The following is a 72,089-nucleotide window of genomic DNA, read 5'->3' as shown; positions in this document are numbered from 1 at the left end:
CATAATCATATTATGATATCATCATCGACTTTGTTGTAACAATATTAAGGATGGAACAGATATTGCAGCAAACCGGATCAGTAAGACAGCTTCATCATCGTCATCCATGGTGGTGATGGTGTAAAGCTTGTAAACAGGGTGGTTGTGGTGTTGGTTATCGAATTAAAAACAGGAACCAGTGATGGTTTAAAGTGGTTGCCGATGAAGGGCGGCGGTGGAAGAACCAAAACAGAAAAACAGTTGGCATCGTAGTAGCCATTAGTCGATGGAGACTGTCTTTGGTGAGTGTTTTATGGCTGTCTAAAAGTGGTGACATGATGGAAGATTGGGTAGTGACGGGTTATGGTGATGTTAGGAGATAGTGAGGGTGTCGAAGTGGTGGTCGATGAGAAATAAAAAAACAGGAACGAAAGTAGCAACAATAGTGATTCTAATGATGTTTTTCGATGGTAACAAGTTGGTGTGGGAGGTGGCGAACGGGGATGGTTATGTTAGTTTCATGTGGTGATTTAAATCATTTAATGGAATCCGATGGTGGCGGTTTATGGGTTTATGGCTCCAACAGAATAAGAAAGAAAGGAATTAGAGAGAGAGGGATATGGGTGTAGGTGATTCAAATGGTGGCGGGTTGGGATGGTGATGGTGTCGTGATGGTTGTTGTAACATCATGGTGGTGGTTTTTCAGCCGTGTGGTGATCGAGGGTGTGGTTCTTCTCTTCGACAAAAACAAATAAGACGAGCAAGAGTTCAAGTTTGTTGATGGTGGTTTTGGAAATCAACGATGGTTTTGGTGGAATTGGGGTCTCACGAAATAGAAGACAAGAAGGAAGGTGATTTTGATAGTAGTTCTTAAATGAGAAAATAAATGGTGTTATGGTGTTTTAGTTCATGTAGTGTATGTGTATATATATAGATAGATATATATAAGATGATAGTTTGGGGTTTGTGTAGTAAGTTGATCGAGCATAAACAAGAGTATAAAGGTGATGGTTAAAATTCACGGATCAAATTATATGATTCATTGACAACATAAATCGCGAGAAATCAGGAGAAGATAATCAATTTGATTGTTATACTTAACAACTCAAATGATTAGTTGAATTATAATTTTAATGTTAATAATTAATAAATATAAATTCATTAATAATAATAATACTTTTAAATATTAATAATAAAAATAATAATTAGAGTAGTCATGTTAATATTAATACAACAGTTATTTTTAAACTTGTAATTTTAAGTTTAATATATTTCTATTTATTATATAATATCTAGAATTTATTAAATCTTTAATTTTTATTAATTATATATGTATATGTACATTACAGTTCTACATATATATAGAATATATATATATATATATATTTACATTTTTTTTACACATCGATGTTTGTGAATCGTCGGGCATAGTCAAAGGTCGATTGAATATTTGAAACAGTTCAAGATTTATGAGACTCAACCTAACAGATTTCTCTTATCGTGTCAAGAATATTAAATCATATCGAGAGTTTGGTTCAAAATTAGTCGAAATTTTCCGAGTCGTTACAGTACCTACCCGTTAAAGAAATTTCGTCCCCGAAATTTGATGGAGGTCGTCATGGTTAACAATAAGAATGTTTTCATGACAAATATAAGTTGATAATAGAGTTTTATCATTATTGATTAATATAGATAAAACGATTCGATTATGTAAAGCGTACGAGTGAAGCTCTCACAAAAGAGTGAAAAGTTTTGTCTTAACTTTTGACGTAGTTACGCTTGATTTCCAGAATTCAAGGAATTTACAGAAATTTTCTAATCAGAAAGAAAATGAAATAGCACGATTTATTAGCAATTGTCGGAATTACGGAAGAACAGAAATATCAAGGAAATATTTCTGTGATATGCTTAGAGATTAAGCAGAATGAAAGAGTCCTGTAACATGGCACATGATGAGGGTATGATCTGTGAACCATCATCACGTTCCATTAGAAATTTAGCATGACTTACTGTAATATAATCACGTTGGCCGGGTGTCATTATATTATACTAACACATGCTTCAATTTCCAACACTTCTCAACAATTCATTCATAATTTATATTTAGATTTTACAGAAGTTTCCAATATAATGGAATACAGAGAACACGAAGAGGTAGATAATTTCGGACAAGAATATTTATGAAAATATCCTCAGAAAAATCGAAGATATTTATGATGATATTTTGGAATTTCTAAGTTCGAAGGTTAATGAAGAAAAATTTTCCGCAAGATTTTAACATGACCTCGGACCAAGATATTCTCTAAAGATTTCAACGAATCCAGAATTATCTGAATTCTTTGAATATAGGGTATGGACCTTGTATTTGTCCTTGGTCTCCTTCGTGGTTAGCTCAATCCGTTTTCCAGTTCCAACTTTTCTGAGCTTTTCCAACGCATCCTTCTTTATTATCAAACTTTTGGCCGTTTAGACCATCTTCCATTTTTTTTTTCTTTTTTTTTTCTGTTTCCTCTGCATTTAATGCTACGATATCTGGATCATCGGTTATCAATCCGAGGTGGTTTCAGGAGAATTGTGTTTTTAGATGATTAAACGCTGATGGTAATATGGTGGAATATGAAAGGTTCACCGGTAACAATAAAAGAGCACACATATATATCAAGGTTATGATAAGGTTGTTTCGAAAGAAAGATCGAAATTGTCTTGTTGGAGCTGTGACAAAATTTGCTACTTTGAAAAAGAACTGCAAAGTTATTTTGGGTAATAATAATACTAAAGGAATTAGCACAGCTACTTGTTAAACGTTTACTCAGTTTCCGAGAGTTTTTCAGATGCATAACTATAGGCATCATTCTTTCCTTTCGTGGATGAGGTGCGGCTGGTTCATCCTCTCGATCGAGGTGTTTTCAAGAATCGTGAAAGGTTTGAACGCAGATTGTAATCGTCAAGATACGAATGAGGTTTAAGATGAAATCAAGTGGCAAACTTGAAGAATTATTTAGTTTCATATGTTATAATCAGTATTTTAATTCATTTTAATTGTCCAATATTATTCGTCCACCGTCGATAGTCCACATTTAACAGTCCAATAGTTCATATATAATTTAATATATAACATTCGAATTAATTAATACGTATCGTGACCCGTATACGTCTCAGACTCGATCACAACTCAAAGTATATATATTATTGTAGAATCAACCTCAACCCTGTATAGCTAACTCCCGCATTACTGCATATAGAGTGTCTATGGTTATTCCAAATAATATATATAGATGCGTCGATATGATATGTCAAAACCTTGTATTCGTGTCCCGATATTTAAAGTGCGTAAAATAAATACAGAAATTAAATGACGATAAATAAAATTGTGAGAATGTAAATTGCGATAATTAAATTGCGATAAATAAAATGTAACCAGTTAGCTAGGAACAGTTAGCGTGGATTCTTAACAATTTTTCAATTAGTTAGTTCGTTTGTTTCTAACAAATTTTACTTTGTCCGATGTTTTCTTCATTATGCCACTTGTTGGATTTTGATAGGTCAAAATCCAAATATGAAATTGAATTTGAATGAAAATAGTGGTTCTTTGGTGAACGGATACGTACATCTGTGGAGGTAAACATAATAGTAAATAATCGTTGAATCAGATTCGAAGGATGTACAGTGTAACTTATTAATGTGAAATCTAAATATTCCTCGGGTATTACCTACCCGTTAAAATATTTTCACCATTAACAGTTTGTACGAAAGAATCTTTATGAAAATATACTTACATATATATTTTCTTCAGATGTAATATATATTTAATGAATTGATATGATATTAATCTCATTTAATTTACCTTTAGAACGAGAATATATAATCTCTAAAACATTAAAGATTACATAATCGTCATGTCGAACGAAGGTAATTGACGTAGAATGATTCGTAGGACGATGATTATACTCGAGGTACAGAATGAGATGGTGAGGCATGGATTGTTGAAACTTGGGTTATTGGTGGTACTGGTACCGTTGGTGCTGAAGCTGGTGATATTACTGGTGTTGGTGATACTGCTGGTGCTTGCAAATTGTGTACCGTGCTCTCTAAAGTTAATACTCGAGCTCGGAGTTCTCTAACTTCTTCTACTAACCCTGGTTGGTTATCAGTGTGAGGTAAAGGTCGGATATCTTCTCTAGTTCCGTTAATGGTAGTCTCAAGACGAAAAATTCTTGCAAAAAGTGTATAAACGGTGTTGCGAACGGGTTCACCGGTTAGCGGGTCAAGTACTCCAAGGTTAGGTGGTAGATTCGGTTCATGATATGGAGTACCTTCTTCTCTTCTCCATAGGGTGAGTATGTCGCGAACCCACCCCCATTTTCTCCAGTAATCACGGTAGTTGATTGGTTGGTGTGCTCCTGTCACGCTGTCTTCGGAGTCAGAGGAACTTGGTCGATTCGTAGAGGCCATCTTACGCGATCTCAGAAAAGATTTTTGGTATGAAGAGTTTAGTGACAGCAATTGATAGTTGGATGGTATTCTCAATGCATCATATGCATAGATATATATAGTACCAGATTCCCCTAAGTTACGGAGAAATTTACGGAAGGTATCAGACAAAGTCTATCGTAATAGATACGCTAAGATATGATTTAGCAGATACGCTAAGATATGAGTTTTGTCTATACACTACTCATGCAGTCAATGCAGTAAGATGTGTCTAGACTAATAATGATAAGCAGGCAATTTTCGACAAAAATGATAAGCAAAACTTTTGACATGCAGACACGGTCGAAGTCGAGACTCACTAATGTATCTAAACAACTATCAGTTAGACACACTAATGCAAGACCTGGTTCGCTAAGACCACCGCTCTGATACCACCTGTAACGACCCGTCCTTTTCCACCTGGACGAAGTCATCAACATTTGGTCCCATTGCGATAATCGACTCCAAGTAATGTCCTTAAATTGAGCAAATGCACAGCGGAAGACTTAATTCGTACCTGAGAATAAACATGCTTAAAAGTGTCAACCAAAAGGTTGGTGAGTTCATAGGTTTATCATAATAATCATTTCAATATGTTAATAGACCACAAGATTTCATAAATATAAACATAATACACTCGCAAGTGTATGTAAAGCATTCTAAGTGGTTGAGCACTTGGTAACCATACTTAACATTTAATCAACGTCGCATATTCCCTTTATTATGAAATCTCACTACACCGTACCAAGTGTAGTCACCGAAACGAAGTACTGTGCAACCGTTGAATACTAGTCGTCCAGTCCGGTTGGGGTTGTCAGGCCCGATAGATCTATCAACAGGATTCGCGTTTACAATACCCATGTAAATAGTAGTTACCAAGCTACAGGGAAATATGCCAGTGGTACAACTCAACGTAGAATATATTTTTAAGTACTTGTGTCTATTTTGTAAACATTTATAAAAGCAGCGCATGTATTCTCAGCCCAAAAATATATATTGCAAAAGCAATTAAAAAGGGAGCAAATGAAACTCACCTAATGTATTTTGTAGTAAAAATACATATAACGACATTGAACAACTAAACAATGCAAGGTTGGCCTCGGATTCACGAACCTATAACATTTTTGTATATATTAAAATATATATTGAATATGTAATGGCATTCAGACTGGGTTACATATATCAGTTATTTAATACATTACTTATTTAAAAGAGTAATGTATTTATTATTTTCAATATTATATATCTACATGAGTTATTTTTATATTAAATTAGTAGGCTAGATATACCTAAGATATATGAAATAAATATATTTCTATATAGATATCTTTTGTTTGAAAAAAAAATAATAATTTTAATAATACTAAATTTATTTGTAATAACAATAATAATTATACTCTTGTTAGTAATATTAACTTTTATAAAAGTGATAAGGAATACTAATAATAATAACTACAAAAATAATGATTTTTCTAATAATTATATTAATACTTATGATAATAATAATAATTATAATAATAATACTAACTTTTACAAAAGTGATACTAATACTAATATTAATGATAATAAATCTAGTTTGTGGTATTTTTGTAGTAATGAAAATAATGATCTTCCTAATCATAATAATACATATATCAATATCACTAATACTAATAATATTAACAATAACAATAATAATAAACATAATAATAATAACTAATAGTAATAATATTAGGAAAAATAATATGAGAGTGTATACCCTTTTTATAGCTTTTTCCAAAAAGAAATGCCCTGAGCGGGACTCGAACCCACGACCTCTCGGTTAACAAACACCACCAATCCATTGAACCATTCGATACATTATTGTTATAATTCACGCGTTTAATTATTTAATGTATATGAACCGTTTATCCTCATTATTATCAATATCATACTTATCATAATTTTAATCATCATCTCATCCTTGTTCCCATCATCTTCTTAATCCTCATCTCATCATTTGTAATTCGTGTTCAACAGAAAAAAAATAGCGAGGTATATATATAGTAACCGAAACAGGTTACACTTGCTTGTGTATTGGATTTATTTATGTTGGGTCTTGGCCCGATAGCTCTAAAATATATATACGGCCCAACAGAACAACACCCAATGGATTTAGCCCAAATTGAAGTTGAAGGACTTTGGTCCAAAAATAGGTTTAAATACCCCATGTTTAATACGTTAGGTATATATGACAGGAAATAAAAAAAAATCGTTATCTAGACTTTACAGCTCATCTCCTTTATTCATTATTATCATTCATCTCCATCATCATCTCTCTTTATCACCACGTACCATCATCATTATTTCAGTCCATCATATACATCATAATCATATTATGATATCATCATCGACTTCGTTGTAACAAGATTAAGGATGGAACAGATATTGCAGCAAACCGGATCAGTAAGACAGCTTCATCATCGTCATCCATGGTGGTGATGGTGTAAAGCTTGTAAACAGGGTGGTTGTGGTGTTGGTTATCGAATTAAAAACAGGAACCAGTGATGGTTTAAAGTGGTTGCCGATGAAGGGCGGCGGTGGAAGAACCAAAACAGAAAAACAGTTGGCATCGTAGTAGCCATTAGTCGATGGAGACTGTCTTTGGTGAGTGTTTTATGGCTGTCTAAAAGTGGTGACATGATGGAAGATTGGGTAGTGACGGGTTATGGTGATGTTAGGAGATAGTGAGGGTGTCGAAGTGGTGGTCGATGAGAAATAAAAAAACAGGAACGAAAGTAGCAACAATAGTGATTCTAATGATGTTTTTCGATGGTAACAAGTTGGTGTGGGAGGTGGCGAACGGGGATGGTTATGTTGGTTTCATGTGGTGATTTAAATCATTTAATGGAATCCGATGGTGGCGGTTTATGGGTTTATGGCTCCAACAGAATAAGAAAGAAAGGAATTAGAGAGAGAGGGATATGGGTGTAGGTGATTCAAATGGTGGCGGGTTGGGATGGTGATGGTGTCGTGATGGTTGTTGTAACATCATGGTGGTGGTTTTTCAGCCGTGTGGTGATCGAAGGTGTGGTTCTTCTCTTCGACAAAAACAAATAAGACGAGCAAGAGTTCAAGTTTGTTGATGGTGGTTTTGGAAATCAACGATGGTTTTGGTGGAATTGGGGTCTCACGAAATAGAAGACAAAAAGGAAGGTGATTTTGATAGTAGTTCTTAAATGAGAAAATAAATGGTGTTATGGTGTTTTAGTTCATGTAGTGTATGTGTATATATATAGATAGATATATATAAGATGATAGTTTGGGGTTTGTGCAGTAAGTTGATCGAGCATAAACAAGAGTATAAAGGTGATGGTTAAAATTCACGAATCAAATTATATGATTCATTGACAACATAAATCGCGAGAAATCAGGAGAAGATAATCAATTTGATTGTGATACTTAACAACTCAAATGATTAGTTGAATTATAATTTTAATGTTAATAATTAATAAATATAAATTCATTAATAATAATAATACTTTTAAATATTAATAATAAAAATAATAATTAGAGTAGTCATGTTAATATTAATACAACAGTTATTTTTAAACTTGTAATTTTAAGTTTAATATATTTCTATTTATTATATAATATCTAGAATTTATTAAATCTTTAATTTTTATTAATTATATATGTATATGTACATTACAGTTCTACATATATATAGAATATATATATATATATATATATATATATATTTACATTTTTTTTTTACACATCGATGTTTGTGAATCGTCGGGCATAGTCAAAGGTCGATTGAATATTTGAAACAGTTCAAGATTTATGAGACTCAACCTAACAGATTTCTCTTATCGTGTCAAGAATATTAAATCGTATCGAGAGTTTGGTTCAAAATTAGTCGAAATTTTCCGAGTCGTTACAAAAACTTTTGACATACAGCTAAGGTCGAAGTCCAGACCCACTAATGCATCCTAACAACTATCAGTTAGACACACTAATGCAAGACCTGGTTTGCTAAGACCACCACTCTGATGCCAACTGAAACGACTCATCCATATTACTATAAACGCAGTACGTTCTCATTGGTCCCATAGCGAGGTATTTGACCTCTATATGATACGTTTTAGAAAATATTGTATTCGTTTCATAAAAAGCACATCATTATTATACATAATGTATGTTTTAAACAAGTGGGCGATTATTTAAGAAATAATCCCCAAAATACATCGGTTTCCAAATACTACACAAGTGACGTAACAGTCGAATATAATACATGACAAAGGTTTTATTGAATGCAACATTTTATTTAAATAAAAGTATGAGACTCCATGCATAGCTTGCTCAGATAATGCAACAGCAGAAGACTTTCTTAAGGATCTGAGAATAAACATGCGTAAACAGTCAACACAAAGGTTGGTGAGATATATAGGTTTATCATCGATATAAATATAGACCACAAGATTTCATAGTTATAAATATATGTACACTCGCAAGTGTATAAAAGTATTCTATAAGTTGTTGAGCGCTTCGGTAACCATACTTAACCATTAATGTGGCATATTCCCTTTATTATGAAATCTCCCTACACTGTACCAAGTGCAGTAAAAACGAAGTACTATGCAACCGTTTACGATACTAGAGCTACTAGCCCGGTTGGGGTTGTCAAACCCGATAGATCTATCAATAGGATTCGCGCTTACATGTTCTTACAACATGTAAATATTAGTTACCAAGCTATTAGGGAAGATATGCAAGGTGGTACAACTCAACGTAGAATATATTTCAAGTACTTGTGTCCATGGCGTAAAACATAAAATGCATGTATTCTCATCCCAAAATATTTTTAGAGTTTAAAAATGGGACTATATACTCATGGTAGTAAAAGTATATTAATAATAAGTTTTCAACTTATTAAAAATATGGTCGTCATCCTAGGATTCACGAACCTATAACAATAATAACGATTCAGATAATAATACATGTGAACAAAATTAATATAGCAAGTTCATATCATATCTTCATTCACATGTGATCGTTTAAGTTCATACTTTTAATCATGTGTGATTGTTTAAGTTCATATTTTCAATCACGTGTGATTGTTTAAGTTCATACTTTCAATCACGTGTGATTGTTTAAGTTTATATTTTCAATCATGTGTGATTGTTTAAGTTGTCAAGTTAGCAGTCCAACATTAGTAGTCCACAATTAGTAGTACATAGTATACACGTGTTGTATAAGACTCAATCATGACCCACAATACCGCTATTGTAGTTGCACGTATTGTGTATGTGGGGTCTTTTGATTTATCTGACGTATTGTGTAACCATGACATGCTAGAATACATGTATAATACAAGAAAAGTTAGCTAGGATATGGTTAGTATAGATTTTAATCAATTAATCCCGTAATCAAATTATCCATTTCTAACCAATATTGTTTTGCCCATAATTTCTTCGTTATAAATCCGTTTTGAGTGAATCAAATTGCTATGGTTTTGTAACGAACTGTAATTTGTGAAACTAAACTGAAAAGGTGGTGGTTTATAGTTGAAGTTACAAGTTATAATCCATATTTGAAAGAGTTAGTCATTTCCGTCGAAAGAACGACATCTTGATGACCATTTTGAAAAACATACTTCAATTTTGAGTTTAACCATGATTTTTGGATATAGTATCATGTTCATATGAAATATCATTTTCCCAGAAAAACAACTTTTAAATCAAAGATTATGATAGTTTTTAATTATCCAACCCAAAACAGCTCTCGGTTTTACTACGACGGCGTATGTCCGGTTTTACGGTGTTCTTCGTGTTTTCAAGTTTTAACTATTTAAGTTAGTATATCATATATATATATATATATATATATATATATATATATATATATATATATATATATATATATATATATATATATATAAAACATGTGTTAAGTTATTTTTAAAAGTCAAGTTAGAAGGATTAACTTTGTTTGCGAACAATTTTTTTTTTTTTTTGAAAGGCAAGCTTGCATCAGTCCGGACCGAAGCCTAATCATCATTTGCACACACACACACACGCTTTCGGGCAGGAAACCCGAACCACACTCTGAGGATCTGACCCTTTAACCATCCCGAGGGGCAGGCGGGCCGGATCTTAGTCCCGGAGCGGGACGGTAAAACCTTCCCTTTGGGCCACCTTCAAGGAATATATTTCAATTCTTAGAGCGGGTGATGAGGCTCGAACCTGAGACCTCTAGCCCTGCGAGTTTAGAATTAACTAAACTATGTTCTAGTTTATAAACTCTTATATAGATAGCTATAAACATATGAATTGAACAAGAGTTAAAGTAGAGTTTTTACCTCAAATTTAGAATGTAAAGTTGCTGGAAAGAAGTAGTAGAACAAAACTTGAGAGAGTTCTTGCAAGTGTTTGTGAAAATTGGAAGTAAAATTTGGAAAATGAATGTGTAAAAATGAGTTAGAAATGGTGCTTATTTATAGGCTTGAAAATTTGATTTTTAGTGAAAATATCTAGTATAAGTTAAAATGTATTTAGTCATGGATGACATATTAAATTGATTAGGTCATTGATGACATATTACACAAATAATTGCAGATTTCCATTGGTATATATCAATAGTAAATACTTCTAGAAGCTGTGTATAATACAGGTAAAAATACCGTATGAATGCGAGTAGAATTCTTGAGGAAATTGAACGAAAATACGAGTATAGCTATCCTTTATATGCATTGGTATATTATAAAGTGTATTTAATACTTGTAAGGATGTATTTACACTCGTAATACATTATATGTAAATACATTTTAACATAAGTTAATTACGTCGTTTAAATAGTAACATATATATTGTTCAAAAACTCTTTAAATTAGTAGTATGAAAATATATATATAATACTTTGTTAATATACTTAATGAGATATTTAATTATCATATTTTCAAGTTAAATATATATAAATCCATATATATACACAATAATAAAACAATTAAACAATTAAATCAAGTTATGACGTTCGTGAATCGTCGAAATAAAAGGGTGACCAAAAGTTTGTGTAAAACTCTTTCCGGAGATTCAAGACTTATTAAAATTCATTGTTTATCAAGTCGGAATTATTAAATCATATAAATAATATAATCAAGTAGTCGGAAAAATCCGGGCCGTTACAACAACTCTTGATTAAACAGGACTTAGTTATAACTTTAGAGTTTTACAAATTCCAAAAACAAATCAAGATTTAATTTATCAAAACTACTAGTCAAGTTGAAAATTTTAATTCATGAAAATTAGATTAAATAACTTGGTCAGAAAAGTTCGGGTTGTGACAGATGAGGCATCCAATCAGTTTTTTTTTTCATTTATTTAAATATAATATTAATTAACCCAATACCAATTATATATTACCCACAACACCACAACAATACATTTACCACAGCGCCCCCTCCATCCCACAACAATGCTACATCAGCAAAAATTTCCTCCACAACACCACAACAATTTACCTTACCGTAGAGAATGATCTTATGAATGTGAATGTTGGGAGGCCCATGTGGGTGAGCCGGTGATGTGGGCTCACAACTTGAAAACTGGCTCTAGAGTGTCAAAGAACACAATCAACCGTTCAACTACTAATTATACACTTTAAGATTCCCATCAAATAATTTTTAATTTTAATAAAAGATTATATTTTCCAAAAATGGGATCGGCAAGGGTCATATATGGGGTCGAGGAGAGTATATTTAAAAGAAATAGGATGACTTACAAATAAAAGAACCAATACCGTGAGCATAATGCAGGATATAAGAATTTCAGATAGAACATAAACAAAGCCTATCCGATAGAAAGGATCCGGATAGAGGATTTCATAAAGAAATACTTGAAAAAGAATCTAGGCTCTTGTAACACATAAGCACTTTAACTTGGTCAAGTGTGCATGCTATCCTCTCGCTTGCACACGTGAACCAAAATATTTAAGCTATGGTAACACATTTTGCACACTTGACCAAAGGATATCTATAGTTAATATTAAAATCCTATAACGATGATGTCATTATTAGACTAATTCCTTTATTAAGAAAAAATCAAAAAGAAAAAGTAAAAAATCTAAGCATGATGGATGATGTCATTAAACTAAATAATTTTGAATTAAAATTAAATCTTATTAATTAATTATTATTATTAAATCTTATTAATAATTATATTAATTATTAAAATTAGATAATTTTGAGTTATTTTAATTAATTATTTTGAATTGAGTACGAGAAGGTATAAAAGTTAAGCAGAAGGAAATCAATATTTAATTTATATTTTAATTTACACTTTTAAAATAAATTGACAACCAATATTATCTCTTATGATTGGATGTGGATTGTTTAATATACATTTTAGGTGTTTGATGAAATGTTCAGCTGACGAGTTTCTTAGTCGGACTCTGTGGTTGACAAAACTCTATAATATATTATGATTTAATCCTAGAGAAACTATTTTAAGCTTGTTGATCATGAAGAAGATTTGGATTACGGGGAAGCCATTCAAATTTTGTTTATGGGAGGTAAGGATCTTAAGTAGTGTGAATTTTCGGTCTCGACAAAGCATAACATGATCGACGAGGCTTTCGCGACTTTTGACAATATGATGACATGTATGGTCGAGAGTGAACCAGTTACGGTTAATCTTATTAATTCTAGCGATTTATGACGATCGCTCCAAATCCATATGGACGAACACGTCATTCATCGATTTCATTGCGAGGTATTTGACCTCTATATGATACGTTTTGTAAACATTGTATTCTTTTGAAAAGGCACACCATAAATGAATATTTAAATCAAAGGTTTTCGACATCTGATGATTTACACATATAGACAATCACCATAAATAATAGTTTACAATAGTAATTTCGTTGACAATGCAGTCAAAATAAGATACATGGTGATGATTTGGTGAATGCAACGTTTCCTTGATAAATATGCCATGTAAGACTACATGCACATATCTTGTCTAACATATAAGTAAACAGCGGAAGACTTCTAGGGAACCTGAGAATAAGCATGCTAACAAGTGTCAACACAAAGGTTGGTGAGTTCATAGTTTTAATGTTGCGCATAATCTGTATATAAAGGTGGATCACAAGATTTCAGTTGTTCAATCCAGAAACGTTTATCAAAATATTCTACGAAATTGAGCACCCTGGTAACTAAACTTAAAGTATATATAATTTGTACCCTTTGTATAATCATCTTAATAATACACGCAAACCAACGTGTACGCTTCTCAAATAGCATACGTCCGTTAAAAGGCTAGTGCTCTAGCCCGGACGGGGATATCAAGCCCTATGGATCCATATACTACTACTCGCGCCCACCAGTTCTTATAACTGGCAGTTACTAGTTACCAAAGCTAAGGGATTTTCGGTTCAAACACAGTGTAGAATTTAGTATGTACTTGTATCCATTGCGTTTAAAATAAAGCGCATGTATTCTCAGCCCAAAAATATATTGCAAAAGCAATTAAAAAGGGATCAATGAAACTCACCTTAGAAGCATATAAAGTCGTTCACCAAAATGTGATCGAAACTCGGATTACCAAATAACCGTAGATCTCAACCTAGAGAACATATGTTGGTCAATAAATGTTTATCAAGCTAGGTCAGGTCATAGTGTATCACAATCCTAATGCTCGAGATCGACATACAAAAGTTATTCAAAGTCGTTTCAAAAAGTCAATTTTGACAATAGTTCAACAAAACGAAACGTACCTTATATAAGGATTCATTTATTCGGTTGGTAATATTCAAAAATCCAATTTATCAATCTTACAAACAAGTTGTTTAAATATTAATTGCAGATTCAAAAGCAATTCCAATTAACGTCAATTATAATTCAGTTGATCATATCTTTTAATCCGTTCATCGAAACTATTTGATATCTAAATGAAAAGTTATTGATTTTTCGCCAGCTTTCCAAAAACATGCATATCATATACCTTTTATCAGTAATATATGTATTTACTTTGTTATTCATCATAACTGTTTAACGACAAAATTTAGCATACAAGCATGCATAAATATATATACTCGAGCACTAGATATGGATACACAATTAATGTATAAAAGATAAAATATGAGTGCTTACGTATCAATATTGAGATTCAATATTGTAGAAAAGTACGTAGACGCAACAGAGATGATAAACACTAGATTTGATTCACAAATATACCCTCGAACATTACCCATAACCTCCTTGGCAATAACCCATAATTTTCTTAGCTATATCCCGCTCAAAAACCCATTTTGAAGGTGACACGCTCATAACCTCGTCGTAGTATTTTAGGTATATATACTACTAATAATAATATTATAATAAGATTAATAATAATAATAATAATAATAATAATAATAATAATAATAATAATAATAATAATAATAATAATAATAATAATATAAAAAAATAATAATACGGAGGAATGAATCGAGCTTTTATAGTATGTGGCCTGCTACAGTACCTCATGCGATCGCATGAGTTTTCAGTGTTTTTGCCATGCGATCGCATGGCCGCCTTATCCGTTTTTGTTTGCTAGTTCGTCGACATCAAATAGTGTTTACTGTAGCAATAGTGTGTACTGTAGCAAATAGTGTACTGTAGCAAATCACTGTAGCACTGCAGCAAAATACGGTTTCACTGTAGCAAATAGTGTTTTACTGTAGCAAATAGTATTTTACTGTAGCAAGTCATTTTACTGTAGCAAATAGTGTTTTACTGTATCAAAGTCATTTTTTCTTGTACATATGTATATATACATACATATAATTGTTCATGAATCGTCGAGAGCAGTCAAATGTAATGAAACAGTTCTAAAATTTTGAGATTCAACTTCATAGACTTTGCTTATCGTGTCGGAAACGTTAAATTATTTAAAGATAAAGTTTAAATTTGGTCAAAAATTTCCGGGTTGTCACACGATTTCTCGTGTCCGCAGGTTAAGAACAGGTTTCAACATAAGTGTAACGAAAAAGTGGTTCAAGGTACGTGCTGAAATAGCTAGATTCGACGTCTTCATTAAATACATTTGAGTTCTTTTGTGTTACTTCGATAGGTTTCACGTCTTATTGTTTTGTTGTAATCTTTAGAATATGGTTTTCGTCATTTTAGTCTGTTTCTTAGTTGTTGTTTAGTTTCGGTTTAAGTTATGCGTGACTCGGTATAGATAGTTCTTGATTTTGCTTTCTAGCTACGAGCCGCACCGGTTTCCTCTTTTGTACTACTTGTTGATTTTTTTTTTTTCTTTTTGAAAATGTTTTCGGTAGTTATAATTTTTTTTGTCATTTTCGCCTTAAAAAAGTTACATTATTCATGATATTGTATAAAGTTTTATCATATTTTTCTACTGGGTAATAAACATAAGTATATACGGAGGAAAAAAATAAAATTTGATCAAAGTAATTTAATACCTAATTGAGTATATTCAATATCAAATACCAAGATCGGATCATTTTTTCCTATTTTCTAAAAAGTTAAGAGACAAAATTCTTGCATTTATTGGGTAAGTTATTTTATCCTCTCTTTTGAAATTGGGTACGTTAATATTAAAAATGTAGACAACTGAAACATCTTGTCAACGAGGGACACAACATAATTGGAAAAATGAATCTTTCGTCGGATTTTATCTTGGTCAAAAAGTTAGGTCGAGTAAAACTTTATGTCAATAATGTTAATGGGTGTGGTTTTCGTATTTATAGTGTAATTTTTTTATAACGGTTTATGGTTGATTGTCATCATCAATAGAGGACTTAGCCACATTCGCAATCATATGTTACACGATACACACACGTTGAGCATTCACTCAAGGAACCACACATCCATCTGATGGCATGAGCGCAATTATCCCATGAGAAAATCTTCCCCATTAATCGAACATGCACCTGCTGAAAAGGACACGAGCAGACCCATGATCAGCCCATGAGTAACCCATGGGATACCACTTAAGCTAAAACTTATTGGTTTTCACAGTTTATAACTTGTTTCATCCGATGATCAATGAATCAAAAGAACTAGAATAGTACTTCAGCACTACGCAAGCATTTCTTAAATAACATTGATGAGAGATGGAACGTTATCATTCAGTGATTAAAAATTAAACTAATTAGACGCTTACTTGTAAATAATACATTGTTGATAAACATAAAATAAAAATAAGAAGAAAAAATGTGGCACATCTATTGTTCGTCTCAAGTAGGACGGATGAGTGAAAAAAGGTAGAACCCAATTGCGGTGCTTCCAAAATCAACAATATTTCACCATATTCGGCTCGAAGAGGTCCGATAATGTTTTGCGAGCGAAGGAAAGTGGTTACGTTCTCCAAAGATGACTTCCAACAGTATCGGGTTTAGTAAGGTATGAAGTATAAAAATTGAATGCATTAAAATGAAGTGAATTGTTATAATTCAGTAGGCTTATAACTACCTTTAGTGGCCTAGTTCTTGACTGTAGACTAATAAGTATATAGAGAGAATATGAGAGAATATGAGAGAATATATTTAGTGTGTATTTTATAAACTCATAATACACATATTTATACTCAAAAAATCTACTATACAATATCTATAATAATAATAAAATTAACATTCAATTTAACTTTTTATAACACTCCCCCTTGGATGACAATTTTATTAGAGAATAACTAGTACTGCCTCGTTAAAAACCTTGCTAAAGAAAACTCATTGGGATAAAACTTTAGCTAAGGGAAAAAGAGTGCAGCATAGAGTTGACTCCCCATCAAGTAGGCAACGCCTGAATTGTTACATCTTCTGAACATGCCTCATGCCAATATTATGAATGTGTGTTCTGAAAATAGTAGTTGGAAGTGCTTTGGTAAAAAGGTCAGCAGAGTTTTTGCTGGACTGAACATATCTCATTTCAATCTGGTTGTCCTTAATGAGATTTTGAGTGTATGAGAAGAATCTAGGAGGTATGTGTTTTGTTCGGTCACTTTTGATATACCCTTCTTTTATCTGTGTTATGCAAGCTACATTATCTTCATAGATAGTTGTTGGACTTTTATCGCGTTCTAGTCCACAAGAATCAGTAATGAGTTGTGTCATTGATCTCAACCAAAAACATTCCCGAGTAGCTTCATGTAATGCAATCACTTCGGCATGATTTGATGATGTTGCAACAAGTGTTTGTTTTTGAGAACGCCATGATATTGCGGTACCTCCATTTAGGAATACATATCCATTTTGAGATTTAGCTTTATGTGGATCAGATAAATAACCTGCATCTGCATAACCAACCAAATCTTGTTTCGATTCGTTAGAATAAAATAATCCTAAATCAGTAGTTCCTCGAAGGTATCGAAATATGTGTTTGATCCCATTTCAGTGTCTTTTGGTAGGAGCTGAGCTGAACCTTGCAAACAAATTAACTGCAAAAGAAATGTCAGGTGTTGTACAATTTGTAAGATACATAAGAGCTCCAATTGCACTAAGATATGGTACTTCTGGTCCTAGGATATCTTCATGATCTTCACAGGGACGAAATAGATCAGTGTCAACATTAAGTGATCTAACAACCATAGGAGTACTTAAAGGTTTTGCCTTGTCCATATTAAAACGTTTTAAAATCTTTTCAGTATATGTTGTTTGATGTACAAGTAAATCATTAGGCATATGTTCAATTTGTAAACCAAGGCAATACTTGGTTTTTCCGAGATCTTTCATTTCAAATTCTTTTTTTAGAAGTTGAATGGCTTCATGGATCTCTTTATTTGTACCTATGATATTAAGATCATCAACATAAACAGCTATGATTACATATCCGGATGTTGTTTTCTTAATGAAAACACATGGGCAAATAAGATTATTGGTATACCCTTTGCTTATCAAGTAATCACTTAATCGTTTATACCACATGCGACCCGATTGTTTCAACCCATATAAAGACCTTTGTAACTTGATTGAGTACATTTCTTTGGGTTTTTCATTGGTTGCTTCTGATACCTTAAATCCTTCAGGTATCATCATATATATATCACTATCAAGTGATCCATAAAGATAAGCAGTCACAACATCCATAAGATGCATTTCTAAATTTTTAGAAGCTGTCAGGCTGATTAAGCATCTAAAAGTAATTGCATCCATAACAGGAGAATAAGTTTCCTCATAATCAATTCCTGGTCTTTGAGAAAAACCTTGAGCTACAAGTCTAGCTTTATACCTTGTAACTTCATTTTTCTCATTTCTTTTTCGCACAAAAACCCATCTATATCCCACAGGTTTCACATCTTTAGGTGTGAGAATGATAGATCCGAAAACTTTTCTTTTATTGAGCGATTCAAATTCAGCTCGTATTGCTCCTTTTCAATGATCCCAATCATGTCTATTTTGACATTCTATGACAGATTTTGGTTCTGGATCATCATCATCATCATTCATGATGTCATATGCAACATTATATGAAAATATCTCATCAAGATTTTTCATTTCATTTCGGTTCCATAATATTTTTGAATGTGCATAATTGATTGAAAATTCCGTATTGACATCATCAATCTCCTCTGCAGAAGGAGTATTGATTTGTAGTTCTTCTTGAACACTTTCTTTTACCTCATTATCAGCTGATTTTCTTTTTCGAGGATTTTTATCTTTGGAACCAATTGGTCTCCCACGTTTCTGGCGTGACAAAGACTCAAGAATGACATTATTGCCAGTTTTTGGAATTTCAATTCGAGCTGGAGCATTTGCTGCTGGTATATATGATTTAGTCACTCTTTTTGTATCTGTAAATGTATCAGACAATTTATTCGCAAGTTCTTGCATATGCATTATTTTTTGAACTTCGGTCTCGCATTCTTTTGTGCGAGGATCAAGATACATTAATTGAGGTTCACACCATGAAACATCATTTTCTTTATTTTTTATTTCTCCCCCTAATCTAGGGAATAATGTTTCATTAAAGTGATAATCAGCAAAACGTGTTGTAAAAACATCACCCGTCATGGGTTCAATATATCTTATTATTGAAGATGTTTCATATCCAACATATATTCTCATCCTTCTTTGAGGACCCATTTTAGTGCGTTGTGGTGGTGCGATAGGGACATAAACCGCACAACCAAATGTTCTAAGGTGGGAAATATTTGGCTGATGGCCAAAAGCAAGTTGCAAGGGAGAATATGTATGACTTGCGTTTGGTCTAATGCGAATCAATGTTGCAGCATGCAAAATTGCATGACCCCATACAGATACTGGGAGTTTTGTTCTTATTATCAATGGTCTAGCTATTAGCTGCAATCGTTTAATTAATGATTCAGCTAAACCATTTTGTGTATGCACATGGGCAACAGGATGTTCAACAATAATCCCAATAGACATGCAAAAATTATTAAATACTTGAGACGTAAACTCACCGACATTATCTAGTCTCACCATTTTAATAGTATAATCAGGGAAATGTGCTCTCAATTTAATAATTTGAGCAAGAAATTTTGCAAATGCCATATTTCGACTTGATAATAGACAAACATGAGACCATCTACTATATGCGTCTATTAGAACCATAAAATATCTAAATGGTCTACATGTTGGATGAATTGGTCCACATATATCACCTTGAATTCTTTCAAGAAACATTGGTGATTCTTTTTCAACCTTAAGAGGTGATGGTCTTATTATCAACTTTCCAAGTGAGCATGATGTACATGGGATAAGTGCATCATGAGGGATCCTTTGATCCACCAATGGATGTCCATGTGTATTTTGTATTATTCTTTTCATCATTGTTGATCCTGGGTGGCCTAATCTCTCATGCCATAAACTGATCATTACAGGATCACATGATTTTTCTTTAACTACCACATTTACTTCAGGTACATTTATATGTGTATAATGTAAACCAGAATGAAGTCTTGGTAGTTTTTCAATTACACGATTCTTATCAGTGATACTTAAATATTTTTCATTTTCTGTTGTCACTGACTGATAATCATATCAATTTTGGTATATGTCAGAGAAACTTAACAAATTTCTCTTTGACATTGGAGAAAATAAGGCATTATTTATCAGAAAATTCGTACCATTTGGTAACATGAATTTTGCCTTTCCCATTCCTTTTATTAAGTCCACATGACCTGATATAGTATGTATAGTTCCTTCCGTTTCTTTCAAGTCCGTGAAATATTTTTTAGATTTGAGTATGGTGTGAGTGGCACCACTGTCTGCAGTACATAATTCATCAATATATTACATTCAAAACATGTTACAAATGATAGCACATAATAAGGAAATATGTAGTAAACTAGATATGGTGTAGATTGAAAATCTACAACCATTTATTTAACGGAAACATATAATAGGATATCTATATATATAGATATTAGAAATTTATTCATTAAAGTAGTCACAAGTTGGCTCAGTGATTTTTGTATCAAGGTCATCAACAAGATTTGCTTCTTTTCGTTTTCCCTTTAGGGATTCTTGATACCGATTAACAGAATGCTGATTTGTTCGGCAGTTTTTAGACCAGTGGCCAATTTTACCACATCGGTAACAAGAATCTTCAACATTCTTTGAAGAGCCTTCTTCAACATTGTGATTTGTGGGATTGTATGGTGTTTGAATTTTATAATTTTGTGGATTATTATTTCTTTGTCCACGACCACGACCACCACCACGACCATTACCATAAGGGTGATTTCGAACATAATTATGATTTTTATTATTGTTATGGTAATTTTCATGATAATGGTTTTGGCCAATATGGCCACAATCTTGTCCACGCCCTCGTCCATGTGCATTTCTTCTTTTATTATTATTATTGTTAATAGCATTAGCTTCAGGAAATGCTAGCGCACCGGTAGGACGATATTCTTGATTTTTCATCAGTAATTCTTTATTAACTTCTGCAACTAAGAGATAAGTTTGAAGTTTGGAAAAAGTTTTATAATTCTGCAATCTTAAATTTTCTTGCACAGTTATGTTTGCAGAATGCATTGTGGAGAAAGTTTTCTCCATCATATCAGCATTACTTATTTCTTGACCACAGAATTGAAGCTTTGAACGAATCTTGAACATGGCCGAGCTGTATTCACTTACCTTTTTGAAATCTTGGAACCTTAGATTTCTCCATTCTTCCCTCGCAGCTGGAAGTAATATTTCCTTTTGATTATCGAATCTACTCTTGATACTTTCCCATAAAACATGTGGATCTTTGATAGTGAGAAACATATGTTTTAAAGTGGTATCAATATGTTTGCGAATAAAAGCAATTGATTTTAATTTATCTTGATCGGAACAAGTATTATTTTCTTTTAAAGTTTCTAGAATACCCAATGATCCAAGATTTATTTCTACGTCCATAACCCATGATGTGTAGTTTGTTCCCGATACGTCTAAGGCATCAAACTCAAGCTTTGATAAGTTTGACATTTTCTATTTTCAGAAAGATGAACAACATAAATCATAATCATAATCATAATCAATTTTTTTTTATAGACAAATAACAACATGAAATTAGAATTAGTTTAGATTCATAAGTAGCAAACAAAGGAATAATGGTATGATTACAAATAATAAAATCATAAGGGAAGGATAGAATATACGTTCATATTATATTATTAAGAATATTATTATAATATATATTAAGTTATAATATATATTATTATAATATATTTTTCTTATTTTAACTTTTAAAATTTACTTTTAATAAAAATACAAACTACTTTTTCTTATTTTAACTTTTAAGATTTACTTTTAATAAAAATACAAACTACTTTTTTTATTTTAACTTTTAAGATTTACTTTTAATAAAAATACAAACTACTTTTTCTTATTTTAACTTTTAAGATTTACTTTTAATAAAAATACAAACTACTTTTTCTTATTTTAACTTTTAAGATTTACTTTTAATAAAAATGCAAACTACTTTTTCTTATTTTAACTTTTAAGATTTACTTTTAATAAAAATACAAACTACTTTTTCTTATTTTAACTTTTAAGATTATAAATTTAAGAATAAACATTAGTATGCATGAAATAAATAATGATTAATTGCATAAGTAATCATAAATGTTAGATAACATATAAAGACCTCATCGTATTCGTATTGATCGGAATTAATCTCGACCCATGGTACCGTGTTGTCAAATGACGTGTTGCGTACATAAAGTACCGTGTTGTCAAATGACGTGTTGCGTACAATCATGAGGTCTTATTAACATAAATATAAATGTTAATAAGAGTTAGATTACAGAAAATATAATTCATGCGGTATAACCGACCATATATAACTTAAATAACATAAATATAAATGTTAGTGAAGTTAATAAGAGTTATATTACAGAAAATATAATTCAGGTGGTAGAACCGACCATATATAACTTAAATAACATAAATATAAATGTTAGTGGAGTTAATAAAAGTTAAACAATTTCTTACCTAGATTAGTGACGTGTGCTTGCTTAGATAAACCTTGATTATACAGAGCACTTCGTGCTGATAACGTGTTATAATTCAGTAGGCTTATAACTACCTTTAGTGGCCTAGTTCTTGACTGTAGACTAATAAGTATATAGAGAGAATATGAGAGAATATATTTAGTGTGTATTTTATAAACTCATAACACACATATTTATACTCAAAAAATCTACTATACAATATCTATAATAATAATAAAATTAACATCCAATTTAACTTTTTATAACATGAATAACTTTTTCTCTTATTTATACTTTTATACTCCGTAGTTTATAGTAAGGGTATATAGTCACTTGATGTATGGAGTGCTCCTTCGGCTCTAAACGAGATCCAAATCACTAGTGTTGGGAAATTACGGTCTCACTAATTCCCACCACCCAGCCCAACAATAATAGTAAAGAAATAAGAACAATACACAACACAAGATTTAACGTGGAAACTCCAAAACAGGAGAAAAACCACCGGCCCCCAAAGAGAGAAATACACTATATCACAAATTGTTACAATGATATAGACGACTCTCTTAAGTCAACTACACTCTCCAAAATATTTAACTAATACAATTCTCAAACAAGGGTAAGAAAGAAAGAAATAATCAAATACTTAAAGTGTATTGATAGGTGCAAATTGGAATGAAGACTTAGCCCTCTTTTTATAATCAAATCACCTACCTCCAACTTTCTCCTCCCACCTATGTGGGATAACATCCTTCACAAAGTAATCATATCAATTTTTCTATCAAAAAATAAAACCAACAAATCTCCACCTTTTTGATAGAAAAAGATAACCATACTTCAACATTATAAGGATAACCGATATAGATGCTTCTTCGACGACAACTTCAAGATCCTCATCTTCATGCCGATGACATTATCTCTCAAGAGACAAAACTTGCATCTTTAACGAACATTGTCTAAACCGACAATCATTGTCATCACATACAATCATAACTCTTAACAAGAATTATCATACTCCACCATTAAGAGTATAGCACTTAGAATATCACATTCGAAGCATTTCACCTCGGCACATGTTGTTGAACAACCAGCTGAAACTTTATGGTGCAACTTTCCTGTTTGGCTTTCCCGAAAGTCCCATCAGCTACAACATCAGTTTCCACCACACAACCTGCATCAACGCCAAACCAATGCCCATGTGTAATTGTGGAACCGCTAACGAACATCTCTTTCCACGGTGGCGCGGACACACCATGAGGATGGTGTGACTTCAGAGGAATTCGTCACTCTCCGTAACAACGGAGACATCATTAGCGCCTTTAGAGCCATTTACCGAATTAGCTCCACCTGGACAATTAACCCTTACATGCCCAGTCTTCCTGCACCTTCAGCATACCAGATTCTTCCCAGATTTTCTCTTTCGCCTATCCGAACACAACACTATCGTATCTCCTGATGACGAGACCCCGTTACCTTCCAGTCTTTTCTCCTCGGATAGGAGCTTGCTAGTAACGTCTTCAAACTTCAGAGTTTCTTTCCCATACATCAAAATAGGTTTCATGTGTTCATAAGACGATGACAAAGATAATATCAACCTCAAAGCTTTATCTTCATCATCCACTTTAACTCCAATAGCTTCAAGTTCTGAAACAATACCATTAAGAATACTTAGATGATCTGAAATCTTTGAACCCCCATCCATACGCATAGTATGAAATTGTTCTTTAAGATACAACTGATTGGAGATGCCCTTGCCTTGGTACAACTGCTCTAGTTTAACCCAAAGCTCCTTTGCCGTTGATAACCCGTGCACATTTGTAAGCACGTTCTTTGCAAGACACAAACGAATCACACTTGCCGCCCTCAAATCCATATCATCCCATTCTTCTTCATCAAACTTCTTGCTAGAATCACTGCCGAGAACAAGGGTGGGTTTACCCTTCAAAGCCTTGTGTAAACCGGACTGAATCAACACATCCTTAACTTGAACCTGCCACAAGCCAAAATTGATCCTCCCATCAAATTTCTCTACATCAAACCTCATCGGACTGAACTTCGACATCGTATCCGTATCCTACAAACAACACTTTCTCTGATTTTGCTCACGTTTCGAATAGCCAAAAGATGTAGCAGGTAGCCAGGACCCTTTAAATCGGAAATCCACAACTCACCACTAACAAATCCAACTATTACTACGAATCAGAAAAAATATTGTCTAACCAGATACCCTATACGATCAATAGAACTCGTTTCTGATGTGGACGATCCATTCCCGTGGCAACTACAGAGCATACTACAACTCCTATAATCGAGACCCCCCGTCAAACCTGACGCTCTAATACCAGTTGTTGAGAAATTACGGCCTCACTAATTCACACCACCTAGCCCAACAATAATAGTAAAGAAATAAGAACAATACACAACACAAGATTTAACGTGAAAACTACAAAACAGGAGAAAAACCACCGGCCCCCAAAGAGAGAAATACACTATATCACAAATTGTTACAATGATATAGACGACTCTCTTAAGCCAACTACACTCTCCAAAATATTTAACTAATACAACTCTCAAACAAGGGTAAGAAAGAAAGAAATAATCAAATACTTAAAGTGTATTGATTGTGTAAATTGGAATGAAGACTTAGCCCTCCTTTTATAACCAAGTCACCTACCTCCAACTTTCTCCTCCCACCTATGTGGGATAACATCCTTCACAAAGTAATCATATCAATTTTTCTATCAAAAAATAAAACCAACAACTAGTTTCATTTGAATATCTAACAGAGTTAAAGGGGTGCAACTCGACTGGCTTACCTGACTCGTTAATCCTAAAGAATACATGCTCGCCAGATGACATTCTATCCTCCAACTTTCGTGGTCTCTCAGCATGTTTTTGTAAAAAAATTATCTCGCTGTAATTTAGCAAGCAATGCTAGTGTGTAATGAGGTTCTTAGTTCTGCCTAAGGACATTACCATGTATTAGTCCAGATATGCATTGTATCTTCGAGTATTAATAAAAAAAAATTAACTGTTGCCTATATATATATATATATATATATATATATATATATATATATACTACAACAAATTTGCTAATTAACCACACATAAATTTACACACTTTTATAAAGTGTGTATTTTTTTGTTAAATTCCTCACACTTCTAAATTTGTGTAAATGTATTACATTTATAAGTGTAGATAATCATTATAGTTTCACACATAAAAGTGTGGGAAAAAAATTCACACTAATTTGTGTGTATAATTATAAATATAACCACACTTAAAAGTGTTAAGTTAATTTAATTTTGTCGCACTAGATTTGTTCACGCTCCCCCTTGTGTGAAGAAATGAGGTATAACAAATTTTACTCACATTTTTAAATGTGATTAAATTTGTGTTTGTATACACTAATAAGTGTGAACAAACTTTTTCTACAATTTTAAATGTGAAATTTGAATAACATTCAACATTTATATATGTAACAAACTTATACATATTTATAAGTGTGAGGAATTTGACAAAATGCTCACACTTTCTTACAAGTGTGTAAAAATATGCGTGAACAATTGATAAATTTGTTGTAGTGTATATATATATATATATATATATATATATATATATATATATATATATATATATATATATATATATATATATATATATATATAGTGGTAGAATCAAGAGGGAAGTAACCAATCGGGGGGAAGCGGGGGAAGCAAAATCTTTTTTTTCATTTTTTGAAAAAAATTTGTTTACGAACATTATAGATTGGATGAAAATATGAACATTTAATAAAGACACTTTGTGATAAATGTTTTTATTTTGGCGGAAAAACGCTCGAAAAACTAATATATAACAATTATCGTGTTTTTCGAGCGTATGTTGAGGTTTTAGATATTAGAGTTTAGATATTAGGGTTTATAGGGTTTAGATATTAGGGTTTAGAAATTTAGGGTTTAGGATTTAGATTTAGGGTTTAGATTTAGGATTTAGATTGAGTTTTTAACACGAACGATTTAGAGTTTAGGGTTTAGGGTTTGGTGTTTTGGGTTTATGGAATAAAGCCAAAACACCAAACCCTAAACCCTAAACTCTAAATCAGACTAAATTTTACTTCACAAAACATGAAGAAGAAAAAAACGTTAACATTCTTCACGAACAATATTATCTTGAATGTTATTTTTGTCGATCGTTTTTCCGCCTAAATAATAACATTCATCACGAAGTGTCTTTTCTAAATGTTCATATTTTCGTGTGATCTTGATGCCTGAAAAAAAAATTCCAAAAAAAAACGAATTTTTTTTTTTTTTGCTTCCTTCCACTTCCTCCAGATTGGTTACTTCCCCATTGATCATGCCCCTATATATATATATATATATATATATATATATATATATATATATATATATATATATATATATATATATATACTAGGTTTTTGAGCCCGTGCGTTGCACGGGTGTGTAAAAAACCGTGCAAAAAATATAATTTTCAGTCCATATTAGTATATAAATAGCGATACTAAAAAAAATATTAAAAGTATAATTTAAGAGCCCGTGGTGTTGACAAGTTTTAAAAATTCTTTTGAGTTTAAGAGCCCGTAATGTTGACAAGTTTTAAAAATTCTTTTAAGCCCGTGCGTTGCACGGTTGTGTAAAAATCGTGCAAAAAAATATAATTTACAGTCCATATTGGTATGTAAATAGCGAAACTAAAAAAATATGAAAAGTAAAATTTAAGAGCCCGTGGTGTTGACAAGTTTTAAAAATTCTTCTGAGTTTAAGAACTCGTGATGTTGACAAGTTTAAAAAAAAATTTGAGCCCGTGGTGTTGAAAATTTTTAAATTTTTTTTTAGCCCGTGGTGTAGAAAAGTTTTAAAAATTCTTTTTGAGCCAGTCCGTATAACTTTTGAGTAAATTAACGTCTACAATTTTTTAATTTCTCACCATTAATATCTTTTAATTATATGTAAATTATATATTACGTAATATTTTTTATAAGTGTTTAATAGTTTTGCAAATCACTAAAAATATTAAAAAGTTATACGGAGTAGTAATTGGGGTGAAATCAGAATGCTTATACCAATTAATTAATTGATGGAATTGAAAGATACACAAGATAATGTACATGGAATACGAATTCTATATAATCGTATGCCCGAGAGTTTTAAGGATTAGCGTGGATAGGCATTTAATTTTTTGCACCTAAGATTTAAATAATCTATATCTATATATGGGAAATGGAGACCTAACTTTTAGAAGAGCGTACGTACGGTTTTGGGGTTTTTTTAGATTTAATATTTCTTATTTTATACTACGTATTTTATATAATATAATAGTAATAATTGTAAATAAATAATATAAATAATCTATACATATAAGCTATACATATAACATTCCATAAATAACTTTCAACCACAATTAAGAATAACTTTTTCGTTTATATATATATATATATATATATATATATATATATATATATATATATATATATATATATATATATATATATATATAGTCACTTAATGTAATACATTGTTAATGGACTAGGAAATGAACTGAAAAATAGTGTAGTAAGATCATCTATCTTTAGATCTATTCTTAATCTTAATTTACTAACACTACATTTTACCAAATCAAAATTAACAAACTCAAATCGCACCTATATTTCACGTTCAGAGAGTTCAAATTACTTTTTTGTTTTTGTTTACTCAAAATTTTTTCCATTTCTGTTTACTCAAATTTTCATACCTCAGTGATATTATTTCTTGAAAGATCAAATAAATTATAATAAATATTTTCAAAGAGAAAAAGTCAAATCATCACCGTTTAGTTATCCAAAATTAATAATTACAATCAAATTGAGGGGTAATTTGAATACCCATTTTGACTTTCTAAGTCCCATTGTTTTCAAGCTATAACAACAGAAACATTGGTAGCCTGATGGTTAGACACGATGCCAAAATCCCGGCTGGTCACATGTTCGAGCTTGTAGGCAGTAGTTTTTCTTTTTTTTGGGCAGTAGTTTCTTTTTTTCCTCCCCGGTAGTCAGTACATGAGGCCAACTGAAAAACATATGTACACATCAAATAAACTATGATGAGACATAGGATTCGGTGGATGATTCGGCATCCTTTATTAATTGCGTATATAACGGTAGCTCCTCCTAAATAGTTTTTGAGTATGCTAGGAAAGAAAGAAGAAATGATGGAGCGAAATTGGTTGGTTGCCCAAAGGGCTATCTGATTTGATCATGGGGGGATAGCAAAGGGCGCGGTAACTCAAAAACTTGTTTTTATTATTTGTAAAAGTTTTTACAATAGAGAGGATCCCCGAGAAACCCATGGTGTACAATCGAAAAGTCATTACGGTAGACACGAACTTGAAAACCACAAGCTGGGAAAGAAGTGAGTTACAGTACTGGTTAATCAGCTACAAAATAACCCGATCCACCTCAATTAATCTCTGTACGAGGCGAACTTATGAGGATTCGAGCAAAAAACCTGTTGTCTAGCCGATACCTTCATTGGATCCTGGATTAGCATCATAAATCATAGGGTTAGTTAGTCATTGTTGCCATTCTAGATTGACTGTTTTGCCACGACAGTTGATTCACTAAAAGCTTTTTGTCTGGATGTCAAATACTATCTTTGGGCAGCTTACTTTACTATTCTCAAAAACGTAGTCATTACAATTTTTTCATTTAAAATAACTTGAAACTTATTTTGCCGCTTGCCAAATGATGACACCCGTTGTTGTGTTGAATTTTTGATTTGAACCTAAATGTTAGTGATATTTAAGTGGTCTAGGTTCCATAAGAGAAAAAGGTGATACAAAAACACACATAGAAAATAGTTAGAAATTGACACTCTATTATGGATTCACAAAGCATAATGAGAATTTTTATTGTTAATTGTTAATTATTATTGTGTAAATTAATGGAAATACAACTCATGAATTATTTTTTACCACGATTATATAACTGTATTGTATAATTGTATAATGGTCGTCATATAATAAAAAAATCTATGGTTTTATTTTTATTGTTAATTACTCCGAATTAATTTAATTGTGTAAATTATAATGGAAATACAACTCATGAAATTTATTTTACCACAATTATATAACTGTATTGTATAATGGTGTCAAAAAATCAAAAATCTATTGTCAACATCTATATTTATAATATATCATTTAAGTACATGAGATGATTACTGTTCATACAAAAGATAAGCATGAGCAAAATAGACTTCATAGTATAATATAACTTCATATATTGCATTACTAGTTTTATGAGCCCGTGCGTTGCATGATAGTTGTACAAATTAATATTTTGTATACGATAACGTTAGTATTGATATGTTATTAAATGTATAATACAATTACAATGAAAAATTATTTGTTACTAATGATATCTGTATCGATAGCATTTGTATTGAATACTAACGTGAGCTTGTGCTATGTTGATAGTTTAAAAAATAGAACAGGAGTAGGCTAATTTTCCGTTACTTGGATAAAATATGTTTTTTTTTTTATCTTCGATTATGTCTTTTTCTGCAGGCCTGGACATTGTATAGTGTATATCTTGTTCTGCCTGTGATACTGCATTTTCGTTTGTATATGTACATTCAGTTTGTATAGTTATATATTGCTTGCTTTTAAAAAAAAAAAAAATGAAAAACGTGAGCTCGTGCATGGCTTGTCAGTTTTATAACTTAGTGTTTGATAACGTTAGTATTGATATTTATCAAATGTATAATACAATTACAATGACAAAACCGTTTATTACTAATACCATTTGAATCGAAAATATTAATATTGAATACTAACGCATAGATTATGAACCCGATTATGTGACAGATTGCTTATTTAAAAATATAAATATAGTTAGCTTTTAATTACTAAAATATTAAAATTAATGAATAATAATTAAATTTTAAAGTTCTATAATATTAATATTGAATATTAAATGATAAGATATGTGGTCTTATTTTTTTAATAATAACGAATGTAAGTCAAATGTAAAGATCTCTACTTTAAGTTTATAACATGGGTTCATGTTTACAAATTGATAAATTCAATTTTGTTTAGAGATCTCTAATTTACAATAAATATGGAGTACATTTTTAAATAATAAGGAATTTGATTTGAATTAGAGATCTTATTATTTTTAGATTATTATTGTGATTCTAATCGTAATTAGAAGAATATTAGGAAAATTACATACTTTTAATTTAAGGAGTTATTTTAGGAAGTTATTGTTATTTAGAATAATTACATACTTTTAATTAGAAAGTTATTTTTGAAAGTTATTATTATTTAATTCAGTTTAGTTGAGAAATAAATAGGTTTATTTAATTTAGTTTAAATGAAAAATTGACACGTCTGCAAATTTAATTCAGACACGTAAGATTATTGTCACGTGATTTATAATAATGTATAGAAGATTAAAACAATAGAACCCAGCCTAAAAACATATACATGTAATAAAAAAGTTAACATATATAATACCGAGTATATGTTAACATATATGCTTACAAAAAAAAATAAATAAATAACATATGTATAATAATACATAAATACATCAATACACTACTACAAAAAAGGGGAATAGGAACTGGTTTTTAAGGCTTTAGAAACCGGTTTTAAAACCGGTTTCTATGTATGGGGGTTTCTAAAGTGGAGACCGGTTTTAAAACCGGTTTCTAAACTAGACTTTGGGAACCGATTTTTTCGTAAAAACAGGTTCCTATTCTTTACAATAGAAACCTCTTTTTTAATAAAAACCGGTTTTTAAAGTAATTTTTATTAAAAAAGTAAATCCTCTATAATATACAGTTACAGTCATGTTTTACTTCAAGATTGTTTAAAGCACAACTCAAATTTTAGACTAAAACATAACATATTTATCACTTACATATTAAAAACTTAGAATACGATGTAAATAAGATGAGCAATACTCGTTTTCATTCAGGAACCAAAAACGTATACGATCTATTACAAACAAATTTGTTTTGTTGAAACATGTACTAATAAAATGTATAAAAATTACATTTCACTTGTTTAACGTGGTGATTCCTCTAGTTCTAGCGACTAGCTTGTTTGAGGTTGCTGTATATCATTAAATATAATTTCTCTTGCTCCATTCCACTTGTTGAAGGTTGTGATGCTCTCTAGTTTTAGCTCGTCTTCACTTACTTCAAGATGAGCATCTTCAAATTCATAGTAAGCTTCATCTTCAGATTGGATTGGTGTTATCTGCTACAAAGATTAATAAATATATTGAAATATCACTAGTATTATACAGTAGCATAGAACAAGTTCTACAATTTCTATATATAAAATCTAATGTAGTGATATAATATATAGGTTATAAACTAACTGTTCATACGAATGAAAGACAAACAGCTGAAATTAACAAACACGTACCTTTTCTGATAATGGAGGAATAGATAAAACAAGCTATACTTCAAACGCAACCTGGTCCTAAAAATGAAGAAATGAACACGAACACTTTGAATTAGGATGCACATACCTTGTTCACAGGTTATGAACTTGTTAGAATAAAGAATTTTAAATTAATAAGACAAGTTATGAATCCTAAAGGTTTGGTCCACTCAAATTTTTCCATTGCCCGCTCAAATTTCGCTCAAATTTGGTTTCCCGCTTGGGGTACGGAGACCGGTTCTTAAAAAAGGGGTTTCCAAAGTGTGGTATGAAGACCGGTTTCTTTAAAAAAAAAAAAGGTTTCCAAAGTGGAAACCGGTTTTTAATAAAGAACCGGTTTCCAAAGTAAACTTTAGGAATCGGTTTTTTTTAAAAACCGGTTTCTCATTTCCGCCTAATAAAAAACCGGTTCCTATTACCTTTAGAAACCTGTTTTTAGTTATTACCCTCAAAACCGGTTTCTAAAAGGGGTCTCTATTCACATTTGTGTAGTAGTGATATATCAATGTATAATAATACATAAATAACATATGTATAATAAATAACATATGTATAATAATACATAAACACATCAATGTATAATTTATACAGTTTTTTGGCCGTTAAAAATAATAATAATAATGCATAAATACATCAATATATCTATATGCACACATGGTAACAACGATATGCTAGCTAGAAACTAACATATTTCAAATTTTACTTTACTATATATTAAATTAAAGGAAGCGCCTAATTTAGTCGTTAAAGTGTAATCGCTTGACGTTTTACACATTATACATGAAATTGGAGGGTTGAACCAAGAGGTAGAAATGTGTCGGATCTGTCAATACTATGCGATGAAATCATAAACTTCAAGTCGACAGGAAAAGTAAATGACGAATGGAAGTGGTCTCTTGACAAAAAAGGAATCTTCTCAACTCACGCTTTAAACAAACTGATAGACAGTTGCTCGATTCAAACCCCCTCTCATTACATCCCTACGCAATTAAATAAAATGGTGCCCAAGAAAATCGGGATCTTCATTTGGAGAGCTAAGCTTAACAAACTGCCTGTAAGGATCGAGCTAGACAAGCGAGACATCAATCTACACTCGATAAGATGCCCGGTATGTGACGATGATCTAGAATCGATACATCATATCTTATTAGAGTGTAAAGTCGCTAAAGAAGTGTGGGGTCTTTTACATAAATGGTGGAATATAAATTTACAGTATAGTTCAAATGTAATCGAAGCTTTTAACAACAATTGTTCGGTTTTCTCAACAAACCATGGCAAACGTTTATGGCAAGCAATATCCTGGATCACCGGCTACGTGCTTTGAAAAAATCGTAACGATGCCATCTTCCGGAATAGCTCGTTATCTTCAAACCGTTTGGTAGACGAAATACAACTAAAGGATTTGAATGGATTTCTAATAGATGGAAAAAATGGCATATTGATTGGCATACATGGCTTGCAAATCTAAAATCGTATGATTGCTCAACTTCGCTGAAAAAAAGGAATAGGTTGATTCTGATCCGGAAATGATTAGACGTGATTAGACTTAGTTCGGATTTTTTTGTATCTTTAGACTTATTTTTTCGATTTCATTATGGTTCTTGGTTGAGTAGCTCAAGCGAGGTTACGATGGGTTGCTTTGTCGCTACCTCTCAGAAGTACTGTAATTCATAATATCCTCGGCTTGCTAGCAAGTATAGCTGCACTCTCGAGCACCATTCTGAATGCCTTTTTTTGTATCACTCGATGTATAGTTTGGTATTCTATTCATGTACCTTTTTCCTGTTTTGATTAATAAAATGTCTTTCGCCTTAAAAAAAAAAAAAAATTACATGAAATTACATAATATAGGTGGCATAATTAACATGTATTTCATTGAACTGTGAGTCGTTTAGTTTGATAGCATGTTTCTCACCTATTCAGGTTCGAAGCTTCCTTTATTTTTTCTTTTGAATTTTTAGGTGTTTAGCTAAAGTTTTGATACCGAAGAATTCATGTAGGATAGCTGCACGAATATATGACATACTCCCTCCGTCCCATCTTAAGTGTCCATTGTTGACTTTTTAAAGTCTTTTTTTGTCAACTTTGATCGTAAATATTTTTATTTGTGCTATATAATATTTGATTGAAATTATATGAATGAATTGAGTTTTAAATGTATTTTCATCCCATATAATTTTCATCAAATATTATATAACACAAACAAAAATATTTACGGTCAAAGTTGACAAAAAAAGACTTTGAACAGTCAACAGTGGACACTTAAATGGAACGGATGGGGTACTAATTAACTCCTTGTATACTAATAGAGGCGCCAAACTTGGTCGTTTGACTCTCTTTCAGTTTATCAAACGACATCTCAACCGCAATAGCAATTTGGCATTTTACCCCCTATTTTAGGGAAATATTTTCACCTTCATAAATTCTTCAGGAGTATAATTTTTTTTTATTTTTTTTAAAAACAAAAACAAAATTCGCCATAAACTTCAACGGACTTATCTTCTTATTCGGTACGAGTTATTTTTCACTGCAATCACTATTAAACTCGAAATAATTTTACGAACAAAAACGAAACTAGCTGCGTTCAAAATGGACATTTTTAAAAAAACGTTAAACAAACCGACATCTAAAACGGGACTTAACACATGAGCCGTGGTCGGATGTCAATATTATTTTATATGGTTCTAACATCAAAGTTGATTGTTTGTTCTTCTTTTATTGGGGTTTCACTGTAATACATGGTATTGTAATGGATTCTCGCTTCTTTTGTTGAGGTTTCACTGTAATACAAGGTATTGTTTCAATTCTATTTTTTATTTGATTTAATTTGTACTCTCAATTTTGAGTTTCACAAAACACACGATCGTTTAATCTGGAGCATTTGAATTGTGTATTACTATTTTGTGTTTTGTATCAATTTGATTTTTTATTTTATTCTTTCTGTAAATACATAACGATACGTTAAAAAAGAATACGCAACCCGAAATGCCCCTCCGCAACGCACGAGCCCGATCCGGTACTAGTTTACTTTATTTGCCAGTTTAAAATATGTTTTTATTTTAAAACATTATTGAATTGAATATATGTACTAAATGTCGTGAATTTTTGATTGTTTTCAATGTCTTGTCCAACAAAAACAAACTGTTTGTGTTTGTTTTTTAAAAAAGCATTTTTATTAACATCGATACATTTGTATTTGATTAAGTTCAATTTTTTTTTTTCAAACGTCATTGACTATATGTACTAAATGTTATGAATATTTTGATCGTCCACGAATTGTCCTTCTGTACTAATGCAAAACAACAACCAGTAACACAAATGCATACTAAAATAATATTATTACACCATACACATGATAAGAACGCTAAGAAAATGTATATATAATCACCAAACAATGACTGTTATTGTAATCGCTCGAAAAATACCACTAGATGAAATTTTTGACAATGTTGGAGCTATTCGGATCTTCGGATCAATGTTCTAGCCAATAATTGACTTTCGGGTATCAAATTAGTCGAACCGGATTGTATAAATCGATGCCTAGAGTCGTTATTCGACTTATTGAGTTTTTGGGACTGATTTGGTAGAGAGAAACCGGTTGGAACAAGTTTTAGGGTTATGGGATCATTAGCCTTCAAATGAGCAGCTTCACCTCTATTTATATTATCTGAGCTGACAGTCGGTCGCGTGACTCAACAGGCTCAACAGACAATGCATGTAAATAATTATGAATATAAAAATGGCCGATAACCAAAACAACAATACGTTAAATATAGATATTAAAAACGTAATCATGTACCATATCATGAAAAATTGAAAATGACTATCATGCGCGACCCGACATCTCATCTAGTTCATAACCAAAAAGTATCGCTAAAACCTAACTAAATAACTAAATATATATATATTAATCAAACTACCCTATAGAATAAACTTCATACGGAGTAATAATACTTAATACTAATAATAATAATTCTTACGCAAAGGCATCATCATGTACTTTTGTAAATAATATTTCAATTTCCGGTGACCGGAAAAACCCGTTTTTCGGTGGTTTTCTCTTCATGCCGCTACCAACGTAAGTTAACCATCGTTTCTTCTTTGGTGCCGGGGGACAAACTTTTGGCACCGACGGTATCTTACAACTATCGTGCCGTGGTGTCACACAACCGTCGTCAGCCACTGTCATAGCCATTTCGCCGTCGTTGTCATGTTCCATATTTTCAGAATGTGTTTTTTTTTTTCTAGAGATGTTTAGATATATATAAACGGTGAGACAGAGGAGAATAATCCGGGATTTAAATATAATCTATTAAATTTTTAAATGTAATTTTATATTTATATATTCACTTATTCAGGCATTAGATATTATATAGATAGATATAGATAAGTTATTGACAAAATCAATTAGTATATAGCAAGTATATATTTTGTCATTATAATCTAGATTTTGTTTTTGATGTATGAGGTAAGAATTAAGAAGGTCAATTGTTTACCTTTATTTAATAGTTTTTATGATAAGTAAACATTACGGAGTATAAATATAAATATGGATAAAATAATTCTGTTTTTTTGTCATTTAATTAAGTAAACTAAATATTGAGAATTTTGGACGTGTCGAAGAGTTTAAATGTTGTTTAACAGATAAGATTTAGTTAAGGTCAACTAACTTTCAAACGTTGATTGATATATTCTATCCCTTTAATTATTTTATGATAATGTTGATGATGATGACGTGATTATTGTTTTGATTAAAATTTTATCTGTTTTTAATGATAAGGATGACATTATGATGATAATATCATACATGACTTGATTGTTATTTTAGTTTCTTTAATTTGATATCATCACGAGATATTTTAATTTCAAATTTTACTATCGATTTTGGTGGTAAAAAGAATGTGAGAAACGATAATGAGATAACGATCAACTTAGTTATAGTAGTTCATTTATGTTCAAATTGTAATTCGATATGTAACTAATTAATAAAATTTCGACCGTTAAAAAAAACAATAAATGATGAAGTAAGTGAACAACCAACCTTCAACTTTTTAAAACAGGTCAATTAAGCATTTAGTTACTAAATCTAACATTAAAATATAGTTATTGATGCATGTATATATTAACTTCAGACATTTTTCATTATTAGTAATGTAAAATATCCACCTCACGGTAACTTTTTTTTTAATGGTGAAACGTGGGTACACACGTGTTGGCAAGGAGGTGAAATACGAATAGAACGAACAAGTGTCGCTTATATAACAGCTTTGCAAACTATTGCATTTCTCAATGTGTTATGGTATTTTTTTAATAAATGAAGTTAACAAGCGGTGTTAAACCGTGTTTTGCTGGGACGTTTCGAGTAACAATTATTTGGTGTTTGTTTTTGTTAGAAAAAAAATGTTAAAACTATAAATTGAAAAATTAAAAAGTGAAAGAGTCTGAAATGTAACTAAAATTTGGGGTATTAAATATAAAAGTGGAGAGAGTGTAAGAGAAAAATAAGAATACAAGCTAAAACCTGCTCTTTTAAAGTACGTTTTTCATCAAACCACTTGATTAACACATGCATTCGATATAGATGTTGAAAATAAATAATGTTTACCCAAAGTGTATAGTAACTTTATATGTATAAAAATTCCGCCATTTGATGTATTTATACTCTTTTACATATCGTATCATTTAGATGTAAACGTACGGTACATATACCTAATACACCATTATAATCCATTAGACCACGGATAATGGTGAAGCCTACGTGGAATGAAAGAGAGATACTTTTTGAGGCAAATCAGTTACTGGACCATAGCAGGGAAAGAAGAGAGTTGTTAGGGGGGCTTTTGTCATAGGATGAAAATGACGTGACATTTTATTTTTGATTTTTTGTTTGGTTGTTTTAACTAGTTTTTATTAAGGTAAAATAATAAAATAAAAAAAATAAAAAAGACTTAATTAAACATATATACTACAAAGTTAAAAAGGAAAAAAATATAAAATATACTTTAATTTAATAAATAAATTCATAAAAAAACTTAAAGGGGTTAAACTAAAATGATTTTCTAACTTGTGTAATTTTTTGTAGACTTTAACGTAGTATAAGGGTATTAAGTGTAAAATCTATTAAAAATCTCAATCTTCTTCTTCATAGCATCGCGTTGCAGGTCTTTTTTTTTCATTTATTTTTTTTTTGTTTTCAATTATTTATATTGAACATCTTCACCAGCATCCTCACTCCCCTCAAACGGCTCTTTTGCCCAGCCAATCCCACTCCGCCACCTAGCTTTCTGCCCCTCTTTCTTCTGCGTGATTCCGTGACAAACGCCGCCGACAAACGCCCATTTCCGGCGTTTGTGAAGGCGTTTGTGTGGACATATGGATGGCATCCGCCCGGATGCCGCTGCGTTATCTGTGGTCTTATGAAAAAGTGAATAACTTTAATAAATTGTTTCCAAAAGATAATAATTTATCTACAATTAGTTTAACAAAATCATCATCAAATATGCCGCGGAAGGTTTGAACATTTTAACCAAAGCCGCAATAGATCGAGGTTTGTTTAAAGGAGTGGAGATCGGGTCTGACAAAGTTCTAATCTCGCACCTACAATATACGGACCATACTATATTTTTTAGTGAATGGTTTTGATTAAACGCTCGGAATCTCATCAACATCTTTAAATGTTTTGAGCTTTCTTCGGGTCTTCAAGTTAATTTTTAATAGAGTTGTTTGTATAGTATTGGGGTTAGCAATGTGGAGGTGGAAGGGTTGGCACATAGAATAGCTTGTCAAGCGGGTAAATTTCCCTTCATTTACCTTGGGCTACCGATTGGTTCGAAGATAAAAAAAATTGGGTGATTGGTTGTCGCTGATTGAAAATTTCAAGTTTAGGCTATTGAAATTGAAAATGAGAACAATGTCATATAATGAAAGATTAGTCCTTATTAAATCGGTTCTTAATAGTTTACCTTTGTATTTCTTCTCGCTCTTTGTGACTGCCTTGTGTGCTTAAACATCTTGAGAGTGTGAGGCGTAAAATTTTTTGGGGTGGGGATTACTCGGGTAATAAAGTTTCATGTATAAAATAGGATCATGCTCTAGGGCTACACATTGGGTCACTTTAAAAGTAAAAATCTTGGCCTATTGGACAAATGGTGGTGGAGGTTTAAAACCGAAACCAATTGTTTGTGGACCAAACTTATTCGTAGTATTTAAGGAGTTGACGATGGTTTGCGGTCGGAGAGTGGGCATGCTCGTTGAACAATATTCTTATTGTAGGTAATCAAATAGATTATCAGCAAATTCCTTTCAAGTGTTCATTTCGAAGAACAACTGGTAAGGGATAATCTACATTATTTTGGAGTGATCACTGGCGTGGAGACAATAGTTTTCGTAATATGTTCCCAAGATTGTATCGACTAGAAGAAAGGAAAGAGGTTAGAATCAGTGATCGTGTTGCAGCAGATGATTCCCACAGTTCGCGGTTTAGAGGGCAATGGTGCAGAATCCCAACAGGCCGCACACTTGGAGAGTTGGAAGAATTGGATAACATGTTGTTATCGTTAAATGTTCATATCAATTCGAGTGATTCGTGAAGCTGAAGCCTTGCTTCGAATGGGATTTTTACAGTCAAAAAAATATCGTCGATCATCGATGGTCATTTGTTATTCGTCTTAGGTATGGTGTGCCAAGAAACGCAAATTAAAGAGACAATCAAGTTCCCAAGATGCTTGAGATTTTTGTATGGAGGGCTTTGAAGTAAAGGTTACCCGTTCGTGTTGAATTAGACAAAAGAGGAATCGATTTTCATAGTGTTAGATGTCCGTTTGCGATGATGGTCTTGAAACAGTTGATCACTCACTTATATTTTGTAAATTTTCGTTTGATATATAGACACGCGTGTTCAAATGGTGGAACCTTGAAAACTTCTCGAATTTAAGTATTAACGAAATTCTTCGTGGCAAAGCATCGAGTAGAATGCCACCATTGGGTTCGAAAGTTTGGCAAGCCGTGGAGTGGGTGAGTGCATATTTGTTATGGAAGAATCAGAACATCAAGGTCTTTCAAAACAAAGTTTGGAGTGAGGCGGTTATCTAGAACGAAATTCAAGTCAAGTCGTTTGAGTGGGTCTCGCAAAGACTTAAATCGAAGTCTAGATTGACAAGCGTGGCTTTTGAATCCGAATCTTTATCTTGATCTTAGTTAGAATTGGGATGCGACCTTTACATCACATCTTTTGTAAATTTTCGTGTTATTATTTCTTGGCAGAAGATAGGGTTAAACGAGCCTATAGACTATAGTTGTAAAAAATGCTTACTAAGAAATATGCTTATTATAAGAATGCACCAAGTGCAAATGTGGCATCTTTTTAGCATTTTTCATGAATTATAGTTATGGTAATAATATAATATGGCTCTTTGCAACCATCAACATCGGCAAAACATGATAAAGAAATAAATAACTGATTGTAACTGTATAACTTAATATAAGAATTCTAGTGAATGCACAAGGCTATATGAGTTTCAAAAAGAGTATACTGGGAATGCACAGCAAAATGTAGAACATCACATAACTTTTTCCAAAAAACGACGAAGAAGAAACGAAAAGAGCAGAACGAGGAACGTTAACTAGAAATAATCAGTCTTTCAGAGAGTACTTTTTGCCTGTAAATGCTTGAAACTTCGGTTCTTCCTTCTTCGATGGTTCTTCTTTTGTTTCTTTCACATCAGCCTGCAACTTTTAAAACAAAAATGCAATCATTATTCACAAAAAAAAAATATATAATATAAAATAAATAAATAAATAAACAGAACTTTATTGAGACAGATATGCATCATACTTTTGGTTTTCCATTAGAATTTTGATCTGCATTTGATCCGAACACAAGCTTCCCTGAACGTTTTCTTGAACCAGAGCTTGATGGGGTTGAGCCATTGCTAACACTGGTTGCACCATCTGTCTTGTGTGGTTTGAGTAATGGTGCAGCCACTGGCTCAGCCGATTTACCATCTAACCGCCTTCCTGAACCACTAAATGGGTTGAACTTGGGTTTTTTGTTATCCGGTTCTTCTTCTTCTTCAACTGACATAATGCATAAACCATAAGAGCTGTTTAACAAAACAAAACAAAAAAAAAACATAGAAACTTGAAAAGAAAAAAAAAACAGACCTTCTGGAGGAACCTTAGATTTCAGAGGTTTTTCAGGTTCTTTATAATCGAGTGGTGGTGCAAAGTCAACTTCACAATCGGTTTCAATTATGCTTATTGCAGCAGACGGTTTAGTTTCAACAATGTCAATATAAAACTTCTTGTTGTTATACGCCACCATGATCGTGTCACCAGTCGTTAAACATGAGTAGCTTCTTAATGTCGTCTCTAAACTGGTAGTAAACATAGATCAAGCAAGACTAATATTAATTAATATGATGACATTATATTATTATATAATAAAGAAAAACATAATACAATCACATAACACTAACATGGCTTTCGGGTTTGAAACATCAAGAAAATCCATGGTGTGAGGCTGAAGTTTCACATAAGTTCCCTTCGATAAACTAGCATTCTTGATATTCACAATATCCCCTTCTTGTAACAGCATGTTCTCCATCATCTAAAAATGAAAAATCAAAGGTAAAGCTTTAAAAAATTGAAAATTTAGTAATTTTTTGAGCTTTTATGTAGAAGAATAATTCATACCCAATACGGAATGTATATCAAGCCCTCGTCTGCAATGAACTCGAGTACACCGCAATGAGAAACCTTACTAGCAGACGGGTTTCTGAGTTCAAACAACATTGGATAATCAATCTGCAAATAGGCTACATAGTTGAAATAACGTAAGGATTTAGTCAATTGAGTTGTAGTTCTTAAATGAAAGAAACGGAGAAAAAGGGAAATCACTAACCGAGTCGATCAAGAGCAGATGGAGGCATTATAACTAGAAGCCAATGTGAAAACTTGTTAGTTAGTATAAAAACAAATTATTCGATTAGTAGGTAACAATAACAATAGCAAGAAACTTGCATAGAATAAACTCACTTTTATCACCCTTTTCCAAATGAGACTGCATAAGACAAACACATGAAAAAAAATATTTATTCAGAAAGAGACAAATATCAATCAAACAAAAGCACTAAAAAGGCATTAAATCAGATAAATAAATATATTGTAATATGATTCGATTAGTACTTATAATTCAAATATTGCAATGCACATCTATGTAGGAACTTTTGGTTTTATCACTTAGGAGTTTGTATCAGGATACTATGAGATACATATAAAAATATAACCTTTTCGATGAAGGAAACGGGGTAACAACGATAATTCTGTTCAAACATCGAAGGAACGTCACCATAAACATCGTCCTCCTGGCAACAAAACAAATCAAGGTGAGGAATTCGACATTGTACCAATGAAGACTTGCAAGTTTGATCAATTAAGAACTCAACTAAAGATCTTTCTAAACAATTAACCAGTCCAAAACTTTATCATCTCACAAGATATACTTAAATAAAAAAAGTTAAAACCTAGTGGCATACTTTTTAGTTTTCAGTGAGGAATTTTAACAAACACCTTGAATGCATAACAAACTAACCACATCAAATATGCTTCAAACAAAAGCTTTCAATCACAAAAATAATAATAATCAATTTAATTTCATATCATTAATGAGTATACAAATACGAATCATACCAATGCCATGATAGGTTGAATCCAAATAATTTAATCGATCAGTATCAATCTGCAAAAAAAAATAACACCAATAAGGTCAAACAATGAAGTCTCGATTCAGATTAACAATCAAACGTATTCAATTATCAAAGATGAAGATATAATTTACAGGGACGAAGTAGATGAATTAGTAGGGTTTATAACAATCAATATAATTATAATTATCTTGCCTGTGATTTTTTGTATATTAGTGTGAATAATTTGGGTAAACCCTGTATGTATATAGTTTTGTATTCTGAATCCAACTTTATTTACGATATATATGGAGGGATCGTATTGCAAAGAGGAGAATGTTAAGGTAACCTACCTTTTTAAGTTTTGTTGAATTAACTACCGAGTATAAAAGTTTGAATATTTCTTTTTAATAATGATTTTTTTATTTAATTTTACTTAAAGTTTATCATTGTAAAAACAAAAGTTATAAATATATAATTAAAATTAAGTTTTACTCGTAGAAGTTTTTTTTTTTTTTTTTTTTTTTTTTTGAAAAGCAGGAAAATATATATATACACCACACCAAAATACAGAATCCAAACGGACAACTTCGTAGGCAGATAGCTAAAACCTATACATATCTATGGAGCCCCGAGCTGTACAATATATACATAAACATAATCGAAAAACAACAGCGACTTTTGTTAGAAATAGGAAAAAGAATTGCATCAGCCTACCCCCGTCCTACTGTTTCGGTTACCAACATAAAATTCCGGGTTCAACATCCATTGATGCCAGTCCATTGAGATCTTCTTGTTTCGTTTTATGATCCAACCGAAACTAGTAGCTTGTACCTCGGAAAGAATAGAAGAGTTGCTCCACTCTTTTCCCCTAAAGATCTTGCTATTCCTTGATTTCCATAGCATGTAGCAGCACACCCATTTAACCCCTTCCCATATAGAGTTGCCAAACTTAGAGAAAGATGAGAAAATCGAATCGTTAGCAAGCGGATCTAATGCATTCAAGTTTTCAACCGGGATGTTCCACCATCTTAGAAATTTTTTCGAGAAATCAATAACTGTCTTACACTTTACGAGTGAGTGTTCCACGGTTTCGATTTCATCTCCACATAATGGGCATAACACCGTATCTAAGTCTATACCCCGCTTATCAAGTTCTGAGCGTACCGGTAATCTTTTTAACTTAGCCCTCCAAACGAATATAGCAACTTTTTGAGGTACTGAATTGTTCCGAGCAGTTTTAATCACCACATTACCTGGATGCAGCCTTTTTCCATCGATCAAAACCGCTAGCTCTTTCGTTGAAAATACACCATCTGCTCCCAGACTCCATTTCAATTTGTCTTCTGATGTAGAGTTGAATTGAACAGATTCGATCAAGTTAGAGAGTTCTTCGACATCAGTGATGGCCCTACCTCTCGGGCTCTCGGCTCCCTAACCCATTGCCATTTGGGTACCCGTGAACTACCTTGCTGAATCCTATCATGCACAGTGACATTTTTATCCATTTCTAGGGCATAAAGCCTGCTGAATTGTTCCTTTAACGAAGCATTTCCAACCCAAATATCCGACCAAAAATTGATAGAACTTCCACTCCCAATTTCCTTGATAAAAGAGCTTGTAAATTCTATTCCCATGTTGTCGACCGCGCGCCCTGCTTTGATTATATTGGCCCAAGTAGTGCCACCACAAAACAAATGCAAAGAATTAGTATCACCCAATCCCCCACCCGGCCCGTATATGCTCGAAATAATTTTAACCCAGTAAGAGTTGTGGTTGGTTTTAAATCTCCACCACCATTTGCCCAGTAAAGTTAGATTTTTAGAAGTAAGAGAACCAATATTTAAACCCCCCGACTCATAAAGTAGTAAAACCCTATCCCATTTAACCCATGCAAGTTTTACTCGTATATGGTATGCTTAAATATTATTTTCACTTGTAATTATATTTGTACCGCTAGAATATAGTTGTAGAAATACTCGTTACGAGGTATCACAGACCGTAATCTTGTACTATCTCGAAGGTTGTGTTATAAAGGTCTTTTTACTTTTAAAAAAAAAATAAAAAATAAATAAATACATTATTCATTATATACTCTACGTTATATTTGTAGGGTCAAAATCGAAGTTCATGATGTGCCCTTCATTTTGCGCATCTACATTGCTTAGTCCATGAGCTATCTTTAAGAGACTTGATCCATGTGGACCATGTTTTCATATATTAAAATAGTGTAGATGAATAACGCAGAATACTAGTATATGTTAAGCCCATCCCCTGTGATATTCAAGGCTATCGATCTTTTAATCACCCTCACATTAGTCTCGAACAAGTTTGCACGTTCATTGCAGTGTTAAAAATCGGTGAATCGCAAACTGCGATCAATTACTCTCAAGTCAATTTAGACATGATCAAAAATTAACATTTAGACTTTTGAACAATATAAGATGTAGTTATGTTGTTAAAGTTCAAACAAGTTTGAGTCGAACTTCATTCAATTATTTTTATAGGTTAACTTTTTTAATTATTATTATGGAATTAACTTCAAAAGAATGATCGGCAAGCATATAAAGTGGTGTATTCCGCTTATAAAAAACTTAACGTGTTGATAATATTTTGATTATACGGAGTATGGGTTTTTGTGTCTTTCACATTTGATAATACAATAGTTGGCATCAAACCAACAACCCTTAGTAAGTACATATTACCAACTTGCACCAATATAACATATGATGTACATCCATTATCTTCTGTATAATCATCATCAACCCAATATAATGACGATGTACATGAGTACATCCATTATTTTTGGTAAATGTGATGATAGCCTTTTATTTTCCATATCCTTTATTTCATATCAAATAATAAAGGTTTTCTCTTATTCGAGTTACCCGTACTATACTGCAACCAGCCCATCAAGATTACTCTCGAGCTATTTCCGACCTTTTTCAAAGAATTGGTATGTTAATAATTGTTTAAGATGTACATAGCAAAAGCAGGTCTCAACTCATTCCCATGCAATTTGTAAAGCGAAACTTATTACACAAACGTCTTGTTGCACAATCGTTCTGGTCTATTAGCTGGTTCGATATCTTAGCAAACGAAGTGGGTTGCCAGATGCTATTTACCCACTCTGAGGTCATGGGTGAGAGATAATGCTGTACAAGTGTATAATCATATTAGCATTCAGTTACTATGCAAAATGAAAAAACCTGTTTGAACCCAAAATATACTGCTTTTTACTAATTGCATACAACCTTCTAAATTTTGAAGTAACAGTAAAGGTGCCAAATTCGGCCCTTATACAGTTATACATATGACTTGGTCGATTAGGGTTCTGTTTAACAGGCCAAAATAGTAAAAAGGAAGTTGCTTACAATGAAATGGGTCAAAAATCAAAAGTTGCCCATAGTGTCTTCAATGCATAAACCTCTTGAGATCATTTACTTAACAAATTAAGATCGTTAACAAAATAGTATAACATCTGTGATCACATTTGACACACTAATTAAAGGTATAAAAACATTATATTTTAGAGAAGTGATATCAGTCAACGTGACCCGTCATGCAACTATAAATTTCTGTGTTTTAGCCTGTTATCAAATCCTCGAATCTTTCTGCTTCTATAATCTTACATATTTAGGTTTAGATGAAATGAGAAACCATACCTTTAGTCAAGTTCCGTAAAATCACACAGGAGAGCTCCATGAAAGACAAGCCCAAATGCGGAATCGACAATATAAAACTTTAAGCTGGTACATAACATGAACTAGCACGCAATATACGACCTTTCCAACCCTGCAACACCCATTTACCATCTTCATCAAAAACAAAATCTTTATGATATCCTGCTTTAACCTTGGCCCTCAGTTTAGAAGCGAGCTCCCGGTTCAACGGTTTGACCTTAAATCCAGCTTTTAACAGTCGGGCTTGCCATTGCTTGTACGTATCGGGCCTTTCAACTCTCTCACCACCTTCACATGCAATCACATTCATAGCTTCACGCCCACAAAACTCCTTCTCAAAATTCAATCTTTGCTCATCGTTACGGTCTAAAGTAGCATCAAACATATCAAACATTGAAGAGAAATGAAAAAGAGCCTCCTTAAAACGAGTAACAAAAAACAGAGAATTATAAGATCCATTGACTATATTATGAACAAAAATATCGGGTCTCATATCCCTAATCAACTTCAAAACAACTTCAACAGAATCATCAGACAAGTTCTTAAATCGAATTAGAGTGTTTACAGCAAGACACTCGTTTCTCTGAAGCTTTAAATCTTCAATTCTAACCGTCTCCCAGTTTTGTGTTGCTATGGCGTTATACTCAAAAGGAACTTTAAACTTTGCGCAGTAGTTAGCCAAACGACGACCCGTTTCCTCTACCCCTTCAGCGGGCCGAAAACCAGGTTTCGGGAACTCTATTCCGGTAATCCTTAACTTAGGTGGCCCACCGGGTCTTTCAGCAAGATGCTTTATAAGAACGGGCCACTGAAACCCGTATGCAATACCAAAATCTACAATATGAAGTGTAGAAGCTGTTGAAGCTGCATCATATATAACTTTATTCGCGAAGAAAATAGCTATCTTCTTGAACGGGCAAGCTGAAAGATAGACTTGATTAGCTTTCAACTTTTCAGCAGCTGAAATCGTCAACGCACTTCTAGAAGCATAAAGCTGGGACCCAGTGCCAGCTAAGCGTGCCTCGAGACCAGTAGCAAATATATGAGCTAACCGCTGTGGAGCATCGGCTGTCGGAGAAGCATGTTGTCTTATTTGTTTCAATTGTTCATTTGCTTTCGTACGATTATCGACAGCAACTGACTGAGCACAGTTGACCAACAGAGTCCTAACGTCCGTTGGTTCACCTGAACTACCTCCCCATGAACGAGTAATCCAACCGCTACTACTACCATACGCTTGTCCATTATGTAGCTTTTTAGTCACGTGTTTGGGCGGTTCTTCACAAGCAGACATTGACGGACCACCGGGATCAGTACAAAGAACAACTCGATCGAACATCTCAGACAACACGTCTTCTTCCACATAAACAGCAGACTGTTTGCTACTCCGTTCTTCCACATAACTGTTATCTTCCATCTGATGATATTTTCTAGCCCTGAACCCACTGGACGAGTTCTCGGACTCGAGTGTCTCCTCCTTGACTGAAGGAGTATTTATTGAATTTGACGACAAGTTGTACTGACCCAAATCGATAACGATAGAATTACTAGGAGGAAGGAATTTACTAGCTTCCTCCATCCCTTTTTTGAATTACAAAATAGCCTCGCTATCGGTGAATATATTTTCAACGAGGTGTGTATTGATCATACTGTCTAACGGGTCAAAATGATCATTATTAGCACTAGTGGTGGACCCAAATGACGACAGCAACGGGTATTCAAGAGAAGGAGCTTGCACAGCTGATGATTTTGGTTCAACATATTCACCATTTGACCAGTAAGAATCGGTACCATTGCTACTACTAGTGCTACTGTTGCTGTACTCATTTGAACCGTTAAAAAAGTTCTCTTCGCGTGTTTCAACGTTTGAAACAGGAGCAGGGTATTTTTCACCAAGCGCTTCATAAAACGCTTTCTCAGTTGCTTGCAGAGCTAACGGATCATGAAACATGCTCTGTTTAGCCTCCAAATCCTCATCCACAAGAATCTGATTTATATACTTAAAAACACAATCAGCGAACTCATCTGGAGAGTCTGACTGGGACGATAAACACGATGACATATCTGACATACAAGGGCCAGAATTCGGTGTCGATTTAGGAATTTCAAGAAATCTTAAATCTAAAGGCTCGTCTCGAAATCTGTATCCATTGACACCGTCAGACGACTGACTGAAAACCGGCATAATCTTCTCATCAACCAAAGAGAAACCGTTTACATAATCCGAATACTCATCATCTCTAGGCTCCATAACCATCTAAACTTCTATCTCCAGGATATACTAAACCTAAAATCAACCACAAAAACTATAAATTAACTAACAAACAGCAGTTATTAGACAATTTTTTAACAAGAAAAAAAAAAACGACAACAATTTCATACATAAAATACAATAAAAAGTAAATTATGTAGCTCAATAAACGCGCACATATTAGAAATATAAACTGCAGGTTCATTCATAAACTGCAACTGATGGATTAAATTTGTAGACGTTCTATGGATCTTAGATCTAACGTTTAACTATGATTAGAGGCGGAAAACACTAATCTAGGTCGAGACGAATACGTATACGCTTCGGGATCAATGAAACCAACGAATTGTTGATGAAATCGACGCCTTAGGGTGTGTATTCGGTTGGGGTGTGTGTAGGGACGATAGCAGAATCGAAATAGGTCGGCCACAGGGTGTAGGGTTCATAAACTAACAAAGAAACCCAACACCTGTATTTATATATGTCTGCAGTGACCATCGGTCGTAGGTCTGTGACCTTCGGCCGAAGGTCTTTGTCCCTCGACCGATGGTCCCTACCATCGGTCGATGGTCTGAGCTGCCAACCAAACAGCTCTAAACCATTTCTCGGCATTGGGTAAACATATCAAACGAAATATATCAACCAATATTGTTCATACATGACTGAAATGTAAACCACAAAGTAATAGTACTTATTACAACATAGAACTTGGGATTAATGCACCAACAAAATTTGTAACGAGCAGTAAAGTTTCGTAACAAACACGGTATGCGAGTCTACACATAAACAATAATTAAGACTAAATTAATGCGAATTAACTGAATAAATTGTTGATTGCGTACCTTGAATCAGCTGAATTGATGGACGGTGAGATTGAGATCAATAGATACAGAAATGTATATAATTTGTACTATTGAAATTGTTTGAAGGTGGTTGTTAGGTTTTATATTTTATAAAAAGAGTGGGAACGAAGGAATCAGGTTGCTGCTGCTGAGTTAACTCAGTCGTCGGTTGCAATGAATATAGTCTGTCAACGACTCGTTGGTGGTATCTATTTTGACCTATCTTTTTTCTTAGTTGACTAGAATAAAATTAAAATTGACTAGAATAAAATAAATAGGCTTGCAGTTTTAACTTGCCACCAAATGAACCGTATTGCATGGGTAGGTTAGGAGTGAAAATATTCCCAATAACTACAAAAGTTAAAATTAGTTATTAACGTTCAGTGAATTTAGTTTGATATTAAGACTACTTGTATCGGTTGTGTCTCACGCCCCTGAGATCCGAATTGGCAAAAATCACACGCCCCATCTGGTCATAGCGGGGCGATGGTTGGGGGTAAAAGGGGGGCGGCTGTGAGAATCTCATGGAAGATGAGTTGGAGTGCTAGGTGGCAAAATTTGAGTGGTTTGAGGTTTATATCAGTTGGTGATTAAAAAAAATTAATTAATTTTATTTTCCCTATATATATAAACACATCTACTAATAATGAGTAACCGAGATGCAATTGTTAAGGAAATGAGAGATAGGCAAATGCAGAATCGGTTGCAGGCAGATTTAACCGAGCACGTTTGGAACTTATCACCTTACTTCAGTACCGCTAATAATAATGAGTAATTTTAATGTTATGTATTTTTATTTTGCTTTAGGATTTTAATATGTACGTTTTTTATTTGAGTTTATGTAATTTTTTCTTTAATAATTTATTTTAAATTATTGTTCTTCCGTCATTAAAAATATTATTTATTATTAACATTTACATTTACATATAACAAATATAAAATAAATAAATATAATCATAAAAATTAAAATAAAATGCAACATCAGCATTCCACTAACAACCCACACAAAAAACTCACACCATCACTACTCCATGCAAAAAACTCACCCATCCTACTCATCAAAAAGTGCAAAAAACAACTCACTCCACCAACCCACGCCCCTAAACGCTACGAGTAGTCTAAGCGGTTAATTTAGTAAACCACATTAAAAAAAAAAAAAAAAACTAACGATTTGACAGTGACAGAGCTTGAACAATGATTTTGGAGGGACCGAACATTACATATTATATCTAAATAGCAAATGATTTTAGTGAATGATGTTAATTTAAAGTATGTTGGTGACATCACTGATAGAAACGGGCCTCTCCGAGACCCGTGACTCTTAATTTCAGGTAACAATCAAAATAAAATTTGTAGTCCTTTGAATTACGAGCGTTTGAGCCTTTAAATCAACCAAATTGGGGTATATTTGAAGGAGATATAATCAAAACGGTGGCAACTCGCAAATTCTGCGAGCCTTTACTATATTGTTCAGTGGCGGAATTTGAACTTTGCGGTTGGAGGGGCCAAAGTTTTTCTAATGTGTTTATGTTTTTTAGCAAGAAAAAACGCTAACTTTTGTGGACAAAGTTGCATATTGTATACACATTTTAGGTGACAATATCGATCCTAATTGTATATCATCCAGGTTAACTTCTTAAACTTTAGTTTTAAACTTGATTTCAAGGTAAAATGCCCAAAAGATATGAAAGAATGAAGCCGATTGTTGATAAAAAAATCTGCGCGCATTCACCATTTTCGTCATATCTTCTTCATATGAATTCCGATTTAGTTGATTCAAAAGCCCAAACGTCCGTAACTCAGAGGGCTACAATATACCATTACTTAAAAAACTTGCGGAGGGGCGAGGGCCCCCTCCTGCCCCTATAAATCTCCGCCCTTGATTTTGGTCATATCTCTTTCATACGGACTCCGTTTTAGTTGATTTAAAAGTCCACACGTCCGTAACTCAGAGGGCTACAAATCCCTACTAGCTACTCAAACTTTTGGAGGGGCAAGGGCCCCCTCCTGCCCTAATAAAGCTCCGCCCTTGCGATTTGGTGTCTAATACATTGCACATTATTATTTATATATAATATATCTAATAAATAATATGATATATATATATATATATATATATATATATATATATATATATATATATATATATATATATATATATATATATATATATATAGTGGTAGGATCAAGAGGGAAGTAACCATTCGGGGGGAAGCGGGGGGAAGCAAAAACTTTTTTTTTTTTCGTTTTTTGAAAAAACTTTGTTCACGAACATTATAGATGAGATGAAAATATGAACATTTAGTAGAGACACTTTGTGATAAATGTTTTTATTTTGGCGGAAAAACGCTCGAAGAAGTAATATATAACAATTATCGTGTTTTTCGAGCGTATTTTGAGATTTTAGCTATTGGGGTTTAGATATTAGGGTTTAGATATTAGGGTTTATAGGGTTTAGATATTATGGTTTAGAAATTTAGGGTTTAGGGTTTAGATGTAGGGTTTAGATTTAGGATTTAAATTGAGTTTTTAACACGAACGGTTTAGAGTTTAGGGTTTAGAGTTTAGGGTTTAGGGTTTAGGGTTTGGTGTTTTGGGTTTATGGAATAAACCTAAAACACCAAACCCTAAACTCTAAATCGGGCTAAATTTTACTTCACAAAACATGAAAAAAAAACGTTCACATTCTTCACGAACAATATTATCATGAATGTTATTTTTGTCGATCGTTTTCCCGCCTAAATAATAACATTCATCACGAAGTGTCTCTTCTAAATGTTCATATTTTTGTGTGATCTTGATGCCGGAAAAAAATTTTCAAAAAAAACGAAAAAAAAAAAATTTGCTTCCCCCCGCTTCCCCCGATTGGTTACTTCCCCATTGATCCTGCCCCTATATATATATATATATATATATATATATATATATATATATATATATATATATATATATATATATATATATATATATATATATATATATATATATATATATATATATATATATATGTATTGACAAATAATCTTTAACCAGAAGTTAAATAAGGGACAAATTTCCTCAACCACTAAGCTTCGACAATGCTAAAATTCTAAATGTTGAATACATTTAATTTATTCATATAGATTTTATATCTGTGATCAGTAGTATTTTATATTTTTACTATATTAAATAGACGGATAAGAAACTAATTTTTTTAAGGATAAAAAACTACTATTTATAAAGATAAGCACAACAGATATGAAAAGTAGACGAGACATATATTCAACCATATATGTCCACATGAGACTTATGGGTTGGATATTTTTAAAGCGTAAATAGCCTAGTTGGAAAGGGACACCTAGATGACAAAAAAATATATATAAAACAGATAAAAATCACGTAATCATAACAAGATTCGTTAAACATATACCATCAACCGATATATTAATTTGCCTGTATTCTTGACTTTTTGAAATCTTTGTTCTTCATATTTTTGTTTTATATAGCATGATGATAAATATAAAAATCATAGATAATCTAATGATTGAAGTTTGATTATTTTTAAAAAGTATGTTAATACTTAATAGTTAATACCTCGTTAACAATAATTTGGCGTGATCCGAGAAATATCAAAAGTAATCATTAGTTAACTTAGCTAGCAATATTCTATAATAAATGATTACGGAGTACATTATAATTTTGTTTAGATGATAAAACGGGTTACTACGACGTTAGAGGTAAACTGTGTACTTTTTGGTGATGTGACAAGGTCAGTATTTGACATTCGTCAATCCAAAAGGTCAAATGTTTGTGTCAAATATTTGTAAGGTGATGTGGCCTAATCCGATTAAAAATTGAGTAGAAAAAAATAAATTAATAATAAAAATATACGTTTATTAAAATCTGTAAAATCACTTATTGGTCCCTCTTTTCTCTCACCTACTCCGACACTCGTCTTTGTTTTCGTCACAAACCGATTAACGCCAGAATTTGCCGCCGCTTTAAATAGCCATCAGACGGCATCACCCCTCGTCCGGCTCAACTCACACCCTTATTTGTTGCTGCGTTAACAGTGGTCTTATAAGTTTATAACTCTTTGGGCGTTACGCATACAATTTCAGTCCTGATCAGTTCAAACATATTCTTACATGACTATGTTTTTCATTATCTCATTATTATTATTATTTTTTTTTTTTGGATAAGCGAGAAAACTCTCCTATGAACATGTACATTGGCTCCCTCATAGAAGGTAAAACCTCGGGGTAATCAAGCCCCCCGAGCGCGATTATCTCATTATCTTGCTACACATCAATATCAAACCTTTTCTTTAGGCTAATTTTATTAATAATTCTTAACTAAGATCATGACCAAAACCAATACTTTCCATAATCATAATCTAGAAACCAAACAAAATGAACAACAGGACAAATACATCAAAACTTCCATAATTTGGGCATCTTATTAAAACAACATAAACCACATAAACCTACCATTACTTCCCAAAACTACACAAAAAGAAGGAAACAAAAACTATAAACCAAAAGACAACCACAAGACATTAACAAGAATGCAACCCAGATCTATTAGCTACATAAGCGCTTATTCGGTCGACCCATTTACAATCATCGCGCCAACCAAGAAGAAAAAAAAGTAACGGGACTTTTACCGTTCTTTCTCCCTCTGTTCGTTACTTTTTACATTATGTTTTTATAGACTGGTAGATAGATATAGTTATAACAACAATAGATACTTACAAATACTTGCTGTATTTGGAATGATATTTAGGGAGAATGACGCTAAAAGCAGAAACAACAAACATGTCTACTTACTTTTTTATGTTGTTTTATTAAAGGAGTTGATAAGTTTCTAGTTGCGGTTGATGTTTGAACTGCGGCTTGGCTTGGTGATGTGACCAGTACGCATGTGCAGCTAACACTCGGTCTAAAAGTTGTTGTGGGACCGGTTCGCCTCTTCTTTGTTGTGGTGAGATTCTTGCGGTGTGCACTAGCGTTTTCCACTTGTCCTGCAAAACGAACCGATCAAAACAAACTATATGTCATAACAGACCAATTAAAACGAGCCCTTTTTCCTAAAAGGTTGTTAACCAATAACCATGACCAGTCCACATATCCTTCCCGATGATCATACGCGAAAAATAGCAACCCGACCATTGTCAATTTTCGAATTGAAATTCAAAGAGGTCTTATACAATCTGACTGGTACTTTGTTAAAATTTTTTTCCCAAATAATGACTGTTTACTTCTAAAGAACATAGATTTTTTGAGATATAAGAGTATAAGAGTACCAAAGGGCCATTGGCCCGACGGTATCGTGGTGGCCCTTTTACCCAAGAGGTTGGGGGTTCAAGTCCCGTCGTGGACATATTTCGTGGATTATTGTAAATATTCGTGTTAAGGGTGTGTGAGTTTGCCTTTCAAAAAAAAAAAAAAAAAGTATAAGAGTAATATCTTTTAAATTAGTAGTGGGAATACAACTTGAAAGGTAATTTTTTTTTTTATTTCTTTTAGAACGGTGAACTCACGTACCCTACATAATTTTACACGAATAATGTCTAAAACAGAACATTATTCGCTACTAGTGGGGTCTTAAGGTAAATTCGCTACTGGACCCAATAAGCAAAACTTTCCCTTTTATCCAACTATAAGTAATGAAAGTTATGAACTAACAAGAAATGAAACTTGTATGAGCTAAGAAGGAATGGAATTCACTATAACTATATTAACTGTCTTAGATGATGTACCTTCAAATCAACATAAGTGCGGTGCTTGGCGTTATCAAAAGCGCGTAACTTGACATCACGCCATCTAAATGATCAGCAGACATAAATTCACATTAAATTACAAGGGTTTTGATTTTGTAACGTTTTTACAAAGAAAATAAAAAATGTACCTTCCGGTTCCAAGTTTTTCAACTGCTTGAACCAACGCTTCCACCTCAGAAACCGAAAAAGGTTGACGAATTCTACGTTGTGCCACCTCAGACCGCTTACATTTCCTCAAGGGAACCACATCCAGTGTCCTCTGATTCATAGCTGGAACCATAACCAAAGCCCTTGAGTCTGAACCACTTTTGCGATCCGTAGACAACTTAGGTAGTGATGGGGCTGATTCATGATCATTATCAATCGAACCACTCACAAAATTCGTCAGAGGAGGATCTGGCGAGACGTCAGAAACCACTGCTTGTCGCACCAACTGGTTACCAACATTGGCAGTCGGTGTATACCTAATATGGTAACAAAATGTACAACTTGGTAAGCATATGGTACAGCTTCTACATACATGATTTTAAAATACATACCGTATTAAGGGCTTAGGCATATCGGGAGTTTGTGGAAACGGTCGATCTTCTGGGCATAAAGACAGTCCATTTAGCATATGGTTAGGTTCTAAGGAGAAACCTAATGCTTCTAGCTTGTTATGTATGCCGATTTGTAGCAATGTTTTGTCGTCGTCTCGAATTTTTTTCCCCTGAACCATCACACCAACGTCCAACTCACCGCCAAGTATAGATGTCACAGCCTCCGTAACAGTTTTCTGTTGAAAAAGAAAGTCAGTGTAGGTCAATCCCTGATTAATACCACATTTATTATCATTTTGTATAGTAAGTAGGTGTTTGGATTTGCATTTTGGACTCATCATCTGATTTCCTACCACTCGAAATGGTAGCAATAAATTAATGTATTTTTATAACGACGACCCTTAGGGCTGTCGTTAACATGCAAAAAAGACTGGTAAACTTCAATAACGCCATCAGAAAGTCAATAGTAACCGCTTTGTACAACATTTTAATCCACGTGAATGACAGGCGTTAAGGGTTGTCGTCAAAAAAACCTTAATGTTTTAAAAACAGACTTTTATTGATTATTTAGGGAAATGACATAAAGAAAGAGGGGTCAATAGGATACCTTCAGAGAACCAACGGTAGCCGTTTTTGGTAACTCAAAGAAAAGCTCAGGTACCCGAAAAGATTTGATCTTTAGCTTTACTGAACAAAAAAACCGAATCTTTCTTATAAAACTTCTTACTAGATAACGATAACCCAATCGAAAGGTGCTTAACTAATAATTACCATGACAATCACGGTTGTGAAACGCTGGATTTTGCTTTGATACATATTTTGATGTCTCTAAACCTGTTATGCACATCAATAATCAGATGATCAGTTTCAAAACGCATATGCAGATACCTCATTTATCCAAATCTAAATTCATAACAAAAAAGGCTCAAACCTTCTTCAGATTTGGCACTCAAACTGGAAATGTCCTCAATCGATTCCTTTCGAAGTGGCCTAGATTGATGATCACTATTGACCACATCTTTTGAGTGCGAAAAGTCTTCTAATTCATAAAGCCGTCTCTTTTTGAAAGGATAATCCTTTAACGATCTATGTCGTTTGTAGGAAGTATCCTTATTATCGTAACCATCTACAACATCAGATTTACATACTCAAAAATCAAGCAAACCACACAAAATTGACTATTTAAATTTTAAAATAAAAAACTCACCAACATCACAATTCACATCATCATGACCTGTTTTCCAGTACTTGGTTGCCAAAAACCGCCTAATTCTTCGATCACCAATACGCACTGGTGGCTTATTCGTCTTATTAGGATCTCGAGTGACCCCACAAAAGTTTTCATCATCATCTCTAACTACTAAATTTACATTATCTTTGCAAAATGGAAACTTCACATTATTGTTATTATTATCTACGCAAGGCTTTGGCGCCATGTTTGTTATCGCTTTACTATTCTTATCTTCTACTTTACAACTAAACGGGGCGTTCGCTTTGACTTTGACTTTGTCAACGTTTGACTTCTCCCGGGAATCAGAAAAGGTAATACCTGACAAAGGTCCAGAATTTGAATCCTGAACAACCGGAGCATCTGAAATTATCTCGGACACAAAAAAGCTTCTATTGCAACTTGTTTGATCACAAATATTAACATTTTGTGACGCGTTTTCTACAGGTTTTTGTTCAATCTTAACGGTTTCAGATTCGTTATCAACACCGTCCTGCAATAAATTTCCAGCTACCGTAGCCAATAAGTCGAATGCACACATTTGCTTGTTAGCGTTAACATTAACGTTATTGTTATTGTTATGGTCCTTTGTTTTCTTCAAAAACGAAACCCTCCTCTGAAACGGAAAACAAATATAAGTCAAGATCATGAAAAAAGATTAAAACTTGAAATTATAATGAGTGAAAAACAAAATACCGTTGCTGATCTGGCGGCCCGGGGCGTTGGAGGAACTTGGTAGCCATTAAATCCGTATTCTAAACGCTTTTGCAACACCATATCTTACTGATCATATCAATACAACCTACTTAAAGAACATGATTATCGTTCTTTTGTACCTTTAAACACGATTAACACCTGCAAATCAAGCATAACGTTTCAGGTACATCATAGGAGACAAAATGAAGATTGACAATGCTTCGAATTCACAAAATTATACAAGTTTTGAGTTTTAATAATCTACTGCAAATTAGAAACTTGCATAAGTTATCTGGAGACCGAAAACGTAACGAATTTAACATAAGTACAGAGAAATCTTTATGGTTACTGTAACCAAAAAAGGAACCCTATAGTACTTTAATGAATTAATTCAAATTCTTTATGATCCTGATCAAAAGAATTGTTTAAAAGCCCCCATCAAATGCACTTTTAACACATGAATCTACAAAATTCACATATGTACAATCATCAAACAGAAGTAGAGAACACGTAGATCATAAGTAAATAATAAATAAGTTATCAGATCAAATCAATAACTTCTGAATGCAAATAAATACTGTAATAATTAACCCCCAAAAAAAATTATAAATACTGTAATAAATAAATAATAAATAAATAAATTTGTACGGAGTAATAAAGATATGAACTTGAAGAAGACAAAGGGTATAATGAAATTCAAAACCCTCATAAAACCCTGAAAGGATAAAAATTTATTAAAAAATCACTGAGAGTCTGAGACATAAATAAATACAGATGGATGACACTTCAATTATAGATATAGATCATAAAAATATAATACAGTATAAACAATAATAAAAAATGAAAGAAAAAGATCAATTTAGAAACATACACCATGATCAGTAAATTTAAAACAAAATTGAAACACAAAACATCAGATCACACCCACCAAAATCAAGAATTCACAAAATTAAACAACACATTCATCCTCAAAATTGAGTAAAACTCAAAATTCCAACAAAAAATTCAATCTTTTTACCTTAACTAAATCACCCCCAAGATTTTGCCAATAATTCACCCACCATTTTCTTCAAATTCCCATCTTCAAGATTATATATTTCACAAAGTAAACCCCAAATTCACGAACTTTTATATCATCAAAACAAACCCCATTATTAAAAAACAAATCTTTTAAATCATAATTGTTCTTTCTATTTTTTTACTTTCTTTAAAAAAAACAAAAACCCTCTGAAAACCACCCAACAATTGGCTTAAACCCCCCTTGATGTTTATTATACTCATTGACCCTTGTTACCGGATGGATCGGTAAAAGGTTTTTAGTGGTTACCGGCTATAGAAGGGTACACACTCCCTATATGACCGGGTCTACACAATTACATCATCCAGATAATGACACGTGTCACAAAACATATAATCCTATGGTTGTGCGTGCGTGCGTGCGTGCGTGCGTGGAATCGATAAAAACGTTGGGTCATAAAATGACAAGGGGTAGTTGGTAATTTCTGTAATGTTAATTTCTTTTCATTCAGACATCCATTTGAATTGAGTTTTCTATTTTTAGAAAGCAAACTGTTCAACTAATATTGACCCAATTTGCTTGAATTTATGACCATATTATTCTATGGACGTCATATTTTCAAATATATTGTTTACATTTACATATAAGTAGATATTAGATTAGATATACTACAATGTATGTCTATTTTACTAAGTTCTACACACTGTTAAAGAAAGATTACATTGGTCTTTTATAAGCTTAAAATAAAATAATATCTTCCAACATGTTTTTAGTTGGAACCTACAGATAACCGATTAGTCCACTGCATTGACTTGTGAGGGGCGATTGTTTCTCGGATTGTAACGGACACTCGGCTAGTACATCTTTTGAGGCCGATTCAACGGTTGGTTCGATGACCTACACACAATTATCAATTCTACAAAAATATGTATATATTAGTTGGTAGTTATATACTCCATATTAACTCAACTCGCTAGGTCATAAACACTATTAAAGACATCTATTGTAATTGTCTTTATTAAATTTAGTTTCAAGATTACTCAAATTATAAATTAAGAGAATACTGATTAAGATGTGTTAGCTTGTTTTTGAAGATAACACGTAAAACCTTATCATCTCTATATACCTTCTAGCCACTTTACATTCAGACTCAAATCATTTGATTAAAATTAAACGATTATATATAAATCATCATTGCAAATATCATATTAAATATTAAATATAGGTACCAACTGGTCGACTTTTAAAGCATACAATAAAAACTTGTTGATATAATATATACAAAACATATACATAATAACCATAACATTACATAAAAATATAGAAAATGCTGAAACAAAAATGCGTTTGCCGGGAGTCGAACCCGGGTCTATTGCTTGGAAGGCAATTATCCTAACCGTTGGACTACAAACGCTGATTATATATTCATTTCGTATTTCAAACATATTATTACATATCTGTAAACTTGATAAATAACGATATGTCCATATCGCATTGAATTGTTGATGCGTATATTGGAGTATATGTTTTTATGTTTCTGTTCTCTCTTAAGTTTCTGTGTTATCCATTTAAAAAACCATAACAAACAACTGAAGACGAAAAGTTTAAGTTGTCAGTTTGTTACATCTATCTATTCTATATAGTTTCTATTAAAATGCTAAAATAATGATTTCATAAATAAATTTTTTTCTTTATTAAAAAAAATCAAAAAGAAAAAATAAAAAAATATAAGCAACTGACATCATTAATCATTTAATTTTCAGTTAAAAATATATAATATATATATATATATATATATATATATATATATATATATATATATATATATATATATATATATCTTTTGCAATATAAAACATCTTACGTAAAAAATTCATTTGTTAGGGTTTTCAATATCCCACAAATGCACAGTAACAATTTTTTCCTAAATCGCTTTAGGGTTTCACCTGCGTAAATCGCTACAAGTTGAGGATATATCTGTCGATTTAAGAGCCAAAACGACCAGTTTTATTACCGGATTTGCCTAAACGACCTCCACAAAAGTGGTCGTATTTGTTATCGGAGAAGACGACCGGATATTATCTCCGTCGATTAAAAGCCAAATTCCGACCATGAAGTGATGGGTGGTGGTACAAAAAACGTAATAGCATGTATGATGATGAATACATTGTTGATTAGAACTTTTAAATTTATTTGAAGTAAAGATGGTATTCAATAAATTTTCTTGCTTTTATTTTTATTTTTATGCATCAATTTATGGATTACTTATTTCTCGATTGTATAGGGTATACTCAGTAACATCGTTCTTGATGTACAGGTGATGGATAACCCACAAACGGGGTTACTAGGCCAGGTGGTTTGAAGATTTAATTAGGAGTTGTTAATGTACATCTACTCTTTTTAACGGAGAACCCACAATAGTTGTTGATATACACCAACTAAGGCTTTAATATGGGTAAATGTTAATATTATTTGTTAATTTAATTTGAGTTTGAGATTTGTGATTTAAATTAAACTTGGTGATAGAATTTAACTTGAAAATTGAAGATGAGATTGCAGGTTTAGAATGGAAAAGGGGTTGCTGAAATTACAAGATAAAGAAAAGAAAGGTTAGTTCCTCTATTGTGAAATTCGTTATGATGAATTAAAAAAAAAAAAATTCTGCCACGGGTTTAGAAATCACTGGTATTTTCATGAGAGCCGCTACAACTTTTTGGGAGAAGCTTCAATTCATTTTGTGGTGAGGTTATATTTCCTTAAACCCTTCACTTTTCTACGAGTAATTTTTTATTTGTATCAATTTGAAATTTGAATTTGGGGGATGATTCTCACACACACTTTTTTGGTGTGTAATAATACTCAATTGATGTGTAAGGATACCAAAAAAGTGTGTGAGAATCATCCCCTTTTGAATTTAGGTGAACATATACATTAATTTTACTCTATCCCCCTATCATCACTCATACTTCATTTGCAACATATACATTAATTTTACTCTATCCCCCTATCATCACTCATACTTCATTTGCAGCCCGGCCCTATCCCTCTATCATCACTCATACTTCATTTGCAGGCCCGGCCCTAAAGGGGTGCAAAGTGAGCACCTGAACAGGGCCCAATAATATTGGGGGCCCAATACTATTATAAGATTTTAAGCACAGTATTTTTAATGTGAAATTATTATTTTAAGCCCAAGAAAATGAAAAGGATAAATAGGCCCAGGAAAACAGGCCCTATTATAATTCATTTTGGTTTCTAATTGACAGCTTAGCTTTTATATCATATAATTTTCTATTGATATATCGATGTGGGACAATATAAACCACTGTTGCAAAACACCCCGTCTCGAGCCGTCTCGACGCCCGTTGCGACGGTTTGGTGACTAGCCCGTCCCGTCTCGAAGAAAACCGTCTAATATGACAGTCAACGGTCAAAATTCGGGTCAAAGTTGAAAAAAATCAGGTCAAAGTCTCTCAAAATTCGGAAAAGTCAGAAAGTCGGTAAAATCGGTCAAATTTGTCGTATTTTAATTTGAATTTTCTGTATTATATTAACGGTGATAGCAATTATGAGTACAAATTAGTCAAGTAAAGTTTTTGGCTTTAAAATATGTACACATATATACATTTATATACTTATATATTTAAAAGTCAACTTTGGTCAACGTCCGTCTCGACCCCCGTCTCGACCCCGTCTCGAACGTCTCGACCTTTTTAGGACCCGACCGTCTCGACCCCGTCTCACGTCTTTTGCAACCTTGATATAAACTATCTTAAAGTTACAATTACATGTTGTCTGTACGATGGTTTTATAATTACTTCACTTGCCACATATATTTACATATACACTAGCTTAAATTATATGCTTAAATTATATGTGGGACAAAAACACTAGCTTTATATTTACATATATTTTTCTCTAATGATTTTATAGTATATATTTTTATGTTAACACACCGATGTTGTCTAATGATTTTACAATCTATTGAATAAAATATAATGGATTATAAATTGTGAAGAGGTAATTAAACAAGTTGTTATCAAGAATGCGAGTAGAGCTTCAATAATCATTGGTTAACTATTACGGTACGTAAAGTTCTAATTTCGCTTTTTAAATAGTTTATATTATTCGTTGGGACCCTTTTTTTCGCCTCGCTCAGGGCACTCAAATTTTCGGGATCGGCTCTGTTCATTTGAATCATACAATTGAAAAATTTTCAGTCAGGTACTCATATATGTCTTTTAATTCCATTTTTTGTTATTCTATACTAGATATTATAGTAGGTAACCCTAGACAAATCAATATATATTCTACGATTTTTTAAAGGAAAAAAAAAAACTTGATGGATAGCTTTTATAACTTGTGCATTATCCATTTTGATTACCTTATTTTATGAACATTTCTTTGCATATATGATGTTGTATACAGGCTTCAAAGAGAGGGAATTTTCATTGTCGGAACTAACGAACAAAATTTATCACAAAAACACTAAAACCTAAAGGTAAGTAAGTATTGTTTGACATATGTAAAGATAATTTGACGTTTGATTGAGTTATTTGTTGTTTTGTTTTTTTTTTCTTCCAATTTCATATCTCCATTTCTTTAGAATGTATGCTAAAGATGTTGTTGTAGATGATATATTGAACTGTTTTATGGTGCTTATAGTATATCTCTTAAGTTTTTACTGTTGAAATCGTGGGTACATGGAACTATAATTTTGGTAATATTTCATCGTCTTAGGAAATCTATCCCATCGCAGAATGTAAACTCGAATTTATGACTAATGTTTCTTTGTTTTTGAAACAGGTATGAACCTTCTCTCATTTGAAGCCGGTCTTTTGATACTGTGTTGGAGGTGACCTGCCGTCTGCGGACGATACTGGAGCAGGTATTAATGATACCGCAACCCGCATGCGCACCTCATATGCATGCGGGCGCTTAATAGTGTGCGTATGCTTGTGCTTGTGTGCGCTATGCCGTATGCGGATTGTATCTGATTCCTTTGTTCCCGGTACGGCAGTTGCTTAGCTGTCAAGTAAATATCTTTTCCATAATTATATCCGTGATTCGGGGGAGTCAGTTATGGATGAGATTAACGTGATCTGGGATGTTTCTAGAATTAGGGTTTGCCTATAAATACAACCCTAATCATCATTTACCGGACACGGCATATTACGTAACTATCACACACGAGATACATTACGCAAAACAGCATCATTCAGCATCTTTTCAAGGTTAACAGGTTAGTCTTTCGTAAGCTAGTACCTACGACCTTATTTGGGGCCTCTTGATCGACGACCGTTATCAGAGGTGGACTTAATCACTTTGCCACCCCGCCGACATCATCATGTCGGCCAGGGTTATTCAAGGTAGCCGGACCGGAGAGCCACGTTCTAAGATCCTTAAACCCCTCCTTACGTATTGAGCAGGCATATTAAACCCCATGGTTAAAATATGCATGATCAAGTGGTGCTTTCATTGAGAGACGAATTAATTCAAGACTGTTTAATTGCTTTTTCTTTTAAGGTTTTGAATTGTATGACTCGTTATTTACAAAATTTTTGAATTTTTTCTTTAACAGTATCATGACTTCCGAGGAATCATCGGAACATACCCAAACAGATGTTCAGAACGCACCGTCTAGTAGTCAACATACACCTGTTATGACTACGGGGGCCGCTACTCAGGCGGGGTACACGATATACCCTCCACCTATATCCGGCGAACCCTTTCAGAGGTACAAGCCGATATATTCAGACGGGGTCACACCGCCAAGAGCAAACTCACCAGTCACAACCACGCGGCTGGACTTTTCGTCAGTGGATCCAAGGGTCATCTTTGCAGGCACTAGCGGTGGAACAACGGGGCCGCATGTGGTTTGCTGCTGCTGCCAGGTACCTATTTACAGTACCACTGTTTCAATACCTCTGCATACGCAGAGCATTCAGCAGAATTCGTCATTTACACCGTTGCAACCTTGGCAACCACCGCGCCCAGTTTCACAATTTTTAACTCCTGCGGATGTGCATGCGTTACTTAATAGTTGGGGATTTGGTGTCATCCCAGATGCAAACTCTCATTGGGCGCCGATAACAGCGCAGCAGCAAAGCACAGCGCATACAGTTGGGCTTTTAAGTGTGTATCCTCAAGTTTCGCAGATATCTGCGCCACAGGTTTCGCTTCCTTTACAGCCACCTGTGTACTCTGCGTCTTTAAGTTATCCCTCTTTTCCAACGCAGCAGCCTTGGTTATATCCGCAGACGCAGGGTCAACCTTGGCAAAATGTTCAAGGGCAGGCAAATCTTGCAAGTCAATTCATGCAGGCCGCACCTCCTGATATGGTTCACTTATTTTCACAACCTGACTTTGTTCAGGACATGATGAAGCGTTTCTTTGCAAACTTGAAAGGGGATCCTGTTAGACCACCCTTCGAGCTACCGACTACATTTGACAAGTTTCCTCCGCATATATCCGCATACCCGTTTCCATCAGCACCAAAGATACCTAGCACGTTAGGTACTTACAATGGCCTGACCGATCCGGATGATTTTTTAGAGCGTTTCGAAGGCGCAATGCGCACTCAAGGCTGGGTGGATCCGGTTGCGTGTCAGATATTTCCTATGACACTACAGGGTATTGCTCGTGAGTGGTTTAATAAGTTGTCGGCGGGTAGTATCGCCGGGTTTATGGATCTGCGGACAAAGTTTTTGCTGCAATATCAGAATCAGAGACCACGCAAGCGCACTCACATTGAATGCCATGACATCGTGCAGAAGTCCAAGGAATCTTTGGGCGAATTTCTCACAAGGTATACTAATGAGTGCCTGCGTATACCAGATCTCAAACCAGAGCAACAGATTTCCGGACTCATACATGGTATAAACTCAGAACGTCATCCAACACTGGTAAGGCGTCTGCGCCATACAGTCCCAACAACTTATGCTGAGGCGCTTAATGAATGCCACGACTATATGCGGAGTGGCGAAGATAATGACATTCCAACAGCTAGCTCACGCAACGAGAGGAAGGAAGATGATGATCGTTCGCGCGGTCAAAATCATGGTAACAACTCTCGTGGAAGGTATCCTAGCGGTGGTCCCATCAGGAATGATAAAGGGAAATCAAGTGGCAATTATCGAAACAATAATCAGCGCGGCATCAATAATCAGAACTATGCGCTGCTTAAAATTTTGTCCAAAACGCCAAAAGAAATTTTGGCAACCGAACCGGTGTGCGCGACCTCTGCGGTCCCAACTCCGCTTACGGAATTTGGTAAGCGGGACAAAACAAAGTATTGTGAATTTCATGACGATTATGGTCACGACACCAATCGGTGTAAAAACTTGATGGAACGGGTTCTGGAGGCGCTTCGCGCGGGCAAATTGAATCATCTAAAACCACCTAAAAAGGACAAGGGAAAGGTCGCAGAAGAGGCTTCGAAGTCTAAGACTTTCGCGTGGCAGAAAGTTGACAAAGCGAAGAATGCCGACTTAACCATTAACATGGTTGACGCAGAGAAAATTAGCCAGCGGAGAAAGTACAATGATCACCAAGATTGGGAGCTTCTCCCAATCACTTTTCCTCCTGTAATGTCAATTGATTCTATTAATGAGCCCATTATCATCAAGTGTCGCATCCCTGATTGCGGAATCCAGGTTAAGCGCATGCATGTTGACACTGGCAGCGGTGTCGATATTATGTATGAGCATTGTTATCGTTTCCTTCCGGCAGAAGTCAAAGCGCAGTTACGCCAGCCTGATATTACGCTATCAGGGTTTTCCGGAGAAAACTCGTGGCCGCTAGGCCGAATAGAATTAATGGTAGAGCTTGCGGATGACAGGAACCCGCAGATGATCAGGCATGAATTGGTCGATTTTTATGTGGTTCGTTCAACTTCACGATATAACGCACTGCTAGGGAGAAACTTCATACGGCGTTTCAACATCATACCATCGGTAGTGCATGGTTTGATCAAGTTTCCCACAGTAGGAGGCGTTGCCACGGTTGCGTCACATCAAACAACCGAGTTGTGTGGCTCAGTTGCGCCTATAAGCACTCCTAGCGTGGGAGAACAACTGGCAAATTGTGCAGTCATAGCAAATCGCTTGCATCCGGATAAGCGAATTAAAATCGGCGCAGGCTTGTCAGCCGAAACAAAGGCCAAATTGCATGGAATTTTGTCCGCAAACGCAGATGTTTTCGCGTGGCGTGAGTCAGACATGACTGGGGTTCCGCGTGATATTGCGGAACATAAGTTAAATGTTAATCCATCATTGACACCCGTTAGGCAAAAGAAGCGGCATATGGCTCTAGACCGCAGTGATTGGTTGTGCGCAGAGGTGGACAGCCTTGTCAAAGCAAGCATTCTGCGGGAAGTGCGTTATCAGACATAGGTTGCAAATCCTGTATTGGTAAAAAAGGCTGACGGTAAATGTAACATCCCGCATTTTTCCGTTAAATTTATTTTTAACATTGTCTTTTTTTTTTTTAATAATATCTTTCGTTATTTAAATTCGTATTTTCCGTTGACTAACGTTCATAATATTCCCGTTATTTAATTATAACATCACTCGTTTACTCTAGCGTTTTAAAAATATTCGCTCGGTTAATTCCCGCACCCGCTTTGAAACTTGAGGGACTAAACTTGTCAAGTGGGCAAAAACTTGACTAGGTCAAATAGTCAAAGTGGCCTTCTCCTCCATCCATTTCACCTCCCTCATTCTTGCTACTTCCATATTTTCTCTCAAACCCCAACATCAAAGATTTATCATCTAAATTCAATCAAGGAAGTTCATCACAAAACAAATTACATATTCGTGATCCTCTCTTCATCCTCTTCGATTTGGTACCAATTTCATAGCTTGGGGTAAGGTTTCTAAAAACTCTAGATTTCTCTAAATTCGTGTTTTTGACTTGAAATTGTGTTAGTTAGTGTCTATGGCTCGTGTCTAGCATGAATACATGTTTTGTTTGCTCGATTTATTGTTTTGAGTAACTAGTTTGAACATTTGAAATGGGTGTGCTTAATCCTTAATTTTGGATGAGTTAATGTTGTTAAATTGTTAGAGTTTATGTTTTAAAAGTTTTACTAGCATCTTTAGCATCAATTTGATGTGTAGGTTGATTTGGAAAACATCATTAACATGATTATTGGTTTTGTGATTCTTGATTAGGGTTTGATGAACTCTAAAAGGAAATTTTGATGCTTTGAATGCCATGAAATGTTATTAGTTAGTGGTTAGTTGTATTGTATGTTTCATTACCTTCAAAACGGCATATCATATGTGTGAATTGCATTCCCGAATCTTAAAATGCGTTTTGTAAACTTGAAACGATGGTTTTGAACATTTAATGACGACTTGACGAGATTTCGGCTATTGTAAATGATGTTTTTGCTTGATGAAAAGTGGTTAGTTGTATTCCTTGTCAAAATACCTTTCCAACGATATAAGATACTTGTTTTGGATGTTTACGGTTTAGGATTTATGGGTATTTGAAGTTGGATTCGTGCTTGAGTGTAAAAACTGCCAGAATTCTCTGCACAGGTAATGGCGCGGCGCGCCATGTACCCGCGCGGCGCGCCAAAGTGGTCTGTCCAACTTTGTCGATTTTTGAATAATGTTTGCTATGCTACGCACCTCCGATTCACATGTAACTTGTTCTAACATGCTCATATATGATTAAAAACCTCAGAAAAATAGTTCGGCACCCGACCCGAACGTGTTGACTTTTCGTTGACTTTGACCGACCGAAGTTCGACTTTTTGTCAAACTTAACCAAATGATTGTGCAATCTTCCTAACTTGTTTCTATACTTGTATCTTGCATGAAACTTGACAAATTGATTCACATGCTACATAATCGAGTCGTAACGAGCCATAGGACTAATTGAACACATTTCGCCCGACCTTGTGTCGTAACCGGTTAATTGATACAACTTACTTGTTTAGGTTGAGGCTAAGCAACTATCATGCACACATTTACTTTGTGAAGTACATTTATACTCGTGCACTCGAGGTGAGATCATAGTCCCACCTTTTCAACAACTTTTTATACTTTTAAATTGTGGGCTGAGAAATATATACTTTGTTACATTTTGTACTACTTACTTTTATACTTTGAACACAAGTACGATGAAACAAACATTCCACGGCGAGTTAGAACGAAAATCCTCAATTCGATTATCATTAGTTAACTTGCAGGGTGTAAGCGAGAACTTATATTGTGTGGCCATACGGGTTTGACAAACCCTCATTCAAACGGTTCGCTACCGTTTACGAATGGAATATATTTTCGAGAAACAGTGTATGTTCTAACACTATTGTGATGGGGTTCTATGGAAGGAATGTTAAGCATTGATAATTGGGTGCTCGCGAACAAACTTTTGGAATGAAACTTTTGGATGATCAATTTTATGGAAATACTAAATCTTGTGGTTCAAAATATAACTTTTATTAATACACCTATGATTTCACCAACGTTTTTCGTTGACAGTTTTCTATATGTTTCTCAGATTCATACATGGCTATTTGATACATGCTTCCGCGTACTTTCATACTTGCTTGAGGTCGAGCATACATGCATACACTCTGATTTCTTGCTTGGAGTCAAGCATACATACATACTTACGCTATTTATAGCAACTGTGATTTTCAACTAATTATGTCGCAAGTTATTTCATTTATACATTACTACTTTTGTAAACTTAAACTTGTTGTCGATCCGTTTGGTAAACTAAACTTTGCAAGTATTGTACTTTTCAAATGAATGCGACATAGTTTTGGTCAAACGAGTCTCATATAGGGACTACGACCACGTAACGGGACCTAAGTTAGCGGCGCCGTAAATGACGATTTTGTCGGGTCGCTACAGATTGTATCAGAGCTGGTTTAACCTTAGCCGTAAAGGTAGTCACGCGCGCCGGCTGTCAGGCCGGGCACCCGAACGGACTATGCTTTTTGGCGGGTTAATCGTAGAGGGGGTTCTCACAGTGTTACCTGTGACGAAGCATTGGCTCTTACCCCTTGCGATCCCTTGGAATTTGAGGGTTGGCAGTTTGGCAGAAATGCGGGCTGTAAAATCAGTGTCTGAGGTACACTCAGTGGTCACCAAGCGGTTAGCTGGAAAGGCACTGGGTGGGTTTCTACCCCATCTGTCGCTACAGATGGTATCAGAGCGTTGGTTGTGGGGAACTAGGATATGCATTAGTGTGTCTGACAGAGTCGTTAGGACGCATTAGTGAATCTAGACTACAACCGGATAGTTAACCATTGCATTCTGACATACATTTGCTATAGATAGCACTTACTTGACTACTTGTGCATTATACTTGAATCATTCTTAGGCAAACTTCTTGATGGTACCAAGCTTTCATCATACGAATCCGTATTCTGCCACTTTCTGGTAACACACGTAAATTCATGATTCATACACGTATAGATGACGACGACTTCATAGGTTATACTTGTTCGGGAACTCTGTCTCCCAGATTGTTATTCGCCACCGTTTCAACTTACTATCGGTGTCACACCGGTGTTCCTTACTATCTACCACTTCTTGTTACTATCATCGCTACTCTAGGTGAGTATCGTCATCACTATTTATCACTACGGTTGCGTACTATTCGTTATCATGATTCGTTACACTTCTCGTACCGGAATACATTATTGTTTGACTTGAACCGCTTTGACGTGAACAATAATTTATACACTTTCCTCGGGGAACGCTTCTTTAGAGTTGCACTAATTCTTTCGATTAATACTAGTCACGTTAGAGACGTCGTTACACTTTGTTCATTTTAAAACTTCACGATTTCACGAACTTGAATCTATGGAGTGATGTGGGAATGGAGGTATGAGTTAGCGTAATATAACGACACTCGATCAACGTGGTTATATTACGGTAAGCCATACCAAAGTTCTAATGACTCGTGATGGTGATTGGACTCGATCAACCTAATCACCACCATGTGCCATGTACATGATTTCATTTTTCTTGTTTGAACATCAGACAACTCCGAGAATACTGATAACAACCATACCCGGGACACATCGTCGATTATTGTCGAACCATATTTATGCTTCCAAATGAATGGCAAATTCTTTCAACATCAGACGTATGTTACACGTGTATGCTATCTCGTTTTCGCACAGTTTTATCGACGAACTACAAACTGTTTGGTATGCTCACATCGAGGCGGAAACTTCTCTCGCATTACACTCGTACTTCCATTTAAGGAAATCATTATTCTAAACTCTCAATGGAGAGAGAGACTCTTCACGTTATACTAGTATTCGCCACGAGGGTGAATAGTCCTAACGAACGTTTTCAGAAACCGATGAGAACTTGCTCCGACGAACATTTTTGGAAACAGATAAATCTTTCGCGACGCAAATTTCTTGAGAAATTTGTTCTAACTAACGTTTTCGAGTCCGGATGTACCCATTCAAACATACGATTCAAACCTTGGAAATCATAAAACGAATTCGTATTATCGACTTCAAAATTTCTTGAGAAAAGTCATTGCCTTTACTAAATTTCTCTTACGCCGATGGTTATCATTCAAGTCTTAACGTCACACCTTTTGAAATCTTATTTGACCGGAAACGTCATTCTCCTTATGTAGAACCAAGTTAATGATAATCAAACCACCGAACCCGAGCTAATTCATGGAACAACCAAGAAACTTCTTTAACCTCAGAAAGGCTCGAGACGGCTCGTAATCGCCACTATGCCGATGTTAGACGTAAACATCTCGAATTCCAAGTGGGTAACCGCGCAACGTTAAAAGTCGCCCCTTAGAAAGTTGTAATCCATTTCGGGAAACGTAGAAAGAAAAATACGCGATATTTTGATCCTTTTTTGGACCTGTTGCTAGTCGTTTAGATTTTCTGACTCATTTAAGTCCCCATTCACCCTATGTTACATGTATCAAACTTAAAGAAGTGTCTTGTGGAACGAGAACTTGCTATCCTTTTCGACGAGCTTACTATCGATGATTAACTTCACTTCCTAAGAGGACCGGTTGAAACTATGAATCGTGAAACCAAACTTTAAAACAACGTAAGATCTCGACTGTCAAGTTCGT

At 33.7% G+C, this 72,089-nt stretch overlaps 3 protein-coding genes, 1 long non-coding RNA gene, 1 other non-coding gene and 1 pseudogene across 9 annotated transcripts; all 6 read right to left on the bottom strand.

The window, feature by feature from the left end:
• Positions 1-31,992: 31,992 nt before the first annotated feature.
• Positions 31,993-32,787, bottom strand: LOC139876560 (uncharacterized). Its single transcript, XR_011768183.1, has 3 exons — positions 32,723-32,787; positions 32,286-32,342; positions 31,993-32,114 (listed from the first exon to the last, which is right to left on the bottom strand). It is a non-coding gene; the product is annotated as an uncharacterized lncRNA (long non-coding RNA).
• Positions 32,788-40,738: 7,951 nt separating this feature from the next.
• Positions 40,739-43,306, bottom strand: LOC139876241 (uncharacterized). 2 transcript variants are annotated; one of them, XM_071863529.1, is made up of 10 exons: positions 43,202-43,306; positions 42,993-43,041; positions 42,590-42,667; positions 42,339-42,363; positions 42,205-42,237; positions 41,997-42,118; positions 41,780-41,910; positions 41,466-41,677; positions 41,137-41,378; positions 40,739-41,027 (listed from the first exon to the last, which is right to left on the bottom strand). In XM_071863529.1, exons 2-10 carry the CDS (start codon positions 42,999-43,001, stop codon positions 40,935-40,937), a joined length of 945 nt encoding a protein of 314 aa, XP_071719630.1. In that variant the 5' UTR covers positions 43,002-43,041; positions 43,202-43,306; the 3' UTR covers positions 40,739-40,934. The 2 variants fall into 2 exon arrangements, with proteins under 2 accessions (XP_071719630.1, XP_071719629.1); XM_071863528.1 differs by having other exon boundaries at positions 40,739-41,033; positions 43,202-43,305.
• A 387-nt stretch (positions 43,307-43,693) lies between these two features.
• On the bottom strand, positions 43,694-44,622 carry LOC139874437 (uncharacterized). The gene is made up of 2 exons (XM_071861872.1): positions 44,454-44,622; positions 43,694-44,331 (listed from the first exon to the last, which is right to left on the bottom strand). Exons 1-2 carry the CDS (start codon positions 44,620-44,622, stop codon positions 43,694-43,696), a joined length of 807 nt encoding a protein of 268 aa, XP_071717973.1.
• Positions 44,623-46,155: 1,533 nt separating this feature from the next.
• On the bottom strand, positions 46,156-49,984 carry LOC139876240 (scarecrow-like protein 14; annotated as a pseudogene).
• A 4,185-nt stretch (positions 49,985-54,169) lies between these two features.
• Positions 54,170-59,205, bottom strand: LOC139877614 (telomere repeat-binding protein 5-like). 4 transcript variants are annotated; one of them, XM_071865038.1, is made up of 10 exons: positions 59,004-59,205; positions 57,986-58,144; positions 57,269-57,905; positions 56,993-57,187; positions 56,833-56,895; positions 56,669-56,748; positions 56,062-56,297; positions 55,651-55,986; positions 55,502-55,565; positions 54,170-54,763 (listed from the first exon to the last, which is right to left on the bottom strand). In XM_071865038.1, exons 2-10 carry the CDS (start codon positions 58,064-58,066, stop codon positions 54,587-54,589), a joined length of 1,869 nt encoding a protein of 622 aa, XP_071721139.1. In that variant the 5' UTR covers positions 58,067-58,144; positions 59,004-59,205; the 3' UTR covers positions 54,170-54,586. The 4 variants fall into 4 exon arrangements, with proteins under 4 accessions (XP_071721139.1, XP_071721142.1, XP_071721141.1 ...); XM_071865041.1 differs by having other exon boundaries at positions 56,062-56,294; XM_071865040.1 differs by lacking the exon at positions 59,004-59,205 and adding an exon at positions 58,634-58,729.
• A 1,140-nt stretch (positions 59,206-60,345) lies between these two features.
• TRNAG-UCC (transfer RNA glycine (anticodon UCC)) lies at positions 60,346-60,417 on the bottom strand. Its single transcript has one exon. It is a non-coding gene; the product is annotated as a tRNA-Gly (tRNA).
• Between the last annotated feature and the right edge of the window lie 11,672 nt (positions 60,418-72,089).

The sequence above is a fragment of the Rutidosis leptorrhynchoides genome, chromosome 11 (assembly GCF_046630445.1).
Source record: "Rutidosis leptorrhynchoides isolate AG116_Rl617_1_P2 chromosome 11, CSIRO_AGI_Rlap_v1, whole genome shotgun sequence".
NCBI lineage: Eukaryota > Viridiplantae > Streptophyta > Magnoliopsida > Asterales > Asteraceae > Rutidosis > Rutidosis leptorrhynchoides.
This window is presented reverse-complemented; position numbering and strand designations above follow the sequence as displayed.

Bases quoted from the DNA above. Each gene is read 5' to 3' on its own strand.
- LOC139876241 (XM_071863528.1), bottom strand. The intron at 42,119-42,204 runs GTTAGTGATTTC...TCAACTATGTAG, and splicing joins ATCTGCTCTTGATCGACTCG to CCTATTTGCAGATTGATTAT. The intron at 41,034-41,136 runs GTATGATGCATA...TTGTTTTAAAAG, and splicing joins ATTCTAATGGAAAACCAAAA to TTGCAGGCTGATGTGAAAGA.
- LOC139874437 (XM_071861872.1), bottom strand. From the start codon at position 44,622: ATGGGAATAGAATTTACAAGCTCTTTTATCAAGGAAATTGGGAGTGGA. The intron at 44,332-44,453 runs GTAGTTCACGGG...ACTCTACATCAG, and splicing joins GCATGATAGGATTCAGCAAG to AAGACAAATTGAAATGGAGT.
- LOC139877614 (XM_071865038.1), bottom strand. From the start codon at position 58,066: ATGGTGTTGCAAAAGCGTTTAGAATACGGATTTAATGGCTACCAAGTT. The intron at 56,896-56,992 runs GTTTGAGCCTTT...TGTGCATAACAG, and splicing joins GAGTGCCAAATCTGAAGAAG to GTTTAGAGACATCAAAATAT. The intron at 56,298-56,668 runs GTATCCTATTGA...CTTTTTCAACAG, and splicing joins CTACCGTTGGTTCTCTGAAG to AAAACTGTTACGGAGGCTGT.